General features: G+C 33.9%; 2 protein-coding genes across 2 annotated transcripts; both read left to right on the top strand.

Moving 5' to 3' along the window:
* The first annotated feature begins 11,439 nt into the window (after positions 1-11,439).
* LOC120141452 (vesicle transport protein GOT1-like) lies at positions 11,440-14,501 on the top strand. Its single transcript, XM_039156315.1, has 5 exons — positions 11,440-11,594; positions 13,809-13,900; positions 13,998-14,078; positions 14,162-14,259; positions 14,342-14,501. The coding sequence occupies exons 1-5, from the start codon at positions 11,564-11,566 to the stop codon at positions 14,460-14,462; spliced, it is 423 nt and encodes a 140-aa protein (XP_039012246.1). The 5' UTR covers positions 11,440-11,563; the 3' UTR covers positions 14,463-14,501.
* An 18,258-nt stretch (positions 14,502-32,759) lies between these two features.
* Positions 32,760-60,695, top strand: LOC120141470 (auxin-responsive protein SAUR72-like). Its single transcript, XM_039156328.1, has 3 exons — positions 32,760-32,770; positions 35,213-35,218; positions 60,220-60,695. The coding sequence occupies exon 3, from the start codon at positions 60,282-60,284 to the stop codon at positions 60,693-60,695; it is 414 nt and encodes a 137-aa protein (XP_039012259.1). The 5' UTR covers positions 32,760-32,770; positions 35,213-35,218; positions 60,220-60,281.
* The last annotated feature ends 253 nt before the right edge of the window (positions 60,696-60,948 follow it).

Below are 60,948 nucleotides of genomic sequence, written 5' to 3' on the forward strand. Positions count from 1 at the left end.
TTAAATTTTTGAAATAAAAAAAATGTTAATTTTCAAATTATTATGTTTTGATTAAATTATATTGTTGTTATGAAAACTATACATATATTGTTTCTCAAAACCATATTTTTCAAAAGTTTTTCAAAAACTTTGCCCATTAGGATTGATTTAGAGAACCTTGAAATATTGAGAACTCAATTGAGTTTTGGGATTGATTGAATTGCATACATGTGTTTTCTAAATTGCAGGTTATCAATTCTATTCCGATTTCCTAAACCATGTCCAATCCTAAACGTGCTAGGTCTTCATCTAGTCGTTCACACCGTCAACCAAATCCACCTCCAAATCCTCCACCTATTCCAATTTCTAATCCTAATCCTATTGATCCTAATTTGACTATTCAAAATTCGTGTTTCAATCATCCTGGTCCTAGAAATCATCGTTTTTGGTATTATCAATATTTCGACTCTTACAAAATCCGGGAAGAACGTATTCCTTCTCGTCAAGCTATGTTACCTATCAATTTTAAATATCTTCCTCTTTTACAAGAGTGGAAATTTGATAAACTCTTTGACCTTGAACCCATCGTTTACCATCAACTTGTTCGTATTTTCTATTCTAATGCCGTTTGTGTTAAAAACCAAACTGAAACTGAAACCATAGGAATTCGTTCCTACCTTCTAGGACAATTCTTATATATTGACTCGGCTTACATAGCCAATACATTTGGATTAGATAATGATGAGATTTCAAATGAAAAACAGGTTTTAGGATCTCGTTATAAAAGAAGGGATAGTGCAAGTGTCCTAGACCTTCATGAACGTTTTCTTCATCTAATGATTTCTTGGTGGTTTCGACCATCCGGAGGTCGTTATTCTACTCTTAGAGCCTTAGATCTTTGGTGGTTACATTGTTTCGAAAACAATATTAAAATCAACCTACCTCAGATTATTTTTGCTGAAATTGTTGAAACCGTAAATCTTGTTCCTAACAAAAAACTCTGTTCATCTCTTGTTTACGGTTGCATTTTGAGTAATCTGTTTTTCAAAGATGGGCTTAGAGTCGGTCTAGATGCCGTTTTCCCCCTTAAGAAACAAATTAACCTTCTTTCCTTAACGAGAGCGGGATGGATTAAGGATAAGGAAACCAGTGAATGGGTTCGATCTTCTGCAAATACTCCGGGAGCTAGTTCTTCACAAGCTCTACCCAAAGCTGAAGAAGATCTCGAGCTTGAGCAATTAATGCGATACATCGATGAAGCCGAAGATGAACCTGAGCAGCCCAAGGAGCAGCCCGAAGAGCAAGCACAACAAACGCATCCAATGCCTCCATATTTCTAATCCTTTATGGAGACATTCGATTTTCGATACGCTACTATGGATTCGCGCTTTACTTCTATAGAGTCCCATTTATACACAATGGGAGCTCAACAATTAAAAATTCTTCAGGAAATGCGTGCAAATAATGAAGCAACCAACGCACGTATTAATGACCTCACTAACGAAATGGCCGCTATGCGAGCTCGTTTTCCTCCTCCTGATCCGGATATGTGATTCAATGTTTTGCTTTGAACTCCAAACTTGTTGTTTTAACATTTTGAATATTTTGGAATGTTTGAATTTATGGATTGATTGACTTTGAATTTGTTTGGATTCATGAATGGTTAGAAATTATCTATTTGGTGTGATTAAATTTATTCATTATTGCATCATTTACTTCATGATTAGATATATGACCAATTTTGCCATTTCACATTAATTATGAATATTGATTATGAAACTAATGGCTAACGTTTCTCTTGCTTGTGATCTTAGCAGCTTATATTATATATAATCAATTGGCTAAATGATTTCAAAACCTTGTTTAAATTCTTTAAAATGTCTTTTTGATTTAACAAAAAGGGGGAGAAGTGTTAAAGTGTTTTTAAATGATAAATGGGAGAAGTGTTAAAGTAAGGGGGAGAGTAATTTCAAAACATGATTTCAAAATCTTAAAATTACTAAAATGTTTTGTTATATCAAAAAGGGGGAGATTGTTGAAAACATTTTGATATTTCGATATAAAAAATTAAGTTAAATGAATTTTAAGATTTTCCAAATGATTTTCTAAGTATATTAGATAAAATTATTCGAATATCAAAACATTACTCCAAATCTTTCGAAGATCATTTTTTAATCCTTACTCAAAGTGTAAAATTAAGTTGTAATCTTAAAACAATTTCAAAATAATTTTACAAAGTATTTCGAACCATTTCAAAGCCAAAAATTCCAGATTGCTCAAAGGGAACCGATTCCCCCCCAAGGGGGTACCGATTCCCCCCTGAATGGTTTGGCTCCTAGAATTCCAGTATGCTCGGAGGGAACCGATTCCCCCCCCAGGGGGTACCGATTCCCCCCTTGTATAACGGTCGAAATATTTAAATTTTACACTTAGGGAACCGATTCCCCATAGGGGGTACCGATTCCCCCCACGCTCCAAACTGTTTTATTAATTGTTTTCACACTAAAACGGCTATCTTATTTTCTCTAATTATCCCCAACGTTCAGAAGTGATTCAAGGTGTATTTAAGCAAGATTAGAAGCCATTGATCAAGAACAAGAAACATCAAGCAATTAGAATCAAGAGAGAATCAAAGAGAAAGCATCAAACCTCAAGTTTGAGCATTTCAAGCCTATTTTTCATTCAATATTCATTTTGCTTTCAAGAACACTTATTGTGCTCAATTGTATTTATTCTTGAGTGTTCTTTCTTTGTTCTAGAATTGTGCAAACATATTTGCCTTGTGAGGTTTTTCTTGTAAGTTTGCAAATTTGTATTTCTCTTTGAGAAAAGAGTGTTCTCAAGAATTGGAGTATATTCTTGAGGGAGTTGTAAGGTTATCTCTTTAGCTTCAAAAGAAAGAACAAATTAGTGAATTTGTTGGAAAATCCTTAGTGTGGATAGCTAAGGTAGTGGATGTAGACTTTGGTTGATAAAGTCGAACCACTCTAAATTGCTGTGCAATTTCTTTCAATTTTCTGCAAAAGCTTCCACCAAATTTTTAATTGCCAATTCACCCCCTTCTTGGCCAATTCCGTCAATCGATTAACTCAACACTATCCACATGGCAACAATATCACGAATTGTCAACGTGTTTAATTCTTGGTTCATAACCCATAGTAATCATACATCATGCAATATCATTGGAGTTCTCAGACTCATTCAATCATTTACTAAATTCTCAATCATTAAAGTTACTCGGTTCATTTAGTAGTCAAATCAATATCCCAATTACTTCAAAGTTTTTCCGAGTAATTCAGATGCTTCTTCTTTTCTGATACATGTTGTACTTCCGTTTAGTTCACTTTGGTCATTTACTAAAATCATTATTTTGTGTTCGTGGTTGATTTATCTCACGAATATCCATTTCTTAATATCGAATGTGATCTAGCGTTTAACTGAGCTGAGTACTTATATAATTATCATCAATCCCAATTTGAGGAGATGAACAAACATTCAAGTGGTATTTATGTCATTCAGGTACTGACATAGCATTAACGTTGGTCGACCGGCTTAAACTGTGTTCCATAACTTTTAAAAGGTAATGCAACATCCAGGTTTATTTGGATTCCTTAATGAATCCAATTCATTTACTTATCCTTAGTCATAAGGGTATTTTAGTCATTTTGGTACCCAATGTTGTTCTTGTCATTTCATAGCTTGAGGATATCCAATCTTTTCTGGACTTGATAATATTCTTGAGTCATTTCCATTACAGGGGTATTTTGGTCATTTTACAGATCTAGGTATTGTAATCTTTTCCTTTCATCCGGTCTTATTATTTAATTCACATTTATCATCTATTCCAGTCCTTTCAAAAATTTTGAAAAAAGAGCACCCTCACTAGTTTATTCTTCATATATATACTCATAACTCGGAGATTTATGGCTTATCAAGAATTTTCTATATAAAAGTGTGAACTTAACGATGAAACTAGTAATTCATCGATTTAGGCATGACTTCCTGAGTACTTTTTCATTTAGGGTCAATTCGGGATATTTTTCCCCTTCAAGGGTAATCTCGTAATTTCTTAACAATATAATTTCGGTATTAAAACTCTTAATAAATATAATTATAATTTAAAGATTTTAAGGTTAATCTCTTTTTCGGATAATCTCTAAATTTTAAATTATTCCTTATCAACTTCTAGTATCTTGTACTAGTCAACTTGGGTATAAAAATCGGTTATCTAGATTTCCTAAGCAAAACTAGTATTTTCCATACACATAAGTAGTTTCATCAGATCAATATTTCTTTACAAACTTCTTATCCAACTTTCAGTATCAGTTCTTGTCTTTTTACCACATAAGGGTATTTTTGTAATTTATCACTTGAACCAGAGTATTTTCATACCTTATCAAATGAGATAATTTATACATTACATATCCAATGCTGATTCCCATATCACTTAATCTAATAACTTGTAATTGAATTAAAATCTTCTTTCAATTTCTTATTCTAATCATCTGATCCATATTCAGATACCGAGTTTTTACCATAATCGAATCAAGTGTAGAACTTCATTAATTACACATATTAGACCAAACATTTTCATTCATGCATTTACCAATATTCACATGTTAAATAAAGCATAAAGAGGTAGTAAAGTATTAGCTCGATATTTGTGCCATACTGATCGACCATAAAATTCCATTCAAACGTCCTCGATCTTTAATTTAACTTTCAATAATTCCTAAAATACACAACAATAAACATTTCATCAAAAACGGGGCTTAATTCTGAAAAACGGATCGAATCAGTTGATTAATCAGTGAAAACCAACTTACCTGGTTTGAATTTGGTTAAACGGACCCCCAAAAACAGATTCAGGACGTCGAAAAACGTTAGAATAGGTATACTCGGTCAAAGTCAAAGGTCCTTTAATGCCCGATCAATGTTCTGGTCAACAGTGGTCAACGCTGGTCAACGGGGTCAACAGTCGACCGTTTTACACAAATATCACCATAACTGAAATTAATTACAAAATTAGCCATCTTCTACAAATATTTACAAAACTAACACTCACGTTTTTAAATAAATAGCACCCAAACAGAAATTAATTACAAAATTAACACCATGCGGCCAGACGATGCCCACTCTCGGGTGGTGGCGCATGAACAGTGATATGATGTCGGAAAATTACCGAAAAAATTCCTAAATATTATTTTAAGTGATTTTGAGGCACTTTCAAAGCTCGGTTCACAATTTTGAACAGTGGAGAGCTCGATTTCAACAAATTCGAAACTTTGACCGCTTTACCTCCTCACGCGCCGCCACTTACGGAGACAAAGAGGACACCGACAGACTCGGAACGACACAATGAACATGATGGTGCAGGAGGTATCGAAAACGAATGGTCAGGTTGTCGTGAATCGACGAAAAACCAACTGAAATTGAGTTAAAACCGACGATACTTCCGACTGAAATTAACGACGAACAAAGATGATTCACGAAGAAAGGTTTGAGGGGATTTGTTCATCGGTCGACAATGAACACAATGGTGGTTTGGTTTGTCAAACGGACGTCGGACGGTGAGTTGATCGGAGTTGAAAGTCGTTGACTTAGGAGAGGAGAAATGAGAGTTTTCTGTAGAAATACACTGGGATAAGGGGTTATAATTCATCTCATAAAAAATGGGTAAATCATGAGTTTAGTCACTGAACTTCATACATTTCTTAAAATGTACTGCCAACTTTACGATTTTATAATTTAATCCTCAATTTCTTCCAAAATACCAAATTAAATCCAATACTTTATAATTTATAAAATTTTAGCCCCTAAATTGGGGTGTTACAATTCTCCCCTCCTTAAAATAATTTTGTCCTCGAAATTCATTCCAATCACAGAGATGTAGAAATTAAAATTCCATTCTTATCAGAACTTTTATAGAAATACGGATCCTCCACTAATCCTTAACCAGTTGAGCATATATTCTTATCAGAACTTTTCTTCATTTCAATAAAAGAATCCGAACGAAAATTTCCTTGAGTAATCAATTCAGTCTTGTTCATGAGAATAGGCTCATAGAGTAGTAACATATCCCAATTTCATTTCTGGAGTTGGATCGGAATTTCTCAGATGAGTAACTCTCACATGGCTCGTAAGGCACTTTACAGAATTCAAATAGGCATTTCTGGTATTCCTTTATAAAACGATAGAGTCATAACAGATAAAAACTTAGGTTTGCTCATTACAGATAGAGACTCAACCTTGGAGTTCCGGCTTAGAGAAGTACGATTGTAGTATAGGGACATGTACTGATCAGATATATTTTGAAATTCGACCGGTCGGTCTATCTTGGTCATTTCCATTATAGGGGTATTTTGGTCATTTTACAAATCTAGGTATTTCAATCTTTTCCTTCCGTCCGGTTTTATTATTTAATTCAGATTTATCATCTATTCCAGTCCTTTCAAACAATTCTAAAAAAGAGCTCCCTCACTAGATTATTCTTCAGATATATACTCATAACTCGGAGATTTACGGCTTATCATGAATTTTCTATATAAACGTGTGAACTTAACGATGAAACTAGTAATTCATCGATTTAGGCAGGACTTTCTGAGTACTTTTTCATTCAGGGTCAATTCGGGCTATTTTTCCCTTTCAAGGGTAATCTCGTAATTTCTTAACTATATAATTTCGGTATTAAAACTCTTAATAAATATAATTATAATTTAGAGATTTTAAGGTTAATCGCTTTTCTGGATAATCTCTAAATTTTAAATTATTTCTTATCAACTTCTAGTATCTTGTACAAGTCATCTTGGGTATAAAAATCGGTTATCCAGATTTCCTAAGCAAAACTAGTATTTTCCATACACATTAGTAGTTTCATCATATCAATATTTCTTTACAAACTTCTTATCCAGCTTTCAGTATCAGTTCTTGTCTTTTTACCACATAAGGGTATTTTCATAATTTATCACTTAAACCGGAGTATTTTCAAATGAGATATCAAATGAGTTTTCTCATATCACTTAATCTAATATCACTAGTTGAATAACTTGTAGTTGAATTATCTGAATTTCCATATTAGATACCATACCATAATCGAATTTTAACCATTCAATATTAGTATTAACTTCATTAATTACCAATATTCACATGTTCAATAAAGCATAAAGAGGTAGTAAAATATTACATCGATTTTCGTGTCATACTGATCGACCATAAAAATTTCATTCGAATGCCCTCGATCTTTAATTTAACTTTCAATAATTCCTCAAATACACAAAAATAAACATTTCATCAAAAACGGGGCTTAATTCTGAAAAACGAATTGAATCGGTTGATTAATCAGTGAAAACCAACTTATCGGGTTTGAATTTGGCGAAACGGACCCCAAAAACGGATTGAGGACGTCAAAAAACGTTAGAATAGGTATACCCGGTCAAAGTCAAAGGTTCTTTAACACCCGGTCAAATTTCTAGTCAACAGTGGTCAACGCCGGTCAACGGTCAACAGTCGACCGTTTTATACAAATATCACCCTAACCGAAATTAATTACAAAATTAGTCACATTCTACAAATATTTACAAAACTAACACTCATATTTTTACAAAAATAGCACCCAAACAGAAATTAATTACAAAATTAACACTCATGTTTTTACGCGCGTGTGGCGCGTGAACACTTATACAGTGTCGGAAAATTCTCGAAAAAATTCATAAAAATTATTTTAAGTGATTTTGAGGCACTTACAATGCTCGGTTCACAATTTTGAATGGTGGAGAGCTCGATTTCAACAAATTCGACACTTTGACCGCTTAACCTCCTCGCGCACCGCCGCCTTTAGAGACAAGGAGGACACCGGCAGACTCAGAACGGTACAAGGAACACGATGGTGCGGGAGGTGTTGAAAACGGATGGTCTGATCGTCGTGAATCGATGAAAAACCAATTGAAATTGAGTTAAAACTGGTGATATTTCCGACTGAAATTAACGACGAATGACGACGATTCACGATGAAAGGTTTGAGGGGATTTGTTCATCGGTCGACAACGAACACGATGGTGGTTTCGGTTTGTCAAACGAACGTCGGACGGTGAGTAGATCAGAGTTGAAAGTCGTTGACTTGAGAGAGGAGAAATGAGAGTTTTATGTAGAAATACACCGGGAGGAGGGGTTATAATTCATCTAAAAAAATAGGTAAACCATGAGTTTAGTCACTGAACTTTCTGCACTTTTTAAAATTGACTGCCAACTTTACGATTTTATAGTTTAATCCTCAATTTCTTCCAAAATACCAAATTAAATTCAATACTTTATAATTTCTAAAATTTTAGCCCCTAAATTGAGGTGTTACAGAATATATACCGAATAAGATGGGTCCTTGTGTGACAACACATTCGATATGTTCATGGCAGCCAACCCAACACACCATTCTAAAATCAAACATGTCACAAAGAGGGTCCTAGCGCAACAGCTTATAGTCAATTTTGTTCCCCAAGCTGAACAGGTTGCACATGTTTTAACTAACTCTATTCCTCCACCCCAGTTTGAAGGTATGAGGAAAACAGAAGAGTGAGTATTCATATATAAACCTTTGTATTGTGAAGTTGCTGTAACTGAATGTGCTTGGTTTTTATTCAATTATGTGGGCCGTTAGGTGGCTTGTGTTGTTATATAAAACTGAAAGCCTTTGTATTGTTGGGCTAAGTATTTTTTTAAAAGTTTTTATTTCTTCCTTCTCTCTTTGTTCTTCGTTAGTTCATCATTATCTTCTACATCTAGCCTAGCAGTTAAGTAAGTTTCAGACATTAACTGATGCATGTATGGAGGGTCAAAATTTTTTATTATTTTGATCTTGAGGGAAGAGTCTCTTTGAATGCCCATCTTCTCCAGTCCTTTAATTTATTCAATTGCAGTTTGCAAATTGTTTAATGTGATGGAAAGCCGGTCATTTGGCTTGGCTGGACTGCCTGGAAAGGAAGAGTAGGCAACAAAAAGAAAGGCGGTAGTGTTGGCAATGTTTTTATTGAATTAGCTTAGCCCTATTAGTATTAAATATATATATATATATATGAACAACGCTAAAAGATTCGATTCAATAAGACTAACATCCAATCAACATAAGGTTTATTGTAAAATAAACTATTTGCAAATGTAAATTTCAAGAAAAAGGAAAAGTTGTACATTCAAATTTCATGACCAGAAAAGGCTACACAGTCAAATTATGTTTCACATAAATAACTATTTATTTTCAAATTTTTTTATTAATTGTTTGTATCGGATGTTCATGATCTAAACTATGCTACTTATAGTATACCTAATTAAGCATATATTTTTCTTTTGACCCAAGTATCCCTAATTAAGGATATTCTTAACAAACTGTTCCACGTTAATACTAGGGCCATTTTGCCCCATTGATACAATACTTTATTACCAAAATGGGTACTTGAGCTGCAGCAATGGTAAAGTTTCAGCTTCTGCAAGTACAAAAGGCAAAAGCTGGAAGTGTAAGGGTTAAATTATAATATATTTTTCACTTCTTATATGTCGGATGAGATGAAGAGCTGAAGAATGTGATCATCTTTGAATTTGATTGAAAAGTTTATGTAAGTGAACTTTGAAAATATAAATCAAAGATGAGGAGTTTTATGTCATTTTCCTTGCACCTAATGCAAACAGAGAGAGATGTCAAATTAAGAATTGGGTAAAGTATATAAATGGTCACTGAACTTTTCAGATGCTTAAATTTAGGTCCAACTTTTAAAACTTGCAATACAATCACCAAACATTTAGTTTGTTTGCAATACGGTGCCCGACGTAACGGTCGTTTCACTGCCATTAGGGTAAATTATATAAATGGTCACTGAACTTTTCAGGCTCTTGCATTTGGGTCCCCTAACTTTTAAAACTTGTAACACATTCATCAATTACATTCTAAACCTCAAATTCCAAAATACTTCAATTATATACCCAACCCCAAATTCATAATCCATTCTCAAAATCTGCCATAACAAACTGAACTTGAAGCAAAAATCCTAAACCCTCAAAACATAACCATTCCAAAAAAAATTAACCAACTATAAGTGAATAATAAGTGATTATGTTGGGTTTAGGGTTTAGGGTTATGTTGGACCTAAATACTCAATTCAGTTTATAAAATAGTTGACTCGAAATTTTTTCGATTTGAGTTTATAAAATTTAAATCAAGTCAAATTGAATTGAATTTTTGAGTTTCTGTTTAAATTTAATTACAAATATTTATCATATTATAATATTATTTGATTTTAATTCAGTTCAGTTTATAAAATAGTTGACTCAAAATATTTTTTATTTGAGTTTATAAAATTTAATTCAAGTCAAATTGAATTGAATTTTCGAGTTTATGTTTAAATTTAATTATAAATACTTATAATACTATAATATTATTTGATTCTAATTTAAATAGTTTTTTAACCATACACAATACATATATTTCTTCATATTTTTCCATATGTGATATACATATATCATACGGAGTCAAGGAACTTGACTCAAACTTAAAAATTAATCCACTAATTACTAAAATTTTTGAGATATTCGAGTTATATTTTATAACTCGATTTTAACTTGAATTTTTTTAAGTTGAGTTTATGAAATTACAACTCAAAGTCAATTTATATCAAAAAATTTTGAATCAATTCAAGTCAAAAAATAATTTTTTCGAATCAAACTGAGTATTGTTCACTTATAGTTGGTTAAATTTAACTTTTAAAACCTAAACCCAACATAATCACTTATTGTTATGGACCCAAAATGAACTAAATATTGTTGATTATGTTGAATTAATTGGTGGGGAAAATTAGCATTTAGTGTTATGTTTTGAGGGTTTAAGATTGCTGCTTCAAGTTCAGTTTGTTATGGTAGATTTTGAGAATGGATTATGAATTTGGGGTTGGGCATGTAATTGAAGTATTTTTGGAATTTGAGGTTTAGAATGTAATTAAAGAATTTTGAAATTTGGGGTTTAAAATGTAATTGATGACTCTGTTACAAGTTTTAAAAGTTGAGAGACCTAAATGCAAGCGCCTGAAAAGTTAAGTGATAATTTATATAATTTATCCTAATGACAGTGAAACGACCGTTACGTCGGGATCATATTGCAAACGAACTAAATGTTTGGTGATTGTATTACAAGTTTTAAAAGTTTGGGGATCTAAATGCAATGATCTAAAAAGTTTAGTGACCAATTATATACTTTACCCTTAACAATTATCTTTATTTATTTATCTCAAGTTTTTCAAATTTTCTTTTTAGTTACATTACCTCGCGGCTCCCTCTCCCGCTCGATTCCCATTTCTAAAGTCACTCTCACGTAGGTGTTTCTCTTCGCTCTCTGTTTGATTACCGAGAAACTACTTTCCTTTTTCCTATGTAAACAGACGGAATTTTGGATTTGAGATTTGTTTGTTTTCTTCTTTTTATGAGGACTGTCTACTCTTTTAGATCTGTATTTAATTATTAATTTATGTTTTCTGTTCTCAGATTCTCTCATGATTCCGTTTTTTATTTGTTTTGTTCTTTGAAGGTTACCGGTATCTGAAGAATAGGCAAAATGGTTTCCTTTGAAATGAACGATCGAAAAAGTGAGCTATTATGTTCGAATTTTATTTCGTGCTTTCTTTGCTTCTTTCAATTCAATGAACGCATCTTTGAATCTGTGATTTTTGTGAAACTTCTGTTGGTTTGATACTTGAAATATGACTCGATGTGAAATCCATAGCAATTTTAGTGAAATACAAATCTATGAAATCGGTTTCTTTTTTACTCTTGCAACTTTTATTCATTATTACGCATGTTAATAAAATTTTAGAACTTAGAATTCTGAGTTAGGGAAGTCTTTCAAGTTTTCTTGTTATTTTACATTGAGATAATTTTAGAATGCTTTGATGAACTAATTTATTTCAGCCGTTTAAATATGTTTGACAAACTCAGTCGAATATATTTCCTTACAAGGAAAACTCTATTATTATTTGATAGTAAAAAAGGCTAATATTAACTTACGTTAATGACCAAATCCTAAACTTTATTATTATAATTATTTTACATTGTGATAATTTTGGAATGCTTTGATGAACTAATATATGTTCTCAATGCCCAAGGCATATTGACTTAATTAAAAAAAACCTGGCATGTTATTGAGCTCAAGTTTGGCCATGATCAATTCTACCATCCCAATGCCTATTACAAATGTTTTTAATCTTACTTATCAATTGACTTTCCACTATCTGCAGCATGATCATCTTTTATGGAGAACTTTTATTATTGTTTATTAATCTATTATCCGAAAAAATATTTCAATAAGTTATTAGGAATTGTTTGCTAAGTTATGCTGCTTTATTAAGAAGAAACAAATATCAGCCGGTAATTCTAATAAATTGATTCTAACCAAACTCCAAGAAAATTTTACAAGTGGATCTCTGTTGATCACATTTGATGTGGTTATATTATGAAGGATTTTTAATTGATTTGTACCGGCCTTCTCGTTCTTCAAAGTTCAAATAGATAGGGAATTCAACAGGCTGTTCCAATTATTAACTTCATTTATGTATTCATTTATTCTTGACAAAGAATGTGCACCATGCATGCTCGGACTTGGAGTTACTCATGATGGTATTGTTTAATATGCACGAAATGACAAACTCTCTTACATGTAGGTTTTGTGTAGAAATGCTAGTTGAAATGGTTTGGAGTTGTAGAATTTTCATAGGAGTATTGCAAAATGTCTTACCATATGTAAATAATTTAATAGATTATTTGGTGATAAGACTTTTACCACCACCCTAACTATATGTGATATAGACTATTTTGTTAACTCTTATTTTTGCTAGAATCTAATCTTTATTTTTGGTTTCAAACTGAAATTATCTGAACAAATTATTTGTTCTGTTATGTGGATTATTGTGACTGAAGACGTTTGGAGGTAAGCGGGCTGCTTTGGTACCCTCTAACATTTGATTCACGGACATAACGTCTCGGCCCTGTTGTTATGCCGTGCGGCACTTGAATGGGACAACTCCCAGACAAGTCAACCTTTTCCAGCATAGATCCATGCCTCGAATTAACTCGTCATGAAGCCAAGTCACATCGGCTAAGAATCATCCCTCAGTTCATTAGTCGATCCCACAGTATCCTGTTCGAACAGAGAAGCCACACATTCGTCCCACGCCATAATATAATCCCAAAGCCACAAGTACTCTTGGAAGGGAGATCTTGCGGGGCATAGCGAATGCTGGGTGACAACCCCACTCCTCAACCAAGAGCGCGATATGGGGTCCATTGGCCCCAAACCGTCCCCAGATATCATCCTAGAGAGACATCGTACCATCCACTTGGTCCCGATGCTGCACACCTAGGTTCCTCATGAACCTAGGAGAAGGTCGCTTACACCATGGTAGCTCCACATGCTAGCTCAAGGTGAGGGGATGGTGGAGACCCAACACCAGATCACTTCCCCCTAAAGAGCTAAAAAAACTTATCAGCTATGACACCAGTACGCGTTGGAATGTCTGAACTGAGGCCATTACCTTGACAAGCCCTCCATCTTCATTCTTCAATCTTTTCCTTTGATCACGATTGCATTTACTCGGTCCACCATTGGGTTATTGTCAGGGTTATCTCATGGAAATGAGATGTCCCTGACACTTTGGTACCCTCTAACATTTGATTAACATGAACTTGGCTAGTGGAGACATACGACTTAGTTTGTCATTAATATTTTGAGGAAAAAAGGCTATTTTTTGTCCACTTTTATTTTGCTATCTTTTGTATTTACTAAAATTTGAAATTATGGAAAACAGAAATTGGGCTGGGATTAACGGGATTTGGCATATTTTTCTCATTTCTGGGAATTATTTTCTTTTTCGACAAGGGCTTGCTTGCCATGGGAAATGTAAGCTAACTTTTATTATCTTTTTGCACAACTATTTTGTTTTCCACACTGAATCACACTGGATTAATACTTCTATGTTTATTTTTTTGTTAATCAGATCCTTTTCATATCAGGAGTGTCCTTAACCATTGGTCTGAAGTCCACCATGCAGTTTTTCATGAAACCTCAAAATTTTAAGGTTTTATTTATTCTCTCACAAAAACGCTCTCACACATAAATGTTTCTTTAATTTTCTTTATGATGTATTGATACTGAATGCAGGGAACAATTTCTTTTGGTGTCGGCTTCTTTTTTGTCGTCATTGGGTGGCCTATCATTGGCATGATATTAGAAACTTATGGATTTGTTGTACTCTTCAGGTTTTTATGAAATTTTTATTATCTTGATTAAACACAGATGCTAACTTTTTAGCTTATTGTTTAACACCCTCCTTTTTTTCAGTGGTTTTTGGCCGACACTGGCAGTGTTTCTGCAGAGGATACCCCTTCTTGGTTGGGTGTTCCAGCAACCATATGTCAGATCGGTATGTTCAGTTTCAAATTCAAGTAAATTTTCTTTTTAAATCACCAACCGTCTTGTGGGCGTGCATGCTTGCAATCTATTATTTTGTTTGTTCTTGGTTGATTGGTGTAAAAGTTTAAAAGCATCCGGGAACAGTTCCAAGATTTCGACTTGACTAATGTGGATCGATCCGGGTCGTACACTTGGTTCTGATGGATGAGTCTCCCAACGAAGATTTTCTGCATTCGCAAAAACTCAAACCTAAGATCTTATTTAGACGATATCAAACTGTTTATTACTTGAACCAATCCCATTGATAATGTGACAAAATTTTAAATGATATACATGTATTAAAAATGTTATGTTGCATTATTTTTATTACAAATAACATTTCTTAAATGAGCCAGGTCCATTTTGATTTAAATTTCGTATATTAGGTGATGGCCAAGTTGCATTTTGGCGTTGCTTCTAATCACGCACTTCATTGCACTGCCTGGCCAATTAATATTCAAACCTGAACTCAAATAAAAACACATTTAAACTTGAAAGGTCTAAACTAAAACAATTTAAACTGAAGTCTTTTAAAAAATAAACAATCTTCATCCATAATTACTTCATAATTTTATATTTCTTTATATAACGGTTTAAATTTTTATATAAAACAGTTGGTTAATTCATGCAGTAAATAAAGCATACAATATGAGGGTTAGATTACTCAAGTTTGTCAAACTGAAATGCATATAAAAAAATATTTGAAAAATGGAGATGTGTAACCCTTCTAGGAAATATTATATAAAACGACATCATTTTCAACATATTTGTAAAGCCGTGGCGTAGTGCTCAACTTTATATAATTTTTTTCCTTTTTTTATTAATATTTTAAAGGGTAAAGAACACAAATGGACCCTTAACTATAGATATTACTTCATATAATCTATCGACTATTAAAAGTTACAAAATGGTCTCTCGACTATATATGACAATACTTTGTTGAGTCTCTCAACTATTAGAAATTATAAAATGATCACTCGACTATTCATATGTTTCAAACTCATCTTTTTCTATTAAAAAATTAACAACATTCTAAGCTGTGCATTAACATGTTGAATGTGATATAATAAAATTTGATCCCAAAATCTTAAACAACTATATAACTCAAACAGTTCTAGGATAAGATTTTATCAATTCGAATTGGTAGATTAACGTTCAGGTTAGACGATCATCAATTTTTAACGGAAAAAATGAGTTTGGAACATATGAACAATTGGACGACCATTTTGTAAATTTTAATAGTTAAGAGACTCAACGTAGCAACGACTTATAATTAAGGGACTATTTTATAATTTTAATAGTCGTTTGACTCAACAAAACAGCGTATTATGGTTGGAGGACCATTTGTCTATTTTACCCTATTTCAAAATACGTGTGAAAGGTGCATGGGGCCATTTTTTTTTTTGGTAATAAAAAGAAACCATTAAGCTAATAGTGGGAAATACTACGACTCAGACCAGTGTAATCCTCGTTAAGCAGGTTTTGCACTTCAATGGGAGGCTGCAGGAGAACATTTAAACCCGGAGTGGACTCACCACCAAATTTTGCCATGCTGTCAGCAACACTGTTGGCTTATCGAGGGACGTGCTTGAACACCAGCTGCCATTGTTGATCCATGTAGTGCTTTATTCTCCTAACAATAGCCTGTTCATTAGAACCAACATTGGAATGAAGAATCCGGAAGACCGTCTTGTTATCTGTTTCAATTTCCAGCTTTCGGATGCCCCGATCCCATGCAACTTAGAGATCATCCAGGATCGGCCAAAGTTCAGCTTGCATGATAGTTGTGCAGCCGATGTTTCTAGTGTAGCCGGTGATCCAGTTTCCGCTTTCATTCCGGATGATCCCGCCACTCGACGCCCTCATTGTACCTGGACGAACGCTTCCATCCGTGTTGAGTTTGAAGAAACCATGCTGAAGGGGCTGCCAATGAACTCGTCTTCTGCATGTGTTAATCATCTTATTGTTTTGACCCGCTTGCATAAGGATGCCCGCCCAAGTTTTTGCTGCTTGAATCGTTTCCATTGCTGCCCAGACTTTCCGATTGAACACAAAGTCATTTATGTTTTTCCAAAGCTTCCATATGATGATGCCAAACAAGTGCCTCCAGTGCCGATCTTCGGTTCTTATTCCTGCAAAAGTGACAAGATTACACTGCAACCAATCAAATACATCAGAAGAGAAAAATTGAGTTTTGATGTGGTCCGAAACCAATTGATTCCAAATATTCCAGGATTGAAAACAATCACGAAGTATGTGAATCTTAGTTTCTGAGGCGCCACTATAACACTTACGACCCTTATACTTATACCAATATAAGTTATAGATGTCACATGATTTACTTAAAACATTTCCCAATTCAAAAGTGGCTTGAATTATTTTTCTCCCAATTATAATAGAAAATATAAAATAATAAATCACAATTTTTTATAATATTTAAATATCAAATACATCCATTTATAAAAGTAATATTAAATAATATCATCCATGATGAAATAGAGTAAAATAATTTAATTTAGCCATTACAACAATTTCCAAAATAGTTGATAAAGCAACTACAACATTTATAAGTACATGCCACTAAATAAGTCAAAATTACATCAAAGGATGTCTTATTGATATTGTATTATACTCCTCGATGTTTGATGTTGCTCAGTACTCCTTATTTCTACTCCTGACGTTTACTTACGAGTGAAAATAATCACACGCTAAATATATACTGATGAGTGTTCAGAATCGTTAATATGTTCGTTATTTCTTCGATTTTGTGAAGTTATTGCTGCTGATTTGGTTGTGTTATGTCTATTTTCGTGCAGGTCCTTACTTTCCAGAATTGGTGATAAAACGGGCGAATTCTGCATTTTTTTTATTATTTGGTCACGGTTGGAGACATGGGCACGACTCTGGGCACGACGCGGTCTGACATGGCAGTTTCTAGAAGGTCCAGTCAGCGGCGGTTTCTAGGAGACTTCGTCTGCACGCCTTCTAGAAGATTGACGAGCAGAGTTGCATTAGGAGACTAGTTTAAGTTTGAATTTAAATTTAAAAACAATTATCTTTTGTATTATTTTATTATTTTCTTTGTTTATCCTTTAGGCTTTGAGAGGCTATAAATACCCACTTGGGGTAAGCCTAAACTAATCATTCAGAATACATTCTTCTTTTCTCTCTAGTTTTTATAAAAGTTTTCTCTTTCTCTTTTCTCTTTCTCTTTTCCTTTTCCAGTTCTTTTTATTTTTCTTTATTTTCAAGTTTTATTTTTATGCTAAGTATGACTTTTGTCATGCTTAGCTAAACTTTTCATAAGCCGAGAGCTGTCGCGATGATTCAATTCCAACGGGAGAATTGAAATGGTCCCTTAATATCTTCGGAATCTCTCTCTCAATCTCTGCGCTTATTTTTTTCAAAATCAAAACAGTTTTCAAAAATCGAAGATTGACTTTGGTCAAGAAGTTGTTGGGATTAAACGTGTGGGAGGAAGATTCGGCTTATAGAAAGCAATTCGACTTCCTGGGAACACACTTGGCGAGATAGCTTCGCCAAGAGGGAATTGAGATCGGAATTGACGGTTATAGAAACAACAATCCGAGTCGGTCGCCACGAACTTAAACGGTATTTGATCTACGACAATAGATGTTGTTAGAATCAACTACCGAAGCCGGAATCAAAGATTGTCTTGGGTATTCGGTATACAAGATAGAGTCACAAGGATAGCCCTTGTAGACAAAGTAACCGACGTGAATCCCGAAAAGAAAATCTTATTCGATGATCTAAAGGAAATTGAATCAAAGCGAAGCTTGAGGCTACTTTTACCGTATTTATTCACAATCTTCATCTTCTTATTTTTACTTTAATTACTTTTATTTAATCACTTTATTATCTTTTACTAAAATCCCCCCATTTTTACTGGTTCACGCCTGGCATAAATAATTCAGACAGAAATTTATAATTTTCTAAGTCCTTGTGGAATCGACCCTTACTTCTTCTTGCTACGCATTTCCTTAATTTATTGATTGAGAATAAGGAATTATTTTGACATCCGAAACGACAGTTGTCAAATTGGCGCCGTTGCCGGGGACTTCGCCAAAGTTACTAATTTTTGTTTGTTTTTGATTTATGACCAGGACTAATCCGGGCACATTAGTGGAGTACAACCCAGAGATCAAAGCTGAAGCTAGGAGACTCCACGCACAGACACTTCGGGAAAGAAGGAGACAACAATTAGATCCAGAAGAAAGATCAAATTCAGGTAATACAAATTCGATGGCCGAACCTACTATTCGGGAGTTAGCTGCGGCACCCACTGAACAAGGACCTATGTGCATTAATTTTCCCCAAGGCGAAACTCCATACCAGTTGAAAACTGGCCTTATTCATCTCCTCCCTACATTCCGCGGATTGCCAAACGATGATCCACACAAACATCTCAAAGAATTTCACATGGTCTGCTCTAGCATGACACCACAGGGAGTAACCGAGGACCAAATAAAACTTAGAGCTTTCCCTTTTTCCTTAGCCGAGTCCTAAGGAGTGGTTATTTTATCTTCCTCCTAATTATGTTACTACATGGGCTAATATGACTCGTCTTTTTCTTGACACGTTTTTCCCTGCGGCAAAAGTAAGTGAACTACGAAGGAGAATACTTGGAATCAAGCAACTTGATGGAGAGTCGCTCTACGACTACTGGGAGCGGTTTAAGAAGTTGTGTTCTAGTTGCCCACAACATGGGCTAACCGAACAAACACTCATTCAATACTTCTATGAAGGATTATCTCCCCTGGAAATGAAGATGATCGATGCCGCTAGCGGTGGAGCCTTGGTGAATATGACTCCTACCGAGGCTAGAGACTTAATATCGACGATGGATGCAAATTCCCAACAGTTTCGCGCAAATAATGAACCTTCTCGAAGGGTTCATGAGATAAGTTCATCTTTATTGGAAAGTAAAATAGATAAGTTAACTGAAGTCGTAAACTCTCTTGTTGTAGGAAAGACAGGACAAAACCGAGTATGTGGAATATGTGTATTGCCTGATCATCCAACAGACGGTTGTCCACTGATTCAAGACAATGCAACAGCTCAAGTCAACGTAGTCGGAAACTTCCCGGGACCTCCCCAAAAAGCTTATAATCCTTACGGTAATACATACAACCCAACATGGAGGGATCACCCGAACTTCAGTTATGCGCAGAACCCGAGACCGAATCAAAGCTATCAAGCGAGACCTCCACCACAACAACAGCCGCAGAAGACATCACTAGAATCGATTGTCGAAAGGTTAGCACTATCCAGGAGAAATTCCAGACCCGAACTGAAGCTCACTTCTAAGAGATGGACAAGCAATTGAGCCAACTGGCTCAAACCGTTGGGAGATTAGAGTCACAAGGTAAACTTCCGTCTCAAACTGAAGTGAATCTGAGGGAAAACGTTAGCGTCATCACCCTTCGGAGTGGTACAGTAGTAGCGCCACCTATCCTATCGGACCAAGCAGTCCAAAAAGAAAAGAAGACCAATGACGCAGGATCCCAGAATAAGAATGAAGAAGAACAATTGGACGATCCGAAGCCATCTCACTACGACGTGCCACCACCTTTTCCATCAAGGTTAGTTAAAAAGGATAAAAAAGCTGAGGAAAAGGAAATATTAGACGTACTTCGGAAGGTGGAAGTTAACATACCTCTCCTCGAAGTTATCCGAAAAGTTCCAAGGTATTGCCGGTTTCTGAAGGATCTCTGTATGACTAAAAGGAAGCTTACCGGGGTCGAGAAAGTGGATTTAGGCGCGAACGTCTCAGCAGTTTTCCAACGACCGCTTCCACCGAAGTATAAAGACCAAGGTATGTTTTCAATACCTTGTAAAATTGGTGAGGTTAAGATCAAGCGAGCTATGTGCGATCTAGGTGCCTCTATCAATGTAATGCCCCTCTCCGTCTATAATTTAATTTCCACCAAGCCTTTGAAAGAGACGAGAGTTACACTTCAGCTAGCCGACAAATCAATTATTTATCCTGAAGGACTCATAGAAAATGTTCTAGTGGAGGTAGAAAACTTAATTTTCCCTGCTGATTTTTATGTGATTGATATGGAAAATGATCGTAGCAACATTGGTTCTGAAATCCTCCTCGGTCGTCCTTTTCTGAGCACGGAAAATGCAAAAATTGATGTTCGAAGCGGTATTCTTACTATGGAGTTTGACGGTGAGATCTTAAAATTTGATGTTTATAAAGCAATGAGATATCCGGATAACATTCATAGTATTAATTTTGTTGGCATTTTTGAACTTGTTGATGATGAATCTAACTTTGTTGATGATTTATGCAAGGAATCGGATGATAAAAAAAGACGACATAAGGGAGTTGAAAAATATTTCAGTTGTTGATTCAAATTTGATCTCAACTCTTTTAAAAACTAAAGATTTACATTTCTTTTTGCAGGCATCAAAAATTAAGTCGAAATCATCAAGGAGTCGTTTGAAGAAATTATTTTTTGGTAAAAAAGATGTTTTGACGGCCATTCTTCTGGACAAGATTTTAAAATTGGGAAATATCCGAAGAAATCTTTGTGAGAATTTTCAAATTTCTCATAACGAATTTCTTAGTTGGAAAAAGCGAATGAAGTGGAAGTGTCTGTCACGGAACCTGTAGACTGAATCAGGTCGTCGAGTTAATGACGTTAAACAAAAGCGCTTCATGGGAGGCAACCCATTGTTTTCAATCCCGCTATATTTTTACTTTTTATTTTTATTCATTCAAACATGTTTAATTTAATTTTTATTTTTATTTTGCAGGAACCGAATATTTTTTTCAAACTTAAACGGCGAGAAATTACGGAATTATGATTCGAACAGTGTTAATTTCAGAGTCCATTGAGCAGTACACGATCGAATTGAGCAGAAAAAAAGAGCCTCAAGTCGTGCGCACCGTTTAACTAAACGGCGCACGTTAGCAAAACCCATAGAGGGGTCGGCGCACGTTAGCAAACCCCATTTTTTTTCTTTGCCCCTTTTTATTATCTTCTGCCGCCCACCTTATCCCCTTCCCTCTTTTATCTTACTTTGACCATGGACCCCACCTTATCGTTTTCAATCACCTTTTCAATTTTTAAGTATACCTTTTTCTAAATTACAGAAAAACCAAAAGTCCTCATTTACTCCCAACTCTACAACCCACGGCAAGAACCAATTTTAAACCAAATTCAACCAAAATTACAACCATCTTCATCTTCTCAAACCCGATCGCTCATTCCCCAAAAAGCACGAGACCATCATCATTTCTTCCTCTCCTCACCGTCGCCCTTGCTAACGTGTTTTCAACCTCTCCACTCACAATGGTACGCACAATCGGGGGATGTAGATGCTGGTTTTCCACCGACAACATGATGTTTCCAGTACCTCCCACCATGGCCGCGGTCAACATTAAATCCGGGGAGTTCTCTGTTCTTTCTCTTGCACTTTAATTTTTTTCGTTTTGAGGCAAAACGCTTTAAGTGAGGGGGAGTAGAGTGTCGGTTGTATTTCCCTTTGTTTATTTTTATGCTTTGAATCTAGTATGTGTTAGCTGAATTAGTCGGAAATTTCATTGATTGTCTTTGTCTTGGTGAAAATTTTTGGAATGCTATGTTTGTTTGGGAACACATGATTATTTAGGTTATGATATTCTTGATAATGGATAGCATGGATTGTGATAAGTTGGTATTTTTGTGATATTCCATGATTTTTTTTTGGTAAAAATGTGATTAGCTCAATGCATGAAAACAATTTGGTGAGATTTGAGCCTTTACGAGCATATCATTTTCGCTCTCATTTTGTTTGATTGAGTGTGTCGAATTTGACATTGGCATTCTAGAACCTGCATGTTAAATACTGTCGAGATTACACATGAACATGATGCTTAAAAATGATTTGGGCACCTTAGGATTAACCATTCCGTTTCCCCACTAAATAGCCTACCCATGCATATTTTCCCTTAGTTAACCACTTTTGAGCCTATTTCCATTTCTTTGTTTCCACCATATTCATAAACCCGAGCCTTTTTATTTTATCCCTCTTTTCTACCTTTTTCAGGGCAAGTGAATAATTTTACCATTGTATTCTCCATCACAAAAAAATGTTGAAAAAAAAATAGCAGTTCGAAAAAGAAAAAAAAAACTGTTCGAAAAAAAAAGACATGAAAGAAAAAATGGAAAACAAAACAACAAAAGTGTGAAAAAGAAAAAAAATGCATTTCGACGAGAAAATTGTTGTTTGATATATCGTCTTTTTATCTTGTTGTGCTTAATGTTTTGATGGAGTTGAGATTATTATTTGTTAGTTCCTTGCCTTGAATTTTAGCCATATATTTAGCCTTTTCCCCACCTTTACCTAAGCCACGTTACAACCAATAAAAGACTCTTTGATTTATGCATCTTGTTCTTATTAGTAGTGGAGATTTGATTTACTTGTAGGCTTATGGTAATATCGTGTCGATTCTGACATTGAACGTTTCTTTACCCCAAACACATTGAGTGATTTGAGTGAATCCCGGTAAGGTATTGAGTTATGAGCATTGAGATTTATGAATGAATGGATATTACAATTGCACTTGACTTGTTTCAATTGGTGATGTTCAGTTGATTGATTTCTTGACTTCAATAGTTATTGTGGTCTCTACCTTGCTTCCTTGAATATGAAACTTGACAAAGAACGTTTAATGAAGTTTTTGACTGATTTGGTTAATCATACTTGAGGACAAGCATGAGATAAGTGAGGGGGAATTTGATGAGTGTTCAGAATCATTAATATATGTTCGTTATTTCTTCGATTTTGTGAAGTTATTGCTGTTGATTTGGTTGTGTTATGTCTATTTTCGTGCAGGTCCTTACTTTCCAGAATTGGTGATAAAACGGGCAAATTCTGCATTTTTTTTTATTATTTGGTCACGGCTGGAGACATGGGCACGACTCTAGGCACGACGCGGTCTGACATGGCAGTTTCTAGAAGGTCCAGTCAGCGGCGGTTTCTAGGAGACTTCGTCTGCACGCCTTCTGGAAGATTGACGAGCAGAGTTGCATTAGGAGACTAGTTTAAGTTTGAATTTAAATTTAAAAACAATTATCTTTTGTATTATTTTATTATTTTCTTTGTTTATCCTTTAGGCTTTGAGAGGCTATAAATACCCACTTGGGGTAAGCCTAAACTAATCATTCAGAATACATTCTTCTTTTCTCTCTAGTTTTTATAAAAGTTTTCTCTTTTCCTTTTCGAGTTCTTTTTATTTTTCTTTATTTTCAAGTTTTATTTTTATGCTAAGTATGACTTTTGTCATGCTTAGCTAAACTTTTCATAAGCCGAGAGCTATCGCGATGATTCAATTCCAACGGGAGAATTGAAACGGTCCCTTAATATCTTCGGAATCTCTCTCTCAATCTCTGCGCTTATTTTTTTCAAAATCAAAACAGTTTTCAAAAATCGAAGATTGACTTTGGTCAAGAAGTTATTGCGATTAAACGTGTGGGAGGAAGATTCGGCTTATAAAAAGCAATTCGACTTCCTGGGAACACACTTGGCGAGATAGCTTCGCCAAGAGGGAATTGAGATCGGAATTGACGGTTATAGAAACAACAATCCGAGTCGGTCGCCACGAACTTAAACGGTATTTGATCTACGACAATAGATGTTGTTAGAATCAACTACCGAAGCCGGAATCAAAGATTGCCTTGGGTATTCGGTATACAAGATAGAGTCACAAGGATAGCCCTTGTAGACAAAGTAACCGACGTGAATCCCGAAGAGAAAATCTTATTCGATGATCTAAAGGAAATTGAATCAAAGCGAAGCTTGAGGCTACTTTTACCGTATTTATTCACAATCTTCATCTTCTTATTTTTACTTTAATTACTTTTATTTAATCACTTTATTATCTTTTACTAAAATCCCCCCATTTTTACTATTTCACGCCTGTCATAAATAATTCAGACAGAAATTTATAATTTTCTAAGTCCCTGTGGAATCGACCCTTACTTCTCCTTGCTACGCATTTCCTTAATTTATTGATTGAGAATAAGGAATTATTTTGACATCTGAAACGACAGTTGTCATATACTTAGTGAGACAATTAAGATAATAGCAAATTCTTTCATGCATAAAATTTAAATGTCATCATCCAATACCATAAGATTTTCTTACCTGCCAAATCAACATGACATGTTATAAATATAATCATTTAATCAATAACTATAGCCCAATTTATTAATCTATGAGGAACTCGATATAGGAGTCAAAGATTGAAAAATAACGCTAAGGTCGAGCCATGCACACCTAATAAATTGCACCGTAGTGCTAAGGTCGGCTCTTGCCCACCTAACTTTTATTATGTGTCTTCACTATACACATTAGTACTACTTAAATTTTCACAGCTGCTAAACTCTATGGCATGCCATTAATACCACTGAACCTCAATAACATACTTGGGCATCTAGTCATGAATTAAATCATCCATGGCAACGTATAACCATGAAACAAACGTTAGGGCAATTCATACCCAAAATAACATCCATGTCAAAATTTCATGCTGATAAAACAAGGTAGATTTATCACAAGTCTTCCTGATGATGTATAAAACATCTATGTACATGATGTATAAAACATCTATGTACAGTGTCATGCATGTATTGCACTCATCTTGACACTTTAAAATTTTCAAAAGATTTTTCCTCACTATGCTCCAACTTAGTCCTTTTTATACTCAATTTGGTTTGAACACAGAGTCAATCACGATCTGTACCAAATCATAAATTCATATCGATACATATGTTAGTATTGTACTAACATAAATACATTTTCAAAATAAATTCCATAATCATACATTTAAACATTACTCTTCAACTTCTAATCCATTTCCACTTAAAATCTAAAATTTCCATATTCAGAAAACTCGCACTACCTTTAAAGAATCAGTATTCTGTATTGATATACACACTGGAATTTAATTATGTTTCTTCCATTGAAAACTAGACTCGAATAAGAATTTATCCATATAAATAAATCATTCTAGTTCATTTTTTACAATTTATGGTAAATTTTCAAAGTTGACCGACATAATCTGTTTTGTGCATAATCTATTGGCCCGATTTTCTGACATTTCCTCGGTTAAAAATTCATATCTTTTTGTTTATATCTTGAAATTGATCCCCGTTTGTTTTAAACAAAAATAGATTGATATACAAACACAAATATATAAAAATAATCTCCATATCATTTTTATATAATTTCTGGTGAATTTTTAAACTCACTGCCAGATTAAAAAATCTAAATTGTTTTCCTTAATTTACATCCTTATGTTCTTCATCAATTCTTACAACCAAATTCTTTAAAATCACTAAACTCTTCATAACCCCAAATCATAAAATCTCATCACACATTTTCACCATGAAATTTTGATATCAAATGATAGAGAATTTCACGTAGAACAATTTTCTATTTTACGACATAACTCAAAATCCTAAGAAAATTGATCAAAAATGGAAACCAAAATGTTTTCTTACCTTTGGAAGAACCCACGACCATTCTGATGAAGATGAAGAAATATCCTTAATAATTCTTCATCTTTCTTCATCATTTAATGAATTAAAAATTCATTAAATTCTAAATTACCAATTTACCCTTAAAATTAAAATATATTTTCTAATTTATCCTTAATGAACTTGATATTTACATTAATACCAAACCACATAAACATTATCATCTTCCACAGTCAAAGATAAACCAACTTGACTTTGACTTACGAAATTTACCATGCAATTTTCAAAAATTGTATTTTAGTCACTAAATTCCACTGTTTCGATCAAATCTGAAAATTGCACATTTCTGAGCCAAATTTCTCTGATATAAAATATTAAAATAATATTTCCTACCATTTTATAAGATCCTTCAAATTTTCGTAAAATTTCAATTCGATCTGAATATTCTATTTCAATACCGAATTTTACTGCTCTATAACTTTTAATACAATTCACGTATCAAAATCTGATTTCCCACTAAAATCTCTGTTTTAATCCTAACTATTCATTTGGAGGCTAAAATATATAACTTTTAAAAATTACAATTTCGATCCCTAAACTTTTTAAAGTTTATACTTTAGCCACTAAACTTTCAAAACTTACACTTTATTCACTAGAAAAAATTTGGGTATTACAGCCACAGCTCTGACAACTCGAATCATTCGTAATCCCGCGCCGAGCCCTTTCGACATTGGTCATAAGTCATTGGTGAAGAATAGTCTATAACAGCTACTTATTACGATGAGGGACATCAAATCCCCAAGCTAAATTCCATTTTTTATCAAACGGATCCCTATCAACTTGTTGAATATAGTTAGCTGCAGATTGACCGTGCAATTGCCATTTGGTTTTAAACTCCATAGCGGCAGGTCCTCACCCAAGCTGTCCATTGGACACGACATGCTTGTAATCCACTGCAACAAATCCTCGTCAACTACTTTCCTAAGCAAATCAAAGTTCCAAACGCCCTCTAAAGCAAAGTCACGCACAATCACATGAGGGAATTGGATTTGAGTAATCGAAACAGAGTCAGCTATGGGACCTAGACCGGGTATCCAATTGTCAAACCAAAATCTAGTGTTTCGCCCATCCCCGATAGACCACAAGATATTCTCACAAATATAAGGCCAAATCTGGGCGAGCAATTTCCAAATAAAGGAACTATTAGCCACCTTCAAACTATTAGGCATGAGCTGTTCTACTTCATATTTTGCGTGCACCCACATGGAGTCATGGTGCATAAGGAAATTAGACCCAAGCTTCACAAGAAAGGCTTCGTTTTGAGATCGAAGAGGTCTAAAACCCAATCCCCCATGCTTATACGGCTTGCAACAAATGTCTGTTAAAATGCTAGTCGAATAATATTGGAATGTACTTCATTTCTCTGCAATATTAAGTTACAAAACCAATGTATTTATACAACAACTAATTATCTAACTAACTTGTAAACTAACCAAACAAACTAACTAATTCTCTAACTGTACAAACAAAAATAACCTCCTACAGCTATTCTCTACACCCCCCTAAAGTTGAGGGATTAAAACATTTTTCATCCCCAACTTGCCCACCAAATAGTTGTGTTGTTGTATCCAAAGTGCTTTAGTTAAAATATCAGCAAGTTGTTCTGCAGATGATACATACTCAGCTTTTATTATTCATTCTTGTATATTTTCTCTAACAAAATGGCAATCTATATCAATGTGCTTAATCCTTTCATGAAATATTGGGTTTGCTGAAATTTGCAACGTTGCCTTGCTATCGCTGTACAACTTTACTGGTCTCGAAATTTCATATTGTAGTTCCTTCAAAATGTCATTCAACCACACTATCTCAGCTGCAACAACTGCCATACTTCGATATTCGGCTTCTGCTGATGATCTTGATACTATATTTTGTTTCTTTGATTTCCAGGATATCAAAGAATAACCCAGCTTTATGTAAAAACCAATAACCGATTTTCGTGACATAGGATATGAAGCCCAGTCTGAATCATAGTATGCTGACAGTTGGTTTTTGCATGTTTTCTTCAGCAATATCCCCTGTCATGGTTCCTTCTTCAAATACCTGACAATCCTCAATGCTGCCTCTAAATGTATTTTCTTCGGTTGTTGCATAAATTGGCTGAGATGATGCACTGTAAATATAATATATGGCCGAGTATGTGTTAGGTATATTAATCTTCCAATTAACCTTTGAAAGGTTGACTTTTCTTCAACCAGTACTTCATCTTCCCTTTGCTGCAAATGTTTATCATATTCCGTGGAGGTAAGTTTCAAATTTTGCTCTAAAGGAGTCAAGCCTGGTTTAACTCCTTCAAGACCAGACTCTTTTAACAGTTATAAAGCATATTTCCTCTGATTCAACATAATTCCTTCTTTTGACCTCAAGACCTCAAGTCCCAAGAAATATTTCAATTCTCCTAAATCTTTCATCTTAAAACTACAATTTAGCATGTCTTTCAATTCATTAATCAAAGCTAAATCATTGCCAGTTAATAGAAGATCATCTACATAAATGAACATTACCACCAATCTTTCACCCTCTTTTTTTTGTGAACATCGAGTAATCAAACTTACTTTGCTGGTATCCTACTGCTATCAATGCTCCAGTAAGCTTTAAATTCCACTGTCGTGAAGCTTGCTTCAAACCATAAAGAGATTTTTGCAGCCGACAGACCATATTCTCCCCCTGGCTACGAAAACCTTCAGGCAACTTCATGTATATCTCCTCAAAGAGATCACCTTGCAGAAATGCATTATGCACGTCCATTTGAAAAAAAGGCCAGTCATTCATAGCATCAAGAGCAATAACAGTCCCAACAGTGACTAATTTTGCTACAGGAGAGAATGTTTCGACAAAATCAACACCCTCCTTTTGATTGTAACCTTTAGCCACAAGACGTGCTTTAAAACACTCAATTGTTCCATCAACTTTATATTTGACACGAAAAATCCATTTACAACCAATGGGAGTCACTCCTTAAGGCGAAAGCACTATAGACCAAGTACCATTTAGTTCTAAGGCTTGAATTTCCTCTTGTATGGCTTTAATCCAAATGGGGTTAGAAACGGCTTTATAATAAGATTGTGGTTCAATAATGGATGACGTGGTAGCAAGAAAATGTTGAGTATGAATGGGTAAATGATCATAAGAAATGTTATGAATAAGAGGGTACTTACAAGTGGAAAAAGAAGAAGAAGAAGAAGACTTATTGGAGCGCACATAATCTTGTAGCCATGTAGGAGGTCTAGATGCTCGAGAAGACTTACGCAATGGAATAACAGAAGATTCTTATGATTCAGGGAAACCCGGTGAGGGAGAATTACCATGAGAAATAGGAGGTTGAGATAAAACCAAAAATTCAGAATCATCCTTATAAGTTTGAGTAGGAAAAAAAGAATCAGAATGTTGAGGAAAACTGAAAGGAAAAATAGATTCATGGAAAACAACATCACGATTGACAAAAAAAACTTTTTTTCAAGATCAAATAAAAGGTAGCCTTTTTTAGTAGAGGAATAACCAAGAAATACAGAGGGAATGGCTCTTGAAACAAACTTATCAGTTAAATGCGTCTGAGTTGCATAGGCAAGACACCCAAACACAAGAATGTGAGACAAAGAAGGGGGCTTTTTTATACAATAATTCAAAGGGAGTAAGTCAGGACAAAACAGAGGAAGGTAACCTATTCATCAGATAATAAGCAGCAAGAACACATTCACCCCAAAATTTCAAAGGAACTTTAGAATGAAAACGTAGAGCGCGAGCAACCTCAAGTAAATGCCTATGCTTACGCTCAGCTACCCCATTTTGTTAAGGAGTACGAACACAACTCGATTGATCAATTATGGCAAGAGATAAAAATAAAGAAGAACAAACCGAATTGAAGAAATTTGACCCATTGTCACTACGAATTATCTTAACAGAAGTAGAAAATTGATTGTTAATCATTTGAAATAAGGCTTTTAAATGAATAACAATGTCACTCTTAAGTCGCAACAAAAACACCCAAGTCATACGACTGAAATCATCAACAACAGTAAGAAAATAACGATGTCCACTATGAGTAGAAACTCCATAGGGACCCCAAAGATCAATGTGAAGTAATTAAAAAGGATGTTCTGTCCTGGAGGTACTTAAAGGAAATGGTAAACATGTTTGTCGAGCCATAGGACACACTAAACAATGTTGCACATCATGAGGATTAAACTTAACAGACTGAATAACAGACAACTTGTGGATTTTATTAATGGCAGTATGCCCAAGTCTAGCATGCTAAAGTTCAGTAACAACAGGAGAAACAGACTTACAATCAGATGAATTTGAAAAAGAAGAAACATGAATAAAAGATGAATTCAAACCCGAGGATGCAAAAAAAAGACTCGAGCAAGTAAAGACCTCCATGTTCCTTACCAATCCCCTTGATCTTTCCACTGGAGATGTCCTGCAGAATGCAAAATCCAGGATAAAACAAAACAACACATCAAAGCTCATTGGTCAGTTTTGTGATAAACAAAAGGTTATTTTTAAAGTCAGCGACAAACAAAACATTATGAATGATGTGGTCTTTGCTAAGGAGGTAAGAACCAGTATGAGTAATAAGGGTTTTTTTACCATTAGGAAAATGAACAAACCTATTTTTTGAAGCACATGCAACAGGATTTATCAAACAAGAGAATTCAAAAGTGATATGATTAGTAGCACCAGTGTCTAAGATCCAACTTATAGAAGAAACAATACTTGAGGCATGTCCCACAAGATTAACCGAGGACTCAGAATCTGGAGCTTGATGCAACAAACTCAATATCTGGTTATACTGTTCTTGAGAAAAGACTGGAGCAGTAGACATTTGAGGAACAGAAGCAGGAACGTGATTGTCAAGTTTTCCAGTAAGAGCCGCTGAGGCATCTTTCTTCCGATCAAACTTGAAGTCAGTAGGAAAACCAATCAATCTGTAACATTGGTCCTTTTTGTGGCCTTTAATCTTAAAATGGTCACAAGTTCCATTGAACCGGCGTCGACCCATACTGCCAAAAGATGCCGAAGAATTAGAATAAAAAATGGTGGAATCATGGTTTAAGGGTATACCAGTAAAATGAGCACGTTGAGACTCTTCTTGGACCAACATCGAGTAGGCGTGATTAACACTCGGTAATGGCTGCATCAAAAGTATTTGACTACGCACAACAAAATATGATTCATTCAAGCCCATCAAGAACTGGAATAGACGCTGTTGAAGAGCGTTGGTACTGTTTTGCTGGGCATTGGCACAATCATAGGAAGGAAGAGGTGCCAAAGTACTATACTCATCCCAAAGGAGTTTCAATTTTGTGAAATACGAGGAAATGGTAGAATCCCCTTGAACAAGAGTAGCAATTTCTCGGTGTAGAAAGTAAACCCGAGAACCATCAACCTTGTCAAACCTTTCTTTCAAATCAGACCATACGAGCGCAATACTAGAGGAAAAAACAATACCAGCTGAGAGATCCTTCCTGACAGAATTGATTATCCATGAGAGTACAATTGCATTGCACTGATCCCATTGTGGTTGAAGCTGCTCCACAAAATTGGACCGACGACAGCCCCAATCAATGAGCCCTAATTTGTTCTTCGCAAGGAGGGAGATGCGCATTGACCGACTCCAAACGATGTAGTTATTAATGCCGGTGAGCCGGTGAGAGACGAGAACAACACCTGGCGTATCAAACGGATGCAAATACAAAGGTTGTGTGAAATCGATCTCCAAAATATCTTGTTGAGGAATCACGTAGAGGAATCGTAGAAAGAGGGGAAAAAACGCGGAGAGATAGCAGAATTGGAATTGGGAATTTTGCACGGGAACAAGAAACATAGATGGACTAGTGTGAAAGAAGCCCAATAACCCAAGAGCCCAAAAACAAACCAACTGATACCATGTTAAAATGCTAGTCGAATAATACTGGAATATACTTCATTTCTTTGCAATATTAAGTTACAAAACCAATGTATTTATACAACAGCTAATTATCTAACTAACTTGTAAACTAACCAAACAAACTAACTAATTATCTAACTGTACAAACAGAAATAACCTCCTACAGCTATTCTCTACAATGTCCCACTTTACCAGAGCAATCTTTGAAGAGTTTTGTGTACTACCCCAAATGAACCGACGTGCAATTTGCTCAATCTTCTCATACTACATGTGTTGACTTGGCAAGAGTAATTTGGCCGGCTAAAGGAATTTAGTAGCCACCCAATTATTCAGCTTTTTACGGACTTTGTTGATAATAAAATTAAACGCGTCTTTAGTGACCCTGTTGTGAAAAAGAGGCATTCCCAAATATTTGCCAAGATCTTTGGATAACTGAAGTCCTAGGTAATTGCACAGGAGAATAGCCTTATCTTCCACCATTTTGGCCGAAAAAAAGACTTGTCTTGTTGACGTTGACTTTATGGTCAGAAAATCTGCTAAACTGGTCAAGAATTGCACCCAGCAGATTAATATGCGAAGTATTGGTTCTGCAAAAAAAGAGTCAGATCGTCAGCAAAAAAAGAGGTGGGATAAGGGTAGCGCCCCTCGAGCAAGGATCATGGGCTCCCAAAGTCCAGCATCCATAGCGTATTGCACACTGTGCCCAAGACTCTTCATACACAGAACAAACAGGTACGATGACAGAGGGTAGCCTTTGCGGATTCCTCTAGTCGACTTAAACTCTTTGGTAAAAGCACAATTCCAAAGGACTTGCATGGTGGACGAGGAAACATACTCCATTATAATTCAATGGATATTCGCCGAACAACCCATGTAAATAAGAGAATCAGAAAAGAAGTTTATTCCGACTCTGTCATACGTCTTCTTAAGGTCGACTTTAGCAGCCAACCAGCAGGCCTTCTTATGCTTCATGGAGTAGATTGCTTCTTGAGCAACAATGATGTTGTCATTAATGCTTCTACCTGCAATAAAGCTAGCTTGGTTCGAGGCAATAATTCTAGGAAAAATTGATTTGAACCGATTAGCGATAATCTTCATAATCAATTTATAAAGCACAGTACAAAGGCTAATAGGCCTAAAGTCGGCATACGTAGCAGGATTATCCACCTTAGGAATGATGACAATAAGCGTTTTATTAAGGTCAGAATCGGTAGTATTACCGTTAAAAATACCTTTAACCCAGTTGCAAACAGAGTCACCAACCGTCTGCCGTTGATTCTGAAAAAAGAGAGTGTGGAGTCCATCTATTCCAGGAGCTTTGAGCGGATTCATATCAAACAAGGCCTTCCTAATTTCTTCATTCGTGACTATATTCTCAAGGCACCGAGTCTCCGCATCAGTGAGTTTGGGGAACCTTCCTCTGACGAGGAAAACACCTGGTCTCGTACCATCTTCAAGGTACAGCTTTTTAAAATAAGTCGAGGCCTCCATTCGAAGGATATTATCGTCAGAACACCATTGGCCATTTATTTGTAAAGCCTGAATGCGATTTGATCTCCGCCTGGTGAGCGCCTTGCTATGAAAGAATTTTGTGTTGCGATCACCGTTAAATACCCAAATGTTTCTCGACTTTTGTAGCCAGAGTAATTCTTCATGGTCAAAAACGTCTTCCAACTTCGTTCTGATTTCAATTTCCTTAGCTAGAAAATTCTCATTTCCTGTCTCGCTCACTTTGAATAGAAGCAAGCACATTTTTGAGCTTTTTTTCCTGGGTGATGTGACCGTAGACTTCTCTGTTCCAAGACTTCAACGACTTAGTAATAAACTGTAAAGAAGCTAGTAATGTACCTTCGATTTTTCAGTTGTTTTGGATGAAATTAGTAAACTCAGGATGCTTAGTCCACCCCGCCAAGAAACGAAAAGGTCTCGGTTAGAAATTAGTAGTCAGTGGCGTTGATTGGAGGAAAATGGGCTGGTGGTCTGATTTAATCCGAGTAAGGTGACTGACAAAGTGAGAGGGTGCAACCTCATGTCACCGGTTGTTTGCGATCATCCGGTCTAAGCGCTCGAAAACACCCGCTCGGTTCCAAGTAAAAGGGCTCCCTTTAAAGCCTAAATCCACAAGTTCAAGATTATCCATCATATCTTGAAACTGTTTACAGCCTTTGCCTCTTGTTTTGCCACCTTTTGTCTCACTTCCCTCCAACAAGGCGTTAAAGTCTCCAGCCAATAGCCAAGGCAGATCATTGTTCGCTTTGATGTTGTAGATATCTGCCCATAGACCACAGTCATGAATAACAGATATCATTGCGGACGTGATAAACTGATGATGGGCAGTCACTACCGTTACCGAAAGCGAGTTATTCCAAAGCAGCCAGATTCCGCCTGAAAAAGCCAGCTGCCTCGACTCTATAGGAGTTGTCATAGCTAATCCGCTCAATAATCAGATCAGCTTTGCATCCACTCAGTCGTGGCTCCACGAGAGCAACAAAATGAGGATTGTGCTCATGAGTGTATTCTCTAAGAACTCGAGGAAATCGCTCTCCCCCGCAACCCTGACAATTCCTAGAAAATAGTTTAAAATTTATGGAAAAAGAGTGGTAGTAATTTACTGGGCACTGCCTTGAGCAATGGCATCCGGCTTTCGCATCGCTTCCTGCAATTTATTAGGATTTTGGATTGTCTCCACCATCTCAACATGACCTGTTGGATGGAAGATTGAGCTTGGTTCCCTCCTTTGAATTTGAGACCTTTGTTCCGCTTACCATGCGGTGAAGCTCTATTTTTCAGAGCAAGGAAGCGTCTACTACTAGAGCTACTCTGGAAAGATGGTTTGTTAGTTTCTGAGTCCTCAAAGAAAGCAATAACATCGTGGAGGTTTGGAGTAAGGGAAGATGGCATTGTTTGTCCTTGTAACCCGAGCGAGTTTTCGAACATGGGGTTAGTCTTCGGTCCCCTGAGCGTTATATTTTGCATGGTTGTGGGTCCCTCGTACCCGGGTTGCTATTCTCCTCATGCATGTGTTCGATTGTTCCTGTGCTAATACGCTCGTGTTCCACCTGCAAATTTAAAGGTAAAGAGTTAAGTGTCAGACTTTTAGAAGCATCAGTGGGATTTGCCTTATTAATTGTAAGAGGCATGTTGGGTCCCATGGCTGACGTAAGTTGGATTGCTGTCCAAGGGAATCAATTCCCTTTACTTGCGTTATGGTTATTTGACTTTTGGCCTTTATTACCACCCAGATTAGCCCCCGATGATTGGTTCCTATAATCATTCATTGGTTCAACTTGATGCAGGTTTGGGGAATTATGAGAGCCCCCCAGACTTCATGGCGAGGATCCTGCTGGGCAGAATGTTACCGTTAGCTTCAGAAACCTTTTCGGCTGGGATAGTGGATTTTCCTTTTTTATGAGCATTAACAGATAAGGCATCAAATCTTGTACCCGAATGCTTAGTTTCCTTATTCTGCTTCGGTTTGTTTGTTGAGCCGGAGTTCGGTTTCCGGCTTCGTCTTTCAACTACCATCCAGGGTCCATAGGGTTCCGACGACAGGGAGTTCGGATCAGAATTGGTACCTCCAACTTGTTCGCCCGAAGTGATTCCGAAATGATTAGAATTATGGTTCGAAGAGCTACAGGTGTTCGGATCCTGGTTCGGACCCTGGCTCGGCCTGGTATGCTCGGGATTTGGAGTATCCGGCTTACACGAATCTTTGAGGTGACCAAAGCGACCACAGGAAAAGCAGATGAGGGGTAGATTCTCATACTCAACCATTTGGATCTTATCTCCAACCACCACTTTGGAAACTAGAGGCTCTGTAAGATTAACATAAACCGCTATTCTGGCGAACCGTCTTCTGTTGTTGGTGTCCTTATGAAAATCAAGTTTAGCTACTTTGCCAACAAGATTTCCTATGCTAGTAAGGATCTTCCTGTTGTACAGATACTCAGGTAGCCCCGGGAGTCGGATCCAAGCAATGACCGTGGTGGGATACGGTTGGGATGTACCAAAATCAAGAGTCCATGGTTGGACTGTGAGATATTGTCCAAAGATAATTCACGGTCCTTCGGCCAGGACTTTGATATAGTCTTCTTCCGACTGGAATCGGGCGAGAAAATAGCCGTTTTCGAGATCCATGAGAGTGAACGGGCGCAGTGGCCGCCAAAGTGCGTGAACCCTGTTATTAAGAATGTTCAGACTTATATTCTTTCCTAATAGTTTGAGAACCATTGTTTTAGCCATACCCGCTTCCATTAATTTATAGGCACGATCAGAAAACTGGATCGCTGGAAGGCCAAATCTTGTACCAGTTGTTATATCCCCATCCAGAATGTTGATCTCCTCCTCAAAAGTCTCGTTGTTGTCCACATTCTCTGTGTTTGTTCGGTCCTTACCAGCCAACACTGCAGCGTAGGAGGGGATATGGTGAACTTGTGCTTCCGGTTCAGGCACTGGCGTCGGGCTCTCCGTGTCCATGGCAATGACTTGGGTAGGAAGGTCACTTGGCTCCTTAAATCTCACCTTCTTGGTTGCGTCATCATCTTCTATTGGAGAAGCAGAGAGGGAATTTGAGTTTTCCATTTTGTATAATATTTTTGCATGGGGCCACCTTATTTTATTTGTGTTGTAGTCCAACAATTTCATTGATGGAACTGAACATCCCTTGAAACATATATATTCAACACTTTAGTGAGAAAGAAAGTAGGTCTTCCCCCATTATTGATTTTTCTCATGTCTCTGTGCAGAAGAAGGATGTATTATGCAAGTGTGGTGGCACATCACATATTCTTCAATTCAACAAAATACCTCTATATTCATTTTCTGCTTAACTTTTCTTTGCTTTACATCTATCTTCATGGTTCCAGCAGATAGGAAAGAGTGGTTTTCATCTGGAAGAAACAGTTTCTGGGAATCCTCACATCCTCCACCTTCCCCTCATTCTTGTTTCAATCTCTCTTATCACTTCAACTAATTACCTTCTTACTTGCTAGCTTGGATGCCACCTATACGTTGTTGGAACATTTCTGGGTAAGGTATTTTTGAGATATTATATGTAAATTAGAATTTTAAAAATTCGGTTTCATCTTGTATTTTCCTCTTTTTAAATATATTTACATATATTTTACCATCAATATTTAAGTTGTAAGTTGTATAATCTTTGTCTCCAACTCTTCAGTTGTTTTGTATTTTGCCGAAAAAGAAGGCCGCAATGATCATTAACCAACACAACCCCGATTTTTAACATAGAAGCTATGTTATGCTCTCTTTAGGTGCTTAATGCCAATAACTCCATTTTTTTTAAAAATTATGACACTAATCTTAGCCAATAACGGGTATTAATAGTATCTTTACATTTGATAATTATAACAAACTCTCTTTTAGCAATACATGTTCTATTTTTGAGTTTAAAAATTAACATGTTTAGTAACTTGAGTTTATTTTTTTAATTAATCTGGGGTGATTGCAAGTGGTAATATATGATTTAAAGACTTCCAATCATTTCACGATGAAAGCTCAAATATCTTGCAGTCGTTGGTGTTTGAACTCAGAACGTCTAACGATAACAATTAACAATCATCCCTTTAATCATTGAGATCTCTTGGTTGCTGTTAACTTATGTTTATCTTGAAATAATTAATACATAAAATAGAATATAAGACCACAAATCAAGCGGCCTCGATGGTAAAGAAATTAGTATTATTCCTTGAGGTCCCAGATTCGAGCTACAGAAATGTCAGGAGTATGAGCGTTTAATATCAAATAATTGAGAGTTATCTTTAAACAAATTATAATGCTATGTACTTTCCCGTATTAATAAGTAAAAAATACTATAAGATTCCCAGTAAAGATCATTGATTTTTTTTATATAGAAAGTCGCTAGTTTTATTTAAAATAGAAAATATCTAAAATTACAATGAAGGTTTACAAGCATAACTGTAAACATAAAATATAATTATGATATTTTACTATTATCATTAAGACAAAAACTAGCCACCTAGATCACATAAGGACCAAAGAAGGAAAATGTTAAAAACCTAACCAAAAAACTTGAATAAAATAAAGATACGAACAAATATGACTGCATCAGTAAACAAATCACAAAAGGGGATGAAGCTACTGAAAGACCACTGAAAAATCACAAATCAGAGTCAAACAACGTGAGAAAACAATCCACGAACGCAAAACGTGCATCCAAATCAATCCAAAGGTCCAAAGCAGGGAAGATCATCATGATAACAAATAAGCGCCATATTGACTAGTCGTGGCGATGTCAAAATCAACCCTGAGAAAAAAGATAAACAAAAACAACAGGAAAACACCGTAAGCTACCAAAAGACGGAGAAAAACATGCCACAAAGACATATATAAACGTGTCATAAAGACATAAAACATGTCACAAAGACGTAATTAGTCTTATTAAAAAAACTAAAAAAACAAAGAAAAAAATAACCGACGTGCGACAACCAATATTAAAACCGGTGTCATCGTCGGGTAAACAAAATTAAAGAAAAAAATTGAATTGATTATAAAGAAGAAGAAAAAAAAGAAAAATAGAGAAGGAAGAAGAAAACAACTAGGGTTTTAGATTATTATTATTTTACTGGCCGGTGGTAGTATTAACCTTAGACTGGTTACTATTTGTTGATTTTTTTTTTCGTTTCTTTTCTGCCACTCTAAACATATTATTTTTATTTAATTGATCTTTTTCTTGTCATATAAAAATATGAATGATTCTGTTTATTTTTATAGTAGGTATTTTTTCTTTCTTTATGTTGCCTCTTCAAATCTAACTGGAGTTTACTTGGTTATGCTATTGATTTATACATGTTTTGAATCTTCCATATCTATTGATAGACATTTACAGAAATTTGATCCGATCAAATTATGATAATTTCGGTCTATCAATGAATCATCATTGCTTTATACTTTTTATGTTAGTAGTGATCTTGTTTATCTTTCATTGTCAACAATTGTGTTTGTTTGTATTTATCATTTGTTGGAATCGTTTGATTGAATTTTTAATTTTTTTGTATAATGTTTTTAAGAGGTTAATTTGTGTATTTTATTATGTGATTAGATTACTATTTTTTTTAAATTTAATATATTTTTAAGATACTTATTCTTTATTTTAAAAACAAATAAATAAACTATTAGTATAAAAATCAATTTCATAATCAATAAAGATAATAATTATATCACCTAAAAAAGTCAATAAATAAAGTCTCATTCAAAGTCATATTATTTTTCAATTACATTTACTGTTTTAATTTAATTAAGCGATTGTATGAATTAAACTACCTTATCGATTAAAGGGATGATTATTATTTCTAAAAGTCTCAAGTTCAAACATATTATATGTTAGGTGCATTTAAACATTTATTGTCAAATAAAATTAAAATCTTTCGAATAAATATTGCATTATAATTGTTTTTAGATTAATAAAAAAATAATTATGTGGGTCAATGTTTAAATGGTCTCTAAAGCCATTGGGTTAGGACTTGATTCCAATTTTCAGCTTCCGGTAGATCTACCTATCCATCACTTCACTCAAGTTCTTTGCCACTCAAATTTTGGACATGAACTTTAAATACGATTATTTTTCGAGACATTATTTAAAAGTAATTTAATTAATTTTAATATGACATTTAAAAATTACTCTGTGATATAAGAGGAGCAGTTCATTTATAACATAATAAAGTAATTACATTGTATATGCTTTCTTAATTTGTACACGCTTTAGTAATTTTATCTTATTTATACGAGTTAACTACACGGATGATCGCTTATGTTGTGTTTTATCCACTCTTAGTCACTGATTTCAAAAATACATAAGATATGCTCTTTTTTGTTTTTATTTAATTAAGATGTGGTTACCCCGAGCTAACTGTCGTTAACAAGAGTTAAATATTTTTTATATAATCATACATTTAGTCTATGTTATTGATATATTATCTCAATTTAGTCATACTTTTAATAAATTAAAATAAATTTAATAATGCGATTGAATGATGCCACGTGTCACCATTCGGTTGGAGGACTAACTTTAATTTAATTTTATTTATTTATTTCTACGAATCAAAGAGTGATATGTGTCACCCTCTAGTTGAAAGAAAACAAAGGAAAGCAAATTAGGGCAAAAAAGATTCAAACCTTAGTCACTTAGGAAACTAAACATGTATTCAACTATTAAGTCAAGATCATTGCTTGGTCTAAAATAGACAACATGATGTATATATATTTTGTATTTTAGTGTATAAATGCTTAAATTCATAATATTATATATATATTAACTTAAAAATATTTTTATATTAACTTATTAAATATATTTTATTATTAACTTAATTTAAAAATATTCTATTTTTATTTTCATTTAAAAATATATATTTTTATGTTAAAATTTATTTAAAAGTATGACTAAATTGAGAGAATATGTAAATAACATGGACCAAATGTTTGATTATATCAACTATCATGTCACATATTCTGTTAATTGTTAACAACAGTTAACCTGTGATGACCACATCTTAATTAAATAAAAACGAAAGTGACCACATCTTAAGTAAATAAAAACGAAAGTGATCATATCTTATGTTTTTTAAATCAGTGACCAAAAGTGGACAAAATACAAATATAAATGATCATACGTGTAGTTAACCCTATTTATATTTGTTTAATTCTATAGGTGTATTTTGATTTAAATTGAAGCAGATTACTTTCAAAAACATATTAATGTTTATTATCATATTTTTATTTTTATATAATTTTTAAATGAAATAATTAAAATATTCTGTTTAAGGATTATTATATAATTATTATTTTTTAATATTAGGGTATATATTTAATATTTTAAAAAGTGGGTTATACCTTCTGAAGTTGTAAAACCTAAGCCCAAATCTACGCAACAAGGGAGAGCCCAATCAATAAATGGCAGAAAGAGCTTTCGCATAGTATTTTCTAAAATTTGAAAATATTAAAAAAATATTTTTCTATAAAATGATAAAGTATGAATTATGAGGGGTATTAGTTGAATTTCAGAGAGATATAATATTGAATTCAGTTGCATCTTACCGTTAATTGTAAAGCAAAATGACCATTCTGGGTGAATACAAATTAAGCTACAAATAATCATGCCTGTCCAATCAAAGACAGCGGCATTAAACAAACAAAACTCCATTAGCAAAGATCAGTTGCTAAGTTGTTTTCATTCAAGGCCCCCATCTATTTGTTTTATGGAAATAATGCCAATGGGAAAAGGGCCATCTTTTTATCATGTTCATTTCTTATAATCACAATTCACAACGCTAAGGGCTTATTTGATAAATTATTAAAATGATAATTACAATGATTTGATATTTAAGCTTTTTTATCAATTATTTATTAGATTTTTTCAATGAAAAAGTGTGGAAAATGAATCTTATTACTCTTTGCATATTCATTCACAAGTTCACAGGAGATGAGTCTTGAAGCTTCTAAAGTTAAGCCATTTTCGTGTTTACTGTCTTTAAATCCAATCTACAACTAAAATTATATTTGGTCGGTCATGTTTTTTTGTTGATGATAAACACAAGAGGTCCTAACAATGAGCCTCTCATGTCTTAATCTAACCTGACACAATTGTTTTATTACATGTTATAATATGTTTAGTTACATTTTCCGATGGATCAATGGATGGTAACCACAATGGGTCCTAGCAAATGGTATGTCGATGTCACATCTTAATTTAGGGGCTAGATTTTATGAATTTAAAGTATCGAATTAAGTTCATAACAAGGGAAAAGATGAGGACCAAATTGTAAATTTTTAAAAGTTGTAGCTTGGTTTTGGAACATGTGGAAAGTTAAGGGATTTAACCCTAAATTTTACCATTTTTTGTTCAATGAAAAATAAAACCTTTGAAATCCTCAATTCCCAATTTCCCTCCTAAGTCTATAACCCAAATCCCTATCTCAACTAGTCGCCCCTGACGCCTCTAAATTCTCTACCGTCTGGCTGCCGTTAAGCTTCGTACCACCTCTGTTCGGCTCGTCATCACATGGTGACCAAAACTCGACCCTCATTCTGTCGTGAAACGTCACCGTTCGTCACAAATTGGCGCTCGAACGTGTCGTGTTGGTTTTTGCTTGATTCCGGCCAATCTGGCGATCGTCTAGCCTCATCGCCACCACCATCTGGTTCCCCGTCCCATTTCGGCCAAAACCCGATCAAGTTTGTCCCTCATCGTCGCTGTCTCCGTTGATCACCGGTTAGGTAAGGTTTCGTACGTTGTTAGGTTGATTTGAATTATTTTGGCTGAAATTGGACTAATGTGGAAATAAATTTTGATTTGTTGAAGCTTCGGAGTAATCGACCGACCCACCCACCCCTTGTCACCGTCTCACTCGTCGCCACGCACCGTCGCATGCGTGTGGGGTTGCTTGCCATCCAAGACTTCTAGAAAGGTTGAGTCAACCTGATCGTGTTGACCGAGTCAACTTGTGAGTCAACCCATTGAGTCAACTTGGATAGAGTCAACCCGACTCGTTGACTTTGATCGGTCTGACCGTTGACTTTGACAAAAAAAATCAAATTTTCTGAAAAGTCATGTTTTATGTTTTTCCATGTCTTGAATCCAAATCCAAAGTCCGTTTTGCCAAATTCGCACTCGATAAGTTGTTTTTCAAAGATTTATCTTCGAAATCAAATTTGGCTTTCTGATTAAGTTCAGTTCATGACGTAAATTCGTTTGTTATGTATCCGAGAATTTATTGGACGTTGAATTCAAGTTCGAGAGTGATCGAATGGAGTTTAAATATTTGATCGGTGCAACACGAAATTCGAGATAATACTTTATTACCTCTTTTCATGCTTTATGGAACATGTTGATAATAGATAAATGCATGAATGTATATGATCGGTCTACTATGCATGTTTGATTATGGATGGACTCGAATCGAATACGGTTTAAGTGATAAATTGGTTAAGACTCGATTGAATTACATAAAAGAATTAGAAGACTGGTAAGAAATGATTTCAATTACAATAATTAATCTGAAGAGCCAATGACCTCAGAATTATTAAATTTTAATTATTTTCATTAAAAGGTTTAATACCGAAATCACTTGATTATAAAATTATAAATTGCCCCTATGAGATAAAAATGGTATGGACTGACCTGAGAGCGAAAGTACCTTGAGAATTTGTATTTTTTAATTCGATAAACCACTATTTTATCTGTTAAATTCATGATCTGCTCGGATAATCACTAAACATATCTTAACACTAAAAAAGGTACATATGTTTGGATTGATCAAAATTACTGAAATGTCCTCGAGCTATGAAATAACAAAAATAATCTTCAATGTTTAAATGACCAAAATACCCTTAACTCTAAAGGAACTAGAATACCTTGAAGCCTAATTTATCGAAAGTAATGACACTGACAAAATTGAATGGAATGACAATAATACCTTTAAAGTGTAAAAATGACTATGGATAGACTATGAGAACATCGATGAACATAAATGATTGTACTGCCCCTAAAGGTTTGGAGAACAAATCAAGTTGTCAGACATTTTGGATACTATTACGACACGAAAATGAAATAAATACCAATGGAATACCCATTTGTCTCCTCAAGAATTTATCAAGAATGATTTTGATATTGATAAGATCAGCTGGTACAATCAGTAATAAGAAGTGAATAATTATGAAGTATTGCGGTCCAAATGATTGACAAGTATCACAATATTGGGAATTGTAGACCAGTCGGACTTGAAATCCTGATAATTCAACATATATATAATCTTGATTACCACAAATCATTGCTCTATCCTTATTGAGTTAAATTACTGAGAATTCTCCAAGAACCAAAATGTCTTAAATGCCCCTAATTTCATGAATAATGGAATCACTCTTTTCATAACTAAAATCAAAAGTAACTTTGATGCAAAGAATTCTGAATACATTTTTGATTACATAGTGCCTCTGAAAAATATTCGAATACTATATGATCTTGATAAATCACGTCTTGAATAACTGATGAATCCGTCAACTATCAAACCCTTTTATAAGGAAATCGATTTTTAATTTAATCAGTTTAAAGAAGTTTCATGGCTCCCTACTTGATAATTATCAAGTACTTTCGAAAAATAATTGGATCTTTTAGCATGTTCCCTATGTGTTATATGATTGTTTTATCTATTCTGAAATGTGTTTTACCTAGATTTATGAGTTACTAAAGTTTTAAGTTTGCCTGTCTTATTCTTGATATTTGGATATTGTTCCTACTGAATTGATATGTCTGAACTCTGATTTCTTTGATACTGTAATATAGAATCTGAAAGCTTATTTCTTCTTTGTACTCTGGGATCTGGTATGAAGTTTTTGCAGGTTCAGCTCGGACAAACTGGTAATTCCTTATATAGGTTCAGACCGATCGAGATGGTAATTCCTTACGGATCTAAGGTGACCCTTTGGTGGGCTTCTAGGCCTAATGAGTCTAGTAGTAAGACCTTATGGACCATAAGGTACTCCTTTAGGGTGACACCTCTACTATGTGCTTTGGGTAAGTCCTTATGGACCTGAGGGCACTCCTTTTAGGTGAGCACCTATGCTTTTGCTAAGGCAATACCTTATGGACCCAAGGTGTTCTTTTAGATTGGCCCCTATTATAACACCCCCAGACCCGTACCCGACCCGAATACGAGTATGAGGTGTCACATTGACTTTTCAAACTTTGACTCTTGACAAAATTCAAAGAAAATTTAAAACTTTCATTAAAGTAAAAGCGGTTTATTTACATAAATTGTCCACAGTAACCAAAATCGATTAGAGCACGATTAACTCAATCAATTAGTGCATGCCAACTATATTCAAAACAACCAAACATTATTATTATTATTACTCATGTTTAATATATATATTATACTTATTGTATTTTTGTATATCATATATATATACATATTGTTTCACAAAGAAAATACTCATATCATCATATCACATATATCATTTCACTAAAAAGATTACAAACAAAGCACATAATATCATACAAGGTTCTTTTATATCATTTTCTTTATTAGCCCATGTACACATATGAGAACTATAGATATGTGAGTCTATAGAGGTTGAGCACTAATGTTGTCACCATAACTCGTATAAATGCACCAAAGTGCCACGTAGAATTGCACCTAAGTGCCGCGTAGAAATGCACCGAAGTTCCATATAAGATGTCCCTAAGGACCACGCAAAAAATTCCTTTAGATCCATATACATATTCCAAGAACCAAGTATGTGTCTCAAAAGACCTCATAGATGTTCCAAAGGATACATATATGTCCCGAAGGACCGCGTAGACCCTCGACTCTTGGCATGCCAACTATACCCCTAGCTCTCATGACACATATCATGGGCATTATCTTTTATATCCTTTTTCATATTCATGTAAACATATCACATATTCATATAAACTCGTAGCTTCATTCACATATACATTTAATCACGTAGTTCATGTAAATTCTCATATCATTTCGTATTCATGTATCACATGGCATATAACACTTCTCCTGTGTTCCTATAAACATGTCATATCCTATGAATTATATCTTTTTGTATAATTTATGCTTTAATCTCTTATATTCACCTGATTCAATATCATTTAACTTGTTTCACTTTCTCATATCACATATACTTTCTCTTTCATATATCTAATGTCCTGTATCATATCTTGTAATCGTGTAAACATGTCTCTTTAATGTAATTTACATAGTAATGCCCTATATTTATATCATATAATGATTTAACTTAAGTCATCCTTTATAAAGTTTATAATACATGCTCAAATAGTCTCATTCTATCCTATAAATAATTTCTACTTATTTATCTCATTTCCCCTTTCACTTACATAATTTATCTATATATACTAATTTAATCTATTTAATTAGTTCAATTTCCCATTACTTCATACATATACTATTTCATAAAGCTTTGTAGCTCTTTACTTTATAATTCATAAACCATAGGTTCCTTTAACTATATAAATCTTCCCTATATAACTTATGTATCCTTATTTATGCATATGCCCTCGAATTTATACTATCCTCATAGAGTCTTCTAACCTTTCTCGTGTAATCACGTATACCATATAATATGACTTATACTTGATTATCTTATGCTCACTCGTTTATTTCATTCCTTGTGTCTCTATCATATAATTTATTTCATGTTCTTCCATTATTACATTTTAGTGTTTTACACAAATCCTATAGCATATACAAAGCACATCAATATCTTTAGTTATGCATACTTACAATTAATGTAAAATATATAATCACATATAACACATATAATAATAACAACCACATAATCTTATTCATGACTTCATGCATATTATTCTAGGAAATAGACTCATCGCAAGTCCTATTTCCATTAAACAATACATGTCACTATTATGCACTCACCTGGCTTCACTAGTCAATTCCAATCTCTTATCTTTCCCCTTGATCGATCTTATTCGTCAATGATTTCGGAACTTGTTTAGGCTCTGAATCTACATAATTATACACTTTAAGGCAATTATCAGATACCTACACCTTGTAATATGATACTAACAACTTAAACGAACTTAATAAACTAATATTCACTTTTTCCTTCAGGGGTATACCGATGCACTATAAGTGCATCGGTACCCAAAATAGCTTCGAAATATTCATGCTTCGATGCACCCCTTAATGCATCGATGCACCTTCAAAATTTGTCTTGGTGCATCGGTGCATACTCATAGTGCATCGATGCATTCCTAACATTCGATGTTTCTTCTTTTAAGAATGCATCGGTACATATTGAATGTGTACCGATGCATCTTGCCCATAAATTGCACTTTAGGCACGAAAATCCATTTAATTCAACTCAAATGCTTAATATTTCATCCTCTTTCAAATTCCTAACTTACATTTCATGTTTAAACTCATTTATATTCATTTATCTTGTCTTTAACCTTAATATCCTCTCCTCTTGATTAAATTCAAGAATCATACCAAATTTTCAACATGTTTTAAAACTCATTCTATCACTTCACATCTCTTACTTCAACCTTTGACAAGTCAAATTCAACTTCAAAATCTATTAACTCCTTTTATTTCAAAAATTCACTTAAAAACTCATTTTTCTTAATTTCTCATAACTTGTTAATCTTTGAGTTTTAAGCCACCTAAAGCTTTTCTTAATCTTTCTTAATATCCCAAGAATCAAAACAAGCTTTAAAACAAAAGAATTAACCAATTGAAGACCCACTTACCTTATACCAGGCTTCACGGTGGAGATGATGAAGAAGAAGACTGAAGAATCCTCTGGAGAAATTATCTCATTCCCACATGCTTATTACCTTTTATAAAGGGAAATAAAAAGCTTTCCTGAAAAATGACCATAATACCCTTATTACTTTCAAATTTTGTTATTAAATCCAACATCAATACTTTTCATTTAAATCCCTAAACTTTCAATCTTTTCTGAGATTGGTCACTAAATTACCAAAAATTCTATTTTGGTCATTGACCCGACTTTTGGGATGTTACACCTATGCCGAATGGGCCTAGGGTAAGTCCTTATGGATGTAGTTCTGGGAACTGCATATTGGTGTTCAAGTGGAGAGTTTGGCCATGGTTTTAAAAATACATTTTAAACTATTACTGTTTTAAAAAGATCTGTATCTTTTCACTGGTTATGTGAGAACACACTAGACACCATATTCTGATGTCCTAAACCTGGTTCTCTAAACGTTCCCTCTGAACTGTAATTTTCATATCTTTTACTACCTGAAATATCAATGGGACCTCAGCTCATCCCAAAAATCTGTAGATATCTGAATCAATAAGGAAATTTTTGCTTGTATATTATCTGTATGTCCTTCAGCATCACTTTGTAGTTCTGTATTACTGACCTTCCCAAAGCTCACTCTGTTACTCACTATTTCAAGTTAAAAGAATTGATATAGTGCAGCTATCAACATCAATATTGGAGTTCCACCGACGTTCTTACTGAATATGGTGCATGTGATTAGGTGGCAAGTAGATTGTATTCTATTTTTATATCCGAGTATGAAATGTGTATGATTTTAGCTTCTGTTTGTAGTATATGAATGGTTTTCTGAACTTGTATTTTAATTATAATTTGTTTTATGATTTTACACATTTTAATAGAGATTTTAAATTTTTCTGGATTTTTATTGTGGGTCACTTCGGTGGCCCTAATGTGACACATCGGATCAGATCGAGTCACTCGCATCGGTATGTGGGTGTTACATTTAGTGGTATCAGAGCTTAGGTTGAGTCGAGTTTTTCTGGGTAGACCGGTTAGTCGACTGTCATAGGATGTTTGTTTAGTACATGCCCCTAGACTATAATCGTACCTCTCTAAGCCGGAACTCCAAGGTCGAGTTCCTCTTTGTAATAAGCTAATCTACGTTTTCTATTCGTTAGGGCTCGACCTATGCATAAGAGAATCTCAATAATGTTTTTCCAAATTCTGTAAAATACCTCATGAGTAATGTGAGAGTTACTCATCCGAGAAATTCTGACTCGACTCCAGAAATGAAATTGAGATACATTACCGCTCTATGAACCTAACCTCGTAGCCAATGTCGAATTGATTCCACAAGGATAATTCTGTTCAAATTGTTTTATTGGGATGAGGGAGAGTTTTGACGAGAATGTACATTCAACAGGTTAAGGATTAGTAAATGACTCGTACTTTTGTAAAAGCTACATGAAGATATTAATATTATTAAAATTAAAATTAAAATAATTATTTTTAACATTTTTACTACAAATACTAAATCAATATTATTTTAACATTTTTAACTTTTTTACTAGAAATACTAAATCAATATTATTTTAACATTTTTAACAGTTTTACAAGAAATACTAATCAAATTTTGATCTAATTATTTTAACATTTTTACTAGAAATACTAAAGGAATAATAATAATAATAACCAAGTTCGGGAAAGCTCAATTATGAAGCATGTAATCTATTAATAACATTTAAACTATTTGAATCTTCACTAAAACCATTAAATTATAGAAAAAACATGAATCATAATTAAATTAGTGGAGTTGGTGAACTATATACCTAGGCCTAGACGTGAGCATCTTTTAACAAAATTTAGCCTTGACTGTGGATTGCAAGGGAGAAAGTAGGTCATGTGGTTTTCAAGTGCCTAACCAAATTTTATTCTTTTTAGCTAGAACAAGCAATCAAGTTTTGCAACATTTTTTTAAAAATAATTGCATTTTTCGCCCTTTGAAGTCTCATAAGAATTTGGGAAACGCACAAAAATAATCATTATTACACAATTGAAATTAGTTGATAACCTTTCATATGACCTTCCAGCTAGATATAATTAGCTCTTCGAATTTCATTCCAATCATTTGACTGCAACATGATTGTAAATGTAATACAACCCACAAGTTCTTAGCAAGCAATGTGAATTTGTAGAAAACTCGGATCGATGAAGTTCTTTGCACGACACGTGCGTCATTTTATTAAGATATGTTTGTAATTAGAAAGAAAGAAAAAATAAATACACGATACCAAAGATTTTTAACCAGCGAACGAAGCTAAGGTATTTGATGTCAATTTTTAAAAATAAATAAGCAGGCTCCTATTAAATTGGTTCCGTATAATATTATTTAAAAATAATATCATCTCAAATAAATAATTAATATTATTTTGAATTAGTAAATAAATTCTTTAATTTAACAATGATATAAGTAAGTATTAAGTTTGATATAATAACAATAGATTGGCATTATAGTTGAATGACTTAGATTTCGATCATTAATTTAAAGTGTCACATATTCGAATTATCGAAAAATATTGATTTTCTGGTGAAACTATTATATAATTTAAATACAAAATGTGGAGAAATTAACTTAAATGACTACCTTAACTCAATGGTTGAGTGTCTTACATTTCATGTAAGAGGCCTAAGTTAAATTGATGGGAAAATGGTTGAGATAATGTTGTGGGGAAAAAATTTCCAATATAGGCCACATCCGGAATTGTTTCCCGATCTTGGGTGAAATCTATAGTAACAAAACAAAGACTCCATGGCTGCTTGGCGTCTTCAGGCCAAACTTAAAGACTCCAGGAGTGCACAACGTCTTCAGGCCGGGGAGAGACGTTTGGAGTGCACGGTGCCTTCAGTCTATGCAGAAACCCTTGGGAATACACGACATCTTCAGTTTTACTTCGACTGCAGCACTAACTCTGAAGCAAAGTTATTGCATGGAGTGGGGAATGTGAGTAATCAATAATGGTGCAATTATTACACCAATAATGGAGCATCGGGATATGTTATAAAATGGGGGGAGTTGGATTTTGGGATGTAAGAAGAGGGGAGGAGAGTGAGGCCGAGAGAAAGGAGCATTTGCGGGAGAGAATAAAAAAATAAAAAGGGGAGAATTAAGTTCGAACTAAGGAAGAAAGAATTCGTATTTGAGTGGTCTGGTAAGCGATTTGATAAATTTAGTGTAAATTTTATTGTTTCATTTTTAATTTTTATTTGAAATATAAATTAATTAGATTATTTATTTTGAATTTTCAGATTAAATTGTATTTGAATGGATTGATAATTTAAATTTAAATTTTCGTGTAATTTTTAGTATAATTTTTGTTTTTAATTTAAATTATAATGATTAGACTATTTATTTTGATTTTACAGATTAAACTGTATTCGAGTGGTTTGGTAAGTTAAATTTAAATTTTCGTGTAATTTTTAGTATAATTTTTTTAATTTAAACTATAATTATTATACTATTTATTTTAATTTTACATAATAAGTTGTATTTGAGTAGTTTGGTAAGTTCAGTTTAAATTATTATTATTTTTTATTGAGTAATATAAATTATTAGACTAATTATTTTTATTTTACAGATTAAATCGTATTTGAGTGGTTTGGTAAGTTTAGTTTAAATTTTATTGTTTCGTTTTTTGTTTTTATTGTAAATATAAATTAATTAGACTATTTTATTTTGATTTTATAGATTAAATTGTATTTGAGTGGTTTGGTAAGTTTAATTTAAATTTTAGTGTAAATTTTAGTATAATTTTTTTAATTTAAATTATAATTATTAGACTATTTATTTTAATTTTACACATTAAGTTGTATTTGAGTGGTTTGGTAGGTTTAGTTTAAATTATATTTTTATTTTTCTATTGAGTAATATAAATTATTAGACTAATTATTTTTATTTTATAGATTAAATTGTATTTGAGTAGTTTGGTAAGTTTAGTTTAAATTTTATTGTTTTATTATTTTTTGTATTGTAAATATAAATTAATTAGACTATTTATTTTGATTTAACATATTTTTTGTTTAAATTTTTTAAATTATGATTACTATTATAAATTGAAATATTTAATTTTTTTTATATATTTGTTGAAGCATGGCAGAACAAAATGTTCTTTTGAGACTAGATGATAGATATATTTCTAGTCATTTGGGAGCACTGATATTATTATTGAATAATATATTTTATTTGAGAATGATGAATTATTTCTAATTCCATGGATTAATAAATTGCAGAATGACGAACAACGAGTCCTTCGTAGTCGGGTGAACATTTGTGATAAGCCACATGATCTTATTGTCAAAATTTGCAAATGGTGGGATTTTACAATGTAGCAATTGTAAGAGAATATAAGTTGGTCATCGGTTTGATCAGTGCATTAATTGAACGGTGGAGACCAGAAACTCATATATTTCATCTTCTGTGTGGTGAATGTACGATAACTTTGGAGGATGTGGCTTTACAACTCGGGGTCCCTATAAATGGGATGGCAGTAATGGGAAAAAATGATCAGGACGTATTTGAAATTTGCGGGGCGTACCTTGGGAAGGTGCCAGAAAAAACAGTTACAAAAGGGTTATATTTGAGGTTATCATGGTTGGCGAATGAGTTTAAGCTCGATCATTATAGTACTGAGCAAGACATTATATATGCAACTCGAGAATATATATTATAGTTAATTGGGAGAGTCTTGATGCCAGATAAATTTGGTAATCTTGTTCATATACAATATCTTCCATTTTTGGATAACTTTTTGAATACCCGCCAGTATAGTTGGGGATCGACAATATTGACGTTCTTGTATCGCGAGATGTGCAAGGTGTCATTACTTGTAAATAATAAGTGTACGATAGAAATCGGTGGATGTCTAATGTTATTACAATCGTGGGCCTGGCACAGACTTCCATGGTTAATACCAATTAGTCGAACTACAGTTGACTTTCCTCTTGCTGAAAGGTAATATTTTGATTTAAAATATTTTATCTTAAATTGATTAATGAATTTTTTATAGGAAAAATAATTAGCAAATTTTATTTTGATTGGTATACAGATGGAGGCATAAAATAGTAGGAACGGGGTTGGTGTATAATAATATGAAAGAGTTTAGGTTTAAGATGGACATTAAATGCAAAGTTGAGGTATATAATTAATTTATTTAGTTTCTTATATTGTTTATTTATTTTGTTGAATTTTAGTATTATTTAATAATTATATAATTTTCTTTTATAGTTTATATGGAGGTCGTACGATGATGGAGAAATTATATCGTTTGTGTCGCAATATGTCTGGGAGGGTTGCCAATATTGGTGTGTTGTTACACCATTGATCCATTCTGCTTTTGTTGAGTTCCAATTTTCCGATAGAGTGTTGAGGCAATTCGGCTTCCACCAACCTATTATGCGGATTCCAGAGAATCATGACGCTCTCCGCATATTAGATGGGCGGAGTAGGCATGGTGTGGATTGGGTTGTGAGGCATGCCAACTATATCAATCTTTGGAACATCATGACTTTATACTTTCCAATTCTCACTCTCATCCAAGCAGATGACTTTGACTTTTATAATTTGAATTACCTGAATTATTATTGGGAACATGGAAAACCGTTCTTGACAACGAACATAACAGACGTTAATTTATATAATATAAGAAAAAATTTTGTAAAGCCGAAAAACTAAGATAGAGTGAGAGTGGGAGTTCATCTCACCATGAAGCATAATAAACGGTAATGGATAATATCCCATCAGAATCTTTTGGTGGTACATGATCATTTTATCAAGTGTTTAGTGATTCTGGTGTTACGCCCTACACTTCTCAGCTTATTCCTCATTAGTCACCCATGTTTTCTCCTATAGTTGGAGCAACATATGGTTTTGATCAGATGACTTCTATGATGTCAAATACGAATTTGTTTCCTCAGGTGAGAGAGCAAAGTGGTGGTGGGCAAGTATTTACAACACCATATCATATGCCCTCAGTATATGAGCATGTTGGTTATGATGAACAAACTCTTGAACAACCTCAACGGCCACAACGAAACCGACGTACGCCTCGATATTATTATTCAACAACATCCCTCACCGGCAGAAGTTGTAAATGCTTCCTTGATTTGTTGCATTTTTATTAATATTAAATAAAATATTGATATTATTCACATAGAAATATTGATATTAATCACATTCATTCAAACATAACATCAACAAATATCCATCACATTCATTCAAATATTGATATTAATCACATTCATTCAAATATTGATATTAATCACATTCATTCAAATATTGATATTAATCACATTCATTCAAATATAACATTAACAAATAGGCCAGAAATTCGATTATTTGTTCAAATAAAAATAAAATTACTGTTGAGCCTTGTATTGTGGTAGGTTTGGACAAAATTTTTTTTGAATGACCTTCACCTCTACATAATCTATATCTCTTCGGTTGACTTTTCTCTCTAATATGGACATCTTTATTGGTATGAATATGAGTGGACTCAGGTCGACCTGTTGGACTTCTACGAAGCATTGGATTTGGCAACCATTCATCATGATGCTTTTTCAGCCAATATGATTCATTTGGGATCTGTTTGAACTCGTGGCTGTAGACATTTAATATCCCCTGGAGGTGAAAACACTCATAAACATAGGTGTATGAATTTATTCTAGTATGCATACATGCAACGACTGCATGAGCACACATATATCTTCATGCTTGAAAGTGGCCACAACCATACCATCTTTTTCGTAAATTAACTCTAAATGTTTCTCGCTTTGCTCCTTCGTTGTGACGTATGCATGCGATGACAATAAAAGTATGTCCAATTCGATCGAAGTCATGAACAAATATTGAGGTTGTCAATTACTCATTTGCTTACATTGCTTCCACCACTGTCGGAGCCCAGATTTTACCTCGATTTATCATACACTCAATCTCTTTCCCTTTATCAGACCAAACTTTAGTCAACTTAAAGTACTTCTCTTTCACCACACTCACTATTGGGAGATGGCATGTACCGTTTAGTACTGAATTAATGGCCTCAACAAGGTTTATTGTCACGTGTCTATATCGTCGACCACCATCGTATGTTTGCGACCACTTTTCCCACTCGATTTTCGATGCTCACTTGCAAAATCTGCGACCTTCAAATTCTCTAATCTCTTATCAAAATTTGGTTGGCGTAGTTCATATCCTGTTTTATGATATAGATTGTGTTAACGTCAATTTAGAAACAAACTTTAAATAAATGGATACACATGTTGAAAGTAAAACTTACCCATGATGACTATCTCACTACGAATACGGTCGTTATGAAACTTCTCAATATAATTCTTACCAATATGGCAGATACAATATGCGGGATATACATGCGGAGGTGTTCAACGACTTCTCGGTCGTTCAATTATTGTCAAAAGGCCTGTTCCTCGATCAGATATCAAGCAAACTCCATCTTCTCAGATGACATACTTATGTAGATTAGTCAAAAAGAAATCCCAAGCCTCTTTCATCTCTCCTTCAACAATGACGAATGCAATCGGGAAGATATTTCCTTGATCATCATGCGCAACTGCTATCAATAATATATGTTTATATTGACCGTATAACGACGTACCATCTACTTGAACCATACGTTTGCAAAATGGAAAACCTTCTATGCATGACTTAAATGCCCAAAAGAGTCTATGGAATATTCTCTTCCCTTGAATAAGTTGACCTTCTAAGTTGTATGCAGGCATGGTCTAAGACTTCACGATGGTTCCAAGTATGAATCATTTCATAGATTGTAACAAATCAGGTAGCTTATTGTATGATGTATTACAATCGCTATATAAACACCTCTTTGTCTTCTTCTTCGCATGCCAAATTAGTTTGTATTTTACATTGTATCTGAATCGGTCTCGAATAGATACAGTTAATAAGGTATCCTTGGATTTTGTTTAACCAACACCTTCATATAATGACATATTACATCAGAGTCCAATAGTCGATGGTCTTGTTCGATAGAGTTTTGCAAATATGTGTGTGAACCATTGTACCTTGTGATGACCCAATCATCTTGCCTATGCATTTTGGACACTCTGATTAGCCACTTACACTCGGGCCCATATTTAACACACTTCGCGTACAGAGTTTTCTGGTTGGATTCTGCAACCTTGCAATCTACATGGCCTTTTATGCAATACTCTTTAATCACCATTGTAGCTTCTTTTTTTCCTCTAAATTGCCTCCCAACTGATAATTCACCAGAGTATTCGGATGATTCAGTCATGTGGCCAGAAGTTAAATGTGGCATCTCCGGGAATTCAGGTGCCCTCATCGCATCATAATCTATCTCGTACATGTGAGGGGTAGGTTGATACGATGTCAGATATTCATTAATGGTCATATCATGTTCATCACCATCGAAAATATCGTCATCCTAAGCCAAAACAGGTTTCTCAGTTTCTTCATCTTCACTGGAATCATCATGTATTTCTCCCCATAGGTTTTTAGCGTCAACATCAATTTTCGAATATGGATGATGTATGTTTCTTGCCCATACTCTGCGGCTGCAGATGTTCCACTAATTTTGTTTGCACTTTCCAACATCGACACGAAACTGTTTATAGCCCTATATGTTGAGTTCTTAATTTGACTTTCGAAAGCTATTTGAGATGAAGTTTCAACCATATTTCTTGATGACCCAGGCACATAAGATATATTAGACAGCTCAACAAATAACTCAATAATTGGAATATTTGTTGAGTCATGCAATTCAATCATAGTTGTAATATCATCATCTTCTTTAAGTGGTATTGCAGCATACATGATTGGATTTGGACATTCCATAAACCTGTACCTCAGACCATCAACTGTAGCTTGGATTTCCTTTCTATCATCTCCTTCATTTCTACAAATGTGTTGTCCCTTTTAAACATCATATTTATAGGTCCTTCATACTGAAAAATAACTCCGACCTCATTTTCCATAATTTGTTGCTCATTTTCTCTACATATACAAAATATAGATATTCAGAATAAATAAAAATAAAATACATAAATAAAACAATTTGCATATTAGATTAAAATTATATTAGATTAAAGTTACTATTATTAATAAAATTAAAATTAAAATAATTGTTTTTAACATTTTTACTAGAAATACTAATATTATTTTAACATTTTTAATATTTTTACTAGAAATACTAAATCAAATGTTGATCTAATTATTTTAACATTTTTACTAGAAATACTAAAGGAATAATAATAATAATAATAACCAAGTTCGGGAAAGCTCAATTATGAAGCATGTAATCTATTAATAACATTTAAACTATTTGAATCTTCACTGAAACCATTAAATTATAGAAAAAACATGAATCATAATTAAATTAGTGGAGTTGGTGAACTATATACCTAGGCCTAGACGTGAGCATCTTTTAACAAAATTTAGCCTTGACTGTGGATTGCAAGGGAGAAAGTAGGTCATGTGGTTTTCAAGTGCCTAACCAAATGTCATTCTTTTTAGCTAGAACAAGCAATCAAGTTTTGCAACATTTTTTTAAAATAATTGCATTTTTCGCCCTTTGAAGTCTCATAAGAATTTGGGAAACGCACAAAAATAATCATTATTACACAATTGAAATTAGTTGATAACCTTTCATATGACCTTCCAGCTAGATATAATTAGCTCTTCGAATTTCATTCCAATCATTTGACTGCAACATGATTGTAAACGTAATACAACCCACGAGTTCTTAGCAAGCAACGTGAATTTGTAGAAAACTCGCATCGATGAAGTTCTTTGCACGACACGTGCGCCATTTTATTAAGATATGTTTGTAATTAGACAAAAATAAATACACGATACCAAAGATTTTTAACCTGCGAACGAAGCTAAGGTATTGTGATGTCAATTTTTAAAAATAAATAAGCAGGCTCCTATTAAGTTGGTTCTGTATAATATTATTTAAAAATAATATCATCTCAAATAAATAATTAATATTATTTTGAATTAGTAAATAAATTCTTTAATTTAACAATGATATAAGTAAGTATTAAGTTTGATATAATAACAATAGATTGGCATTATAGTTGAATGACTTAGATTTCGATCATTAATTTAAAGTGTCACATATTTAAATCATCGAAAAATATTGATTTTGTGGCGAAACTATTATATAACTTAAATAATGTGGAGAAATTAACTTAAATGACTACCCTAACTCAATGGTTGAGTGCCTTGCATTTCATGTAAGAGGCCTAAGTTTAATAGATAGTAAGAGCAAGAATAATTTCTTTTATTTTATCTCCATAGTTGGTGACACTTGTCACCATTTAATTGATTGAATATAATTAATTAACAAATACTAAAGGAGAAATAGAACGATGATGTGGAAATTAAAAAAAAGACATGTCATTGCACATCATCATTGTTGTCAATGGGTTTTAAAAAATAAAGTTTAGGTACTGAAACGAATTAAAAATAATAGTTTAAGTACGAAACATAAAATTTACCCTTTTAATGTTTATTTAATAAAAATAATTTAATTAGTTGTGTATTTTGACGTATCGCTTTAATAATTTCCCTCCTTCCATTTTCAGCTACACCATGTACATTATAGAGTTATTACAAGTTCATTTAATTTGAATATTTTGATTATTGCTATATTTTTTAACTATAGTATAATAATATTTTATTCCATACCATAAATATCAATCAAAATATGATGCAATCAGAACCACATTCTATACCAACTAAAAATTGTTAGATTATCAACTAGGTTTCTTCTTGTTCCTTTTAACACTATTTTCCAAATTATAATTTCAATTATTTCAATTATTAAAAAATTTATTAATGGTTGAATTAAGATATACTAACCACATAAAGTTATGGTTAGTGACTTTGGAGAAATCTTTGCGCATTAACTTCATTTTCACATCTATAAGGACATCATTAGAGTTGATTTCACATGAAAATGGAGTTCATATATCTAATTTCATTTCACTTTTGCAAATACAACACGATATTTAATCACCACGTTTTTTAAAGGATATAAAAGGTAAGGGTTACTTTATTATTTACTACTCATCCGAAAGGAATATATAATACAAAATTTCATTACATTTTATTAAATTTTGACCAGTAATAGCTATGATAAATATTAAAACAATTATAATCCATTCAAATTCGTTGTTAATTCATTATTACTACACGGAGAATAACAAAATTAAACTTTTCAAATGATTTTTAGTCCATTATAAATGATAGCATTTTATTCAAACTTTTTTAATTATCTAATGACTGAATCATTGGCTTATTGTAATTGAATTTAAATTTGTATGGGTAACTTCTCAAACAATCTTTAATGATTACCTGATGGGGGGTATATGGAATTCAATGAACTAGAATGGTATGTATTTAAAAAGATAAAATACTTAAGAATAAGGCGTATGGATTACATATAATAAATATTAAAACAATTTTTATTTTCTTTGTTATAAATTTATTTAACATATTACGTATAACATGAACTATATTATATTGACAATAATTTATATCATATAAAATGTTAATACTATATACGAGTATATCATAATCATACAAATTTTTTAATCATTATATATAATATTATTATGTAATCACGTAGCATGAATAACTCTATCCGCCTAGATCCCTTATCATACTGTCTTTTCGAGTTAAAAGAGGAAAGGTTGGTATCACCTTTTCTTTTTCACTGTCTTTCTTTGTACAAACAGAACTATCTATCTTCAATCTCAAAATTGAACGTGTATCAAACGTTTTGAAAGTGGTCGATTTTTATTGGACAGTGTTGTCACGCGATTTGACAAGTGTAACAAATCGTAAGAAATTCACACGTAGGCAACAGACAAAAGGAAATCACGGAGCTGTACTGCCACGGACTACGAAAAAGGCATCGTTCTTTCCGCAATTAAGAGATACTAAAATCTAATTAAAAGTATTGGATTAACAAAATAATAATAATTAGTTCTTGGGTGATCAAAATATTAATTTTATTAATTATTGGTTAAAAATTTCGTATTATTTCCAATGGATATTATTTTTGATAAAGTGTAGCAATAAATTAATTGATAATCGTTGCATATCTTTTGAATTTCTTTCATAAAATTAATGTTTATCTTGTCTATCAAAAATTTTCAAGAATATATTCTGGTATGAATATCTTCTAAATTTTAACCTTTAAGAAACATCTTCTGACATGAACTTTAAAATTAAAATTACTTGATCATATTAATCAGACATATAACACATCAGTGGTGAACTCAAAAATTTTAAAATGGGGTCAAAATTTTTTATTTTATTTTTTTAGAAATAATGGATACAAAATTTTTATTATTTTTATTTTTTCTTAACATATTAAGTTAAATTTAATTATTTTCTTAAAAATAATAAGGATGCACTTAAATCCTATTGAGACTTAGTGTATCCGCCCCTGTAACACGTGAAATAGGAATCAATATAAATCTCTTAACCAAAACTGAAAAAAAGATTTAATATCTTTATCTTTAGTTTTCATTATCTCACACTTAAAAGATGATTAAATGTCTAACTATAGATCAATGTCATATAATTACAAATCATAACTCTCCATTCAAATAAAAAAAAATCAATTATTGATATAATCATTTCATTCTATGGACAATAATAACTTATGCTATTTTTTTAATATAAATTTTTATAATAATTAGTTTGTTTTTTAGAACGTTAATAAGTTTTAGTAATTAACATAATTATAGAGATGAACGGAGATAATAAAATGACAAGAGTAACCGTATCTGGTAAGTAGTTGCTACTTGTAACCTTTTCTCTCTCATCATCATATCATCATATCATCACAACCCTTGCTTTAATTCTCTCTTTCATCTTCTTTATAAAATGCGTCGACCCTCACTTTCCTTCCTCCCGACTCTCTCTAACCTTTACTTTCTTCTTCTTCAACCGAAACAACAACAAAAATCCAGGGGGCGACGGTGATTAGTAATAGTTTCGCTCCCAAGTCTTCTTTTCTTTTGTTTGTCATAATTTATAAAAAGCCAAATGAAACAGTTCATTCGCCGTCTCTCCCGCGTTGCCGATACTTCCTCCGAATACAGATTCCTCCTTTCCAACCGCACCACTGCCACACGTGGATCCGAGTCATTCCGCATCGACGTATCCTCCGTCAAGAAGTCGGGTCGCCGGTCTGTTCTCAAAGGTCACGTGCCGGTTTATGTAGGGGAAGAAATGGAGCGGTTTTTGGTGAGCGCTGAGTTGCTGAACCATCGGGTTTTCGTTGGGTTGCTTAACAAGTCGGCTCAGGAGTACGGGTATGAGCAGAAAGGGGTGCTTCATATTCCCTGTCACGTGCTGGTTTTCGAACGGGTCATGGAAGAGTTGAGACATGGGGTGGTGTCACGTGACCTCCACGATCTCCTCCGTTCATTCTCTGACGACTGTTTTTCCGATTTCTAGTAGGAAGAAAACAGGAATAATACTATGGGTAGGGTTTTAAATAGCGGTATGCGACTGCGATAGTTACCACGAAATAGCGACAGCGCTGCCTTCTGAAATACTCACTATACCCGTAATAGTGTCTGCTATATCCGCAATAGCACTTGCTATGACCGTAATCGCAGTAAACGAGACATGACTAAAAATGCGACCACAACCTCCCTCACTGTCAGTTTTGGTTGTGTAAATATAGAAGGTCAAAATTTGTAGGGTT

This window comes from Hibiscus syriacus, unplaced genomic scaffold (genome assembly GCF_006381635.1).
Source record: "Hibiscus syriacus cultivar Baekdansim isolate YM2019G1 unplaced genomic scaffold, ASM638163v2 tig00110809_pilon, whole genome shotgun sequence".
NCBI lineage: Eukaryota > Viridiplantae > Streptophyta > Magnoliopsida > Malvales > Malvaceae > Hibiscus > Hibiscus syriacus.

Excerpts from the sequence above, each read along its gene's own strand:
- LOC120141470 (XM_039156328.1), top strand. The coding sequence starts at position 60,282 with ATGAAACAGTTCATTCGCCGTCTCTCCCGCGTTGCCGATACTTCCTCC.
- LOC120141452 (XM_039156315.1), top strand. The coding sequence starts at position 11,564 with ATGGTTTCCTTTGAAATGAACGATCGAAAAA. Across the intron at positions 11,595-13,808 it reads TGAAATGAACGATCGAAAAA|AAATTGGGCTGGGATTAACG; the intron begins GTGAGCTATTAT and ends TATGGAAAACAG. Across the intron at positions 14,260-14,341 it reads GGATTTGTTGTACTCTTCAG|TGGTTTTTGGCCGACACTGG; the intron begins GTTTTTATGAAA and ends CCTTTTTTTCAG.